Source organism: Juglans regia, chromosome 7 (assembly GCF_001411555.2).
Source record: "Juglans regia cultivar Chandler chromosome 7, Walnut 2.0, whole genome shotgun sequence".
Taxonomy (NCBI): Eukaryota; Viridiplantae; Streptophyta; class Magnoliopsida; order Fagales; family Juglandaceae; genus Juglans; species Juglans regia.
Window position 1 is genome coordinate 17,682,601 of NC_049907.1, and position 71,558 is coordinate 17,754,158.

At 34.1% G+C, this 71,558-nt stretch overlaps 6 protein-coding genes and 1 long non-coding RNA gene across 9 annotated transcripts; 3 read left to right on the forward strand and 4 right to left on the reverse strand.

Moving 5' to 3' along the window:
- The first annotated feature begins 8,869 nt into the window (after positions 1–8,869).
- On the forward strand, positions 8,870–13,794 carry LOC109000157 (pto-interacting protein 1-like). Of its 2 annotated transcripts, XM_035691351.1 has the most exons (9): positions 8,875–9,145; positions 10,170–10,248; positions 10,372–10,498; positions 10,912–11,162; positions 11,252–11,378; positions 11,536–11,809; positions 12,789–12,921; positions 13,066–13,152; positions 13,437–13,794. In XM_035691351.1, exons 2-9 carry the CDS (start codon positions 10,210–10,212, stop codon positions 13,566–13,568), a joined length of 1,170 nt encoding a protein of 389 aa, XP_035547244.1. In that variant the 5' UTR covers positions 8,875–9,145; positions 10,170–10,209; the 3' UTR covers positions 13,569–13,794. The 2 variants fall into 2 exon arrangements, with proteins under 2 accessions (XP_018832534.1, XP_035547244.1); XM_018976989.2 differs by lacking the exon at positions 10,170–10,248 and having other exon boundaries at positions 8,870–9,145; positions 13,437–13,793.
- A 2,238-nt stretch (positions 13,795–16,032) lies between these two features.
- Positions 16,033–20,457, reverse strand: LOC109001158 (probable receptor-like protein kinase At2g42960). Its single transcript, XM_018978313.2, has 8 exons — positions 19,967–20,457; positions 18,464–19,135; positions 18,267–18,371; positions 17,735–17,857; positions 17,483–17,653; positions 17,209–17,338; positions 16,673–16,885; positions 16,033–16,350 (listed from the first exon to the last, which is right to left on the reverse strand). The coding sequence occupies exons 2-8, from the start codon at positions 19,111–19,113 to the stop codon at positions 16,297–16,299; spliced, it is 1,446 nt and encodes a 481-aa protein (XP_018833858.2). The 5' UTR covers positions 19,114–19,135; positions 19,967–20,457; the 3' UTR covers positions 16,033–16,296.
- Positions 20,458–35,237: 14,780 nt separating this feature from the next.
- On the forward strand, positions 35,238–39,978 carry LOC109001156 (probable sugar phosphate/phosphate translocator At3g17430). Its single transcript, XM_018978310.2, has 9 exons — positions 35,238–35,824; positions 35,903–36,010; positions 36,587–36,618; positions 36,741–36,791; positions 37,621–37,682; positions 37,773–38,034; positions 38,373–38,638; positions 38,744–38,838; positions 39,565–39,978. Exons 1-9 carry the CDS (start codon positions 35,741–35,743, stop codon positions 39,745–39,747), a joined length of 1,143 nt encoding a protein of 380 aa, XP_018833855.1. The 5' UTR covers positions 35,238–35,740; the 3' UTR covers positions 39,748–39,978.
- A 539-nt stretch (positions 39,979–40,517) lies between these two features.
- Positions 40,518–45,268, reverse strand: LOC109001157 (novel plant SNARE 13). 2 transcript variants are annotated; one of them, XM_018978312.2, is made up of 11 exons: positions 45,143–45,249; positions 44,874–45,002; positions 43,996–44,088; positions 43,089–43,182; positions 42,853–42,890; positions 42,492–42,589; positions 41,777–41,856; positions 41,639–41,695; positions 41,463–41,555; positions 41,302–41,376; positions 40,518–40,966 (listed from the first exon to the last, which is right to left on the reverse strand). In XM_018978312.2, exons 2-11 carry the CDS (start codon positions 44,948–44,950, stop codon positions 40,868–40,870), a joined length of 804 nt encoding a protein of 267 aa, XP_018833857.1. In that variant the 5' UTR covers positions 44,951–45,002; positions 45,143–45,249; the 3' UTR covers positions 40,518–40,867. The 2 variants fall into 2 exon arrangements, with proteins under 2 accessions (XP_018833857.1, XP_018833856.1); XM_018978311.2 differs by having other exon boundaries at positions 44,874–45,268.
- Positions 45,269–49,601: 4,333 nt separating this feature from the next.
- On the reverse strand, positions 49,602–52,894 carry LOC109003563 (protein FAR-RED IMPAIRED RESPONSE 1-like). Its single transcript, XM_018981738.2, has 5 exons — positions 51,975–52,894; positions 50,597–51,893; positions 50,443–50,502; positions 50,273–50,347; positions 49,602–49,853 (listed from the first exon to the last, which is right to left on the reverse strand). Exons 1-5 carry the CDS (start codon positions 52,892–52,894, stop codon positions 49,842–49,844), a joined length of 2,364 nt encoding a protein of 787 aa, XP_018837283.2. The 3' UTR covers positions 49,602–49,841.
- On the reverse strand, positions 52,894–54,688 carry LOC118348989. Its single transcript, XR_004801909.1, has 3 exons — positions 54,603–54,688; positions 53,063–53,141; positions 52,894–52,969 (listed from the first exon to the last, which is right to left on the reverse strand). It is a non-coding gene; the product is annotated as an uncharacterized LOC118348989 (long non-coding RNA).
- A 10,074-nt stretch (positions 54,689–64,762) lies between these two features.
- LOC108981587 (pyruvate dehydrogenase (acetyl-transferring) kinase, mitochondrial-like) lies at positions 64,763–69,102 on the forward strand. The gene is made up of 6 exons (XM_018952819.2): positions 64,763–65,184; positions 66,153–66,411; positions 66,571–66,751; positions 67,046–67,193; positions 67,412–67,625; positions 68,747–69,102. Exons 1-6 carry the CDS (start codon positions 64,936–64,938, stop codon positions 68,803–68,805), a joined length of 1,110 nt encoding a protein of 369 aa, XP_018808364.1. The 5' UTR covers positions 64,763–64,935; the 3' UTR covers positions 68,806–69,102.
- Positions 69,103–71,558: the final 2,456 nt, after the last annotated feature.

Below are 71,558 nucleotides of genomic sequence, written 5' to 3' on the forward strand. Positions count from 1 at the left end.
GGAACTCGCGACGGTTCACCATACCCACCAGGAACTCCCATCTGTGGCCGGACACGAAAAAGAATTTTGGAGACTAGTTTGGCCTTCACCTTACGGTACCTCAACTCTAGGTTAACAAAAGCGTGCATAGCCTTAAAGCTGTAGATATTCCCTTTTTGTCGCAACAACTTATGAGTGAGAAGGAACTTGCGGCCGATAAGGTCAGCTTGCTCTGGGTCTGACTCCAGCAAGGCCCATCACCAGATAATACTGCAGCAAATCAAAAGCCTCCAAGCGTTTGGGTGAAGTTGGGATGAGGCCAGACCGAGGCAATCCAGCAAGGGAAATAAAGCCTTAAGCCACACAAAAACATATAAGGAAAGACGGAAACTCGAGAAGAGTATCCTCAGTATCGACGACACCCTCTTGTGGACCATGGACCTCAAAGATCACCGATTCCGACACTTGGTAAGTAAGGGCCAGAGATGCCAGCGTCGCCGCTTGGACGTTTGAAAGCCAAATGTTGCCCCAAAAGGATGGCCCGGCATTGCCTACCTCTGGATCATCTTCCCTGCCAAAAGTTGTGGGTTGGGTGGGTTTCTCAGAGGCAATTGACAAAGGAGTAGAATGCAATGGGGAAATGAGAAAAGAGTATAAGTGGAAAAGAGGGGGGAGTTAGGACAATAAGGATGACAAGGGGATTACAATGCGGTGAAAGGAGATAAAACCATAACCCAAATCGCATTTATATAGGAGGAAGACAATGGTTAATCTCTCACGCCTCGTGGCAGAAGGAAGAGGTACAAGACGCTTCGAATCCCGAAAAATATGCACCACAAAGTGATGTGAAGGTGAAGAGACGCCTAACGCCTTCGATACGGATACAACTGAAAAGACACCATCAAATTTATCAAGAAACATGCTAACAAAAGTTGGAAGGGAAATAGTATCGTGCACACGTCAAGTGCTGGAATTGTAAAGGAGAATCGGTGATCACCAAGGAACCACCTCAAGCTTCGGAGTCGTGCACACGTCAGCGGAGGGACCGTAGCCTCGATGTTAAGGTGGGCTTGAGATTGAAAATAATTCTCACCATACGAGTCCGATGAGAATTAGCGGGGTAATTGTAAAGGATTTTTTCCCGTTTGTTTTAGCGGGCCTTAGAAGGTCAACTGAGGCAACAAACAGCGAAGGCCTAGCCCAGAACAAGTAGACTCTTTGGCCCAGCCCACGGGAAGACTCCCCTAGACACAACCTCTATGGAGTAGCGTACTGCAGGGGGTTGGGACTTGCCAACCTGGAAACTCCTCGAACATTGTCCAGCCCTGAGTGCATGTCCGAGTAATGGACAGAAAGTAAGGGAGAACCTCGAGCCTCTGACATGGAAGACATCGACGGACCACCAAGGATACCAGCAGGGTGAGGCAAATCAGAGAACCACACCGCATTAATGGCACCACTACCCGAGTTACACGCCACATTAATGACGTCATCGCAGAGTCATGCTGCATTAAAGGACTCTAACAAAAGGAACAGTACGAAGGACATGGACTCCATGGACATGATCTGTCTCCCCCAGACTCTTGGTATAAATAGCAACTCCCAGGTACGAAAAACCTCTTTCTTATCTCTAAACTCTCTTACTTATTTACAAACTTCCAAGAGACTTCACTGACTTAAGCATCGGAGACTCATCGGCCCCAAGGCTACTCTCTCTCGGTTGCCTTCTTCTCAATTTTTCCAGGCCTAGTTTTGAAAACCTGAGTTGCAAGAACCTGATCCAAAGACGTACGAAACATGACATTAACAATTGGTTTTGTCTCTTTATACATAAATAATGAAGCTTTATTGACTTGAACATTAGGGAGAAAGTTTCATTCCAACAAATATTCTTGAATTTTTCTATATTTTGCATAAAGAAATGATATGTGCAATCATGACGTGCTCAAGCGCCACACAATTCTTTTGAAAAAAGTGAATAAATATGGAACACACGTGAAAAAATTAATCTTGTAATAGTGAACCCACTCTTTTTTAAAAAAATTGTGTGGCACTTGTGCAATCCATGATTATATTTAGTATTACTCTTTAGTAGATGATCTTTCATCGAGATTATATGTCTGAAATATTTTTGGCCGATAATTAAAAAAAAATAGTAAAGAGAGAATAAAAAGGCATATTATATTGTGGTGTCATTTTAAATTGGTCCATGCAAGTGGCAATTAACAAAGTTACAACCTCAAAAGTTGAAAAGTTGTGTTTCATGTCTTGCTTGAATTGGTTGGCGCATTTGTATCCCACTTAGCACTCTTTTGAATTTTACCCATTTTATACATGTATATTCATAGGTATAATTGGAAAAAAAAAGCATACAAATATTAAATAGACATGTTTTGTTTAGTATGAGTTTCGAGAGTTTTTCGAGTCTCTGCCTCATGGGGTCCTTTGAAAAAGAAAAAATTCGAGACTTATAGAGAGAAAACCTCTTACCTCTCTCTAGAAAACTCCTCCCCCAAAATCGAAACGAGCCTGGGGGGAGGAGTTTCGGCTCCTCCCCCCTCCCTTCTGCTCCTCTCAGTCAATACTCTTTCTTCTAGTTTGTGTTTTTTTTTCTTTGTCTTCAGTTTTTTTAGGCCAAATAAAGGTGGAGTGTTGTTTGGAGACTTTTCGGTAGGGGTGAAAAACTGACCTATCAGTTCGGTTTTGGGCCCAAACTGAAACTGCCCGATAGGGTTTATTAGGTGGGACAAACCAGCCGAAACCGACCATGTGAGGGGGTAAAACTGGCCGGTTCGGTTATCGGCCGGTTTACTGGTTTGGGGTTGGCTTGGGCCACACTTTTTGGGCCGGTTTGGGCCATTTTAAGATCCTATTTAATCTCTTTTTGGGCACAATTTATTATTCAAGATCATATACATTTTAGATTTTTTTTGCAGAATTTTTAAAATTAATTTTATATATTCAATTTCTTTTTAATTTTAATGTCATGTATATACTATTAGTAACTAATAACCACTACATATATACTACTTATACTTTATAGTCTTATTATCTTATATACTAATTACTAGATAAATAAAAATAAATAAAGAAAACTCCACTAGATGTTTAATACACATTACAAACAAAACTAAATTGTCTTAAACAAGTAAGCAACAAATAACAACTGTTCTTGAATAAAATTTCACAAATCTTCATTCTTCAAAATTCTAAATAGATTCCCAATGGCCAATGCAGTCTTCAATTCTTCAGTCATCAATAGTTGTGATGAACGATGCTCCTAACTCTATATAGAAAAATATCAAATAATCAATATTAATAATTTAGGATAATGAAAAAAAATTTAATTAAATTATAAAAGTAAATGAATATGGAAATTGAATGAGAAAAACACATTACCAAATTCTACTATAAAGCTCTCAACATTATCCATGGAGTCTCGAATATCAATTGGCGTTGACGGATGTCGCAACCAATTATGAGTACAAATAAGTGCCTCAACAGTTCTCGAAGCCAAGGAACTCTAAAAAAGATCAAGTACACGACCTCTCATACTAAATGTTGACTCTGATGCAACCATGGAAACAAACATGGCTAACACGTCTCGTACAATCCTCACAAAAATAGGATAATTAGGTTCATTCATTTTCCACCAATTCAACAAGTCAAAGTATTGGCTAAATACCTCACAACCATTTGATAAATACTAGCCTATCTCTGTTTGGTAGCTGTAGATCTAGAGGCAGTCGATGCTAGCAACCACTCATAAAAAAGTTGTGACTCATGATTGTCTTCAGCATCATTTGGAAGTGCAGATGCCGGAGGGGGAACATGTTCTCTGCTAGTCGAGGTAGAACCAAACGTAACATTATACTCCACATACATGTCTGATAATAAATGTCTCACCATCGACAACAAATCTTCATCCCAATTCTCATCATAATTTTTTTTCAGGTGGAAAGTAAGAAGCCTCAACTTACTACGTGGATCAAGGACAACTGCAATCAACAATAACAAATTCATCCTATCCAATGAACCCCAATATTTATCAAATTTCATTCTCATGCTTATGGCCATGCTCATCAAACAAGTATTCCCACTCTCACTCAGCCTAGCCAACTCATTTTGGAGCATACAAATCTCCAAAAAATTTGTGTTTACTGTGACATGTAAAGACCTAGAAAATTGACAAGTGGTATCATAAAACATCTTAAAAAATTTCACAAAAATCTGCATTGGCTCCCACTCGTTAGCTCTAGGAGGCCTAATGTTTCCATCCTTAAAGTAAGAGAGAAAATTGGAGTCCTCACTCTTCATCTACCTAAAAGCCTTCTCAAATTTCTCAGCAGCCTCCAACATCATGTAAGTTGAATTTCATCAGGTTTACACATGAAGGTACAATATTTTTTTACAATCAATTTTCTCATTTTCTACACATCTCTTAAACTTGTCTAATCTTGCAGGGGAGGAGCGCATATATCTAACCGCATTTCTAACTATTGTAATGGTATAATCACACTCATTAAGACCCTCATTCACGATAAGGTTTAGAATATGAGTACAACATCTCATGTGCATATACTTTCCCTCCAACATATTATTCAAAAAATAAAAAAAAAAAAGCCTCAAATATGCAATTGTAGTATCATTTGAGCTAATATTATCAATAGTAACAGTAAATATCTTATCAATGCCCCAATGAAGGAGGCACGATTCAACATATTTTCCAATAGTATCCCCTCGATGATTAGGGATTAAACAAAAATTAATGATTTACTTTTACAATTTCCAATCACTATCAATGAAATAGGTAGTTAGGCACATATAATTAAGATTTTGTACCAATGTCCACGTATCGGTAGTTAATGAAATCCTCACTCCTCCATCTTTAAACAACTTTTTAAGTTTGGCCTTTTTAGATGCAAATAGTTTCATACAATCTCTTGCAATCGTCACTCGACATGACACTTTAAATCTAGGTTCAAGCAACCAAACCATCTTCTTAAATCCTTGCTCTTCAACAATTTTAAATGATAATTTATTGAGGATTACCATCTCTGCAAGCACCAACCTCATAGCCTCCTCACTATATTATGGATTACAAGATATCTTAATGAACTATCTCTCTCTCCAAACCCCTTCAAGGATGTCTCACCTGCCAATGTTGTTTGGTATTTATCTAAAGACCTACGTTTATGAGGATTTTTGGGACATGAAAGCAGATGGTTTTGCATGGTTGAAGTTTCGTTTCTCTTTGAGTGACAAGCGTATATCTTGCCACAATAATTACACTTGGCTTTAGGATCATCTACGGGACAACTCTCAACTTTTGTAAAATGGTCCCAAACAATTGACGGATCATTCTCTTCAATTTCTTAGGAAGTGGACAATTACTACTATTAGGGGCACTTGAGGTCGGGGGTTTGGTATTTGGGAGTTTGAATCAAGATTAATTGAACTTGACGAATAATCCATCTAACATGTAAAATAAATAAAGAACAAAAAAATAACACAATTGTCAATTACACAGCAGCTAGTTTGCAACGTGGCAAACATCACAAATCTAAGATTCTAATCTACATTTTGGATCGCTCATAAACAAATTATTTTAAGAATCAAAATAAATTTATAACAAAACGGTCAATCAACACAAGTTAATAATTTGAAATTTCTATTAATTAGATTTGTATCTCATTCCCCTATGTTGAGTCTTTTGCCGCCACGTGTGGCGTCTCTGGGTCCAGAGACTCCAATACCTTTAAGATCGACTGCTTGACCTCTCCTAGAGTGGCACGTGTCCTTCACGCGCCACTACAACCTCTTTTTGCAGTGTATTTTTTTTTTTTTTTTGTAGCATCTTTTAAGTGTTTGTAATTTTGTTTCTATATTTGTGTTAGCAAATAAAAAGAAATAGGTTATTATTGACTTTATACCAGGGGAAGCCCCTCCTCATTTGGAGGATGGAGGTGGTTGTTTCCTTCTCCTCCTTAGGAGGATGAAAGGTTGGATACCCTTTCCTCCTAGGAGGTAGGGGATGATTATCTTTGTTTTTCTTTACGGAGAATGATACTCTCAGTTGAGAGTTTCTAGAAGTTAAGACAATACCCATTACCAAAATGTGTGTGCGGGGAAGCTTTCAACATATATATAGTTTGACTTGTAATATGAGTTTTCTCTGTATTGACCAGTCATAGCTATAACTTCCATTATTAATTAAATGAAATCTATTTCCCATAAAAAAAAATAGTTTCGAGAGTTTTTCTTTTTAAAAAACATTTTGAGATGTATTTTATTTTGGATTTTTTGAAAAATAGATAGGAAAAATAATATATTTGAGTTAAATGTTTATAAGAGGTGCTTATTTTATATTTTGTAAAAGTTGTTAAGGTACTGTGCTCTTTTTTTTTTTTAAATAAAAATATTTTTAATGTTTTAAAGATATTTGGTAGTTAAGATTTTTGAAAGACACCACATACCACACTTTTTTTTTTCTTATCAAATTTGTGATATACAGATGACAAGTAGAAAAATTCAATTAATTTAAGAAAAAAAAACATGGTGTGTAAAGATGATAAGTAACAAAACTCTGATATGAAGTTTAAAACAAATAATAATATTTATATGACTATTTTATCACATTGACCATGTTACTCGACTCACCATTTGACTGGTTTTTTTTTATTACATTTCAAATTTTTTATGAACCTATTTCTATCTTTATAAAAAATTTAAATGTAAGCAAATGAACTTTTTAAAAATAAAAAATAAAGAGTAATTCTAGTTACAAGTTTTCAATATACAAATCTTACATAAACTCTTTGTAAAAAGGTGGGCTCCAATGCTTCACTAGAATAAAATCGTTTTTTTATACTTTTTCACGGAGAGGTCCAACTTTTTTAAAAGAGTCTGTGCAAGGTTTGAATATTTTAGATTTGTACAAATCATTACCCTTTCTATAACAACTGTTTATTTCTTCTAGAGAAGTACTAAGGGCTTGTTTGGACATGAATATCTCCAAATATATGTGAATAATAGTGAAATGATTTGAGTTAAGATATTTTATTAAATTTTGAGAAATAAGAGATAAAAAAAGTTGAATAAAAATATTATAATATTAAAAAAATATTTGAATATAAATTTTTAATATTCATTTTGTTTTAAATTTGAAAAAATTGTATTATTTTTTGTGTTTTGTTTAGAAGTTTGAAAAAATTGTATAGGATTTTGTGTATAAATAATGATTAGATGAAAAATTTGAAATTAAAATTTTTTATGTTTAAATGATGTTTGGAAAAGAAATATCTGAGAATACTTTATTATACAAACAAGATCTAAGTCTATCCACAAATCTTACATAAACAAATATATATATGTGGCTTAAATATAATATATTAGATTTACTCTGTAATAAAAATAATTTTACAATATAATGGATCACATTAGACTGTATTAATATATAAATTTTATCATATAAGATTTATGCGCAGATGAAACATGTGGACACTATTTCAAGGGTTGGATTAGGGGTGGCAATTCGTGTTTGCGGATCGTGTTCGTGTAGTATCAAGTCATGAATATTTGATTATATGGGTTAATCCAATCCAATCCAATCCCGACCCGACCCATTAAGCTAAATAAGTCAAACTTTCAAATACTAACACAACCAATTTAAATAACGGGTCATGTCATGTTACTCATTTTGACTAGTTTAATAATTAATTAGAATTGGGTCAACACGACATGCCTCATTTCAACATGTTTCATGTAAATGGTCTGATCTAACCCGCATAACCCATTTGACTCGATTAGTATAATTTCATATAAAAACTAAAATATATATATTTATTACTAGCGCCACGATATCTAAAAAAATAATATTAAGACTACCTACTAAAAAAATATCAATATTTTTTAGATTTTAACTTATAATAAAACCAATATTACAAACTCAACAATGACAAATATGGAGCATAAGTCCAGAATCACAATCCTAAATTTCCAACAATAAAAACATAAATATATTGAAAAATACTAATATTACAACCCAATAATAATAAAATTATAATTTTGAAATAAAATTTAAACAGATTATTACGGGTGATTTTGGGTTAAGCGGATTGACATGTTATTGATCCGATTAAATCGATTCTTAACAGGTCAATCCATTTTTACTCAAATCTATTTATATCAAATCCAAATCTACTAATTTAACATTAGATTTACTGAACATATCATCACCTCTACTTTGGATCCATTCTAATTTGAACTCAAGAGCATTAGCATTAGCTTTATCAAAGTCATCTTTAAAATTTGATGAAAAATACATATTTCCATAAATCCAAAACTTTTTTAGCCATAACTTTACATCGAATTAGTCAAAATAATAATATAATATTATTTTTTAATAATAATATTTTTATTTTTTTTCTATTTTACAATTACACTAATTATATGTTAATTAATAATAATATTTCTTCCTTCACATATTTAAAACTAAATACAAAAAAAAAAAAGTGTAAGGGTGTTCGGAAAAGTGAAAATAGTAAAAAATGAAAATTGAAAAGCAAAATAGTTGGGTAATTTTTATAATAAAATATTATTTTTAAAGATGAACAGTAATCTTTAAATTTGAATATATACTTAAAAAAACTTATAATTTAAGTTTTTACTTTTTAAAGAAGTTAATATAAATTATTTTATTTATATTTTTTTAAATTTTGAAAATGCATTCAATTTTGAAGAAACGAAAGCCACTTCCCATCAAAGCTTATGTCGTGTATTCTAATCTAACGGATACAACTGCGGTGGACGGCCAATTCCTCGTATCTCTCTCTCTCCTCGTACATTGTCATGTAATGGATATTTTAGGACCCACAATGGCATGTACATGGAAGTAAACTACCGGGAAGGCAAACTGCGTTGAAGAGATGCTCACTTGCGATATTTTTTAGTTTCTAACAATTGGAAAGAGGGAAGTCAAGGACTCTGACTTTCTAGTTGCAACTTCCTAAAAATTTCCTGGCAGTTCTTTTTCCTCTCTAGCCCTGTCTTTCAATCTTGGCCGGCTTCAGAACATTTCACGCCCTCTATAAACTGATAAAGGAGCACACTTTTAAGGTTTTTAGTGAAAGAGCAATTTGCAAACATCATCTGTTCCCACCAAAAGGTGAATGCTTTCTTGCCCGTAAAATCCTGGGTCTATCTTTAATTTGCCTGAAAGCCCTTCAATGTTTCGAAGTGATCGTTTTTTTTTTTTTTTTTTTAAAGTTCTGGGTTTAGTTATTGGTTCTGGGAACTATATTTCATTTGCATTCCATCAGTTTATATATTGTTTTTTCATGTTTACCATCTTTTGATTGTATAGGAAACAGAGGCATCAAAGAGTGATACGGGTTTTTATTGAAAATAGATTATTTATGAGGCTCGTAAGAATCTATGAAACTTAATTTGCTAAGTTTAATAAGTTGTAGGGTGATGAGATCTTTTTTGGTGGGGTTAATTTATAGATGCGAGCTTTATTAGCGTTTGCTTATGCAGTGCAGTGAAAAACTACTACAGTTGGTTTTAGCTTTTTCATCAGATTCATGCGCAGAGGGTTGATGAAGCGCTCACTTTGCCTTGTGTTTGGTTGATCATGTTGACACTAAATACTCCTCGTATGCTAATTGTGGCCAATTATGCCATCTAGTGCCTCATCTTTGTCTTGGAACTTTGGATGTTTTTGGATGCCAACGTAGATAGTTGAGTTATCGGACCTAATTTCTATATGCCATAGCTTATAATTCCTTGCTGCTAAAATTGTTGGCAATGGCACATGGAAAACGACAGCTATAACAAAATAGGATGCTCGGTAATGAATTTCCCCATATCTACCATTTTGCTAGTGAGCAAATGTCATGTGACATCGGCTTACTTCTTTATCGAAAGTTTAGAATTTCCATGTTTGTATCATTTTCTACCCATGTCTCTTCCACAAGTCCCTCATTTGCATGAGGAAGTTATATATTGGTGTGGGAAACAGATTATAAAAGGTATTGTCCTTTGGCTTTTACATTCCAAATTAAATCAGATCACCCCCAGTTGGTCATGATCTAGAGTCCATTATGCTCTTTTATTTTCTGAGAATAAACTTTTGAAATCTAGGTGCAACCTAAGAAACTACTATATACTAAGGCACTTCTTTCCACTAGGCACTAGGACTGGCAACAGATTATTTTGGGCAGCCTGGGGATGGAGGACTCGATATATGTGGTTTTTCCCCCATTAAAAGTAAATTGTCGTAAAACTAATTTAATTTTCCACACTAGTCTTTTGGAGGAACTTTTTTTGTAATGCTTAAACGTGCATGGTTTGTTTACTCCTGTTGCGTTTTACTTTGCTTCGGATGCACAGAAAAGTAGGGTTGAGAATCGAGATCTTCCTGTCGGAGAAAGGACAATGCGCTGCTTCGGCTGTTGTGAAGAAAATGATATGCATGGAGCTGCAAATACTAAACAGTTCGTGGGAAATAATTCAACAGGTGATTCTGCATTCCTACACCACACTTAGTTTTTCCTTTGTCTCTATGGTTGGATCAAGATGAAGCAACTCCCTCAATCAAATTGGTCGAGGTTTTATTTTTTGAAATAATTAGGTGGTGAAAGAAACATACACGATTCCTTATTACCAGAGTTTTTAGTTTATATTCCTTGACTTCTGCCTTGCCATCAGCTGGAGCAACTTGTTTGTTTTACATTTTCATATTTTTCTATGCTTATTTTTTATGTGCTGCATCCTTGGCTTCTCAATTTACCCTGTTGGATCTGTATAGGGTGTAATTGTAGCTATCAAGTATCAACTATCACGTGTTAGCATTTTATGATTTGCTTTATATTCTGCCTGTATGGTTCCTGTTTTGGTTGCTACGGAACTAAGCATTCATAAACCATGCAGGCATTAATCATAGTTATCTGGCCAAGGAATCTGTGCCAAAAGATACACAGCCTGTAACTATCCAGCCTATCGCTGTCCCCGCCATTCCGCTAAATGAGTTGATGGATATTACAGATAATTTTGGTACAAAGGCCTTAATTGGCGAGGGCTCATATGGAAAAGTATATCATGGTGTCCTTGCTAGTGAGCAGGCTGCAGCCATAAAGAAGTTAGATTCCAGCAAACAACCTGCCCAAGAATTTCTAGCACGGGTACTCATACGAGTTTTTATGTTTTCTACTGATACCATTACTCTCCTCTGTGACTTTGATTCCTTAAAGGTTGACACAAATCTTTACAGGTCTCCATGGTATCAAGACTAAAACATGAAAATGTTGTTCGACTTCTTGGTTATTGTGTTGATGGTACTCTCCATATCCTTGCGTACGAGTATGCTCCTAATGGTTCTCTTCATGATATACTCCATGGTAAGTAAAATCCTCTCAAGGAGTGTTGGCATCTATTCGAGGGAAGCAACTCATTGAGTATCATAGTCCAATTTAAAGGTCATATCTTTTAATAAGTAACAAGATACCTTCTGTAACATTGCTGACACAAATAGCGTTCTTCAATATTTGCCTACAGGAAGAAAAGGTGTCAAAGGAGCACAACCAGGCCCAGTTCTGTCATGGGCACAAAGAGTTAAAATTGCTGTTGGGGCGGCAAGGGGACTTGAATATCTACATGAAAAGGCAAAAACTCATATCATCCATCATGATATCAAGTCCAGCAATATACTTTTATTTGATGATGATGTTGCAAAGATGTCTGATTTTGATTTATCAAATCAAGCATCTGATATGGTTGCACGTCTTCATTCCACTCGTGTTCTCGGAACATTTGGTTATCATGCACCTGAGTAAGTTTTTCGTGGACACTTCAGATGGTGCCTCTCATCCCTTTGCGTTCAATAACAATGAAAAGCATAAATTCCAGATTGTTTCTTATTGAATAGGGAGAAAATAATATTTTAATTTATCACAATTAAGGTGCTGGAAAGTGGAAAAAGATCTAGTTACACACTATGAACTCATTGCCCACCTATTTAACAAATTGTCATCATGGTCAGCGGTGGAGCCTGAAACTCATATTTGTGAGATCAGACTAGTATTATAATAAATAATAATCTTTTTGTTCATTTCTTGCATAAAATGTATTTTGCTATATACAATAATGCAAAAAACATCATAAACATAATTTTTTGATCAGTAAAAAAAAAAATTATGTTTACGATATTTTTTGGTAAACATAATTTAAGATGCAAAAAATATTTTCAACATATCTATCGACTTAGAGAAATATGGAGCATGTCTATGGTGGTGAGAGATCACAAATTATAGATAATAAAAACTTGGCATTCATTTTTCCATCCAAAGTTGTGGACTTGGAGAAGAGAAAGAGAGCGCCTAGGGAAACAAGGCAAAAAATTTTGATGAGTAAAAAGAAAAAACTGTTGAAGGAAATGCAAGGGAAAATGAAGAAAAGTCACACACAGAAGAGCAGAAGAAAATGGTTGTAAGAGACATAAGGGAGGATATAGAAAGGTTATGCCTTATGAGTTTTTCATTTTAAGAAAAAATATTTTGGCTTTTACAAAAAATACTTTTTAGCTTTTTTTAAGATTTAGAGGGTTATTTTAATTTTTTTAGGTGGGGTGTCTAGAAGAATTTTTTAAATTATTTTTTTAGCAGGCAATGGGGGAGAGGACATGATTGTGGTTCACCTGTATTCCTTCTTTCTAAATAACATGCTTGGCACATTATCTCCTATGGAATTGCCACTTTGAAGTAAACACATTCTCGAAGGCCAGGCCTAAACTTTCTGGATTTGGATGACAGATATGCGATGACTGGAAATCTGAGTTCAAAGAGCGATGTTTACAGCTTTGGTGTTGTCCTGCTTGAACTCTTGACTGGTCGTAAACCTGTTGATCACACACTACCACGTGGACAGCAGAGCCTTGTGACATGGGTACTGAAATTTTTGTTCTGCAATTAGCTTGTATTTGGCGCTTTGTTTCTGTCCTTTTTCTTGAGAGAGAGAGAGAGTTTTGCTGGGTTATAGAATTGCAAGTTTTATTGAACTTGATTATTATACAATACTGGATTCAATTAGGCAACACCGAAACTCCATGAAGATAAGGTGAATCAATGTGTTGATGCCAGACTCAGTGGAGAATATCCTTCCAAGGCAGTCGCAAAGGTAATCAAGGCTATATTCTGGAATTACAAATTGCAGTTCGCCATTACTGATAGTTGATCACTCCATCTTCAGTTACATTCTTTATTTCCACAAGTTTTCTTGAATTTCTTGAATAATCAAGTATGTAGATAACCATTTTCTCCCCATAGTAGTTATAGTATAACTGATATAGTCTGGTGAGCCATTTTCTTAAGAATTGTCTTCAATTTGAAGACAACTTGGAGCTGATTTTATGCTATGCATCCTTGGATAATCACATTTTAATCATTATATGCTGGAAACAGATGGCTGCCGTTGCTGCCTTGTGTGTGCAATATGAAGCTGATTTTCGGCCAAATATGAGCATTGTAGTTACAGCTCTACAGCCTCTATTGAACACACGGTCCGGGACCCCAGTTGCAAAACCGATCTTGTGAATTCTTCCTTGACGCCTTGATCTTCCTTTCAGGATACATTGTTGAAATTTGTGTTGTATACAGGGTGTTTCCAGTCCAATTTCATTGTATGGTAACTTTTATTTGGTGAAGCTTACTTGACCTTTGTTTGTAATCTACGTAATGGTTCTGACTCCTAGAGTTTTAAATCTGTGAGAAATTGAGAATGTTACCCTGCATATTGCTTCTTTCAGTACTTTGCTTTGCATTATTGTTATTGCTTGTCGAGCACAAATATGGTATGTTTCTAAATGCTTAATGAGATCATTCTCATGAAAAACAAGTGTCGAAGATTATCAGAAAGACTCCATCCAAAAATGGAGAATCCAAAAAAAAACTTGCATTGTCAATTAAAATGGAGGATGCGTTTTGCACACCAGCTTTCAAATAGAATTTTTCATGTAAGGAACAAGCAGCTTGTGCTTGTCTTTTAATTTTATCCATGATATTTCAGAACATTCTTATTTGCTTCAAGGCAATAGCACCAGCACCACTTTAAACCAATAATAAAAATAGAACTAAAAAAGGAAAAAAATAACTTTAAATGAATATTAAAAAAGCGTTGCCTTTGCCTTGGAAGCAAAGGGTGGCAGCAGTGTTATCCTGCTGCTCACTTCTGATAGCACAGTGCATCGTAGTATGACTGGACATCGAATTTTTGTATTATTTTAGGATTAAGTCTGAAAACAGTCTGCATAGTTTTTGCATCTACTCAAAAAATTGAAAAATTGATGAATTATCAACGATCTACCTCTCCCAAGAGAGATGTCTGGTCATTCCAAATTCTTTGTAAAGAAAGAAAAATCTAAAGAATCTTTGGGTGATTCACCTCATTTGCATTCAAAACACATCTCAAATCATCAGTACAACTTTTTCAAATTTCCACATAAAATATAATAAACAATTTAATTTTTTCAAATCTCAAAACAACTTTCCCAAATTCCTACACTAAATATAATAACCAATTTAACTTTCATTCTACTATTCACAAACCATGTCAACACATCTCACCTCATCTATGAATCCAAACTACTCCACTACGTTTTTCTAGGTAGGGTCAAGCTAAACATTCGCTATATACAACACACTATTGATGTGAATGCCTTCCACATCAATTAACAAAAAAGGTATTAGTGTTTCGAATTTTCTTTTTACTCGCATAATAGACATAATAAGTGATTTGTTTGAAGACAGTTTTCTAGTCTCTTCGATTCTAATGAAGAGAGCAACACAGGCATACCGGGACTTTCAACAGGTGCAACATCAACAACTCAACTCTGGAGTCAGGGCAGATTGAATCAAACAAGCTATCAAACAAGTTGGCACCCTCCCGAGCCAAATTGGATTAAAATAAATTGGGATGTAGCAACTAAAGATAGTGGGCATAGAATTGGAGTTGGGATAGCTGTTAGAGACTCGGAGGGGACTTTACTGGCCTCATGCATGCAACCTCTTCAATTTTGTTCACAATCTTTTATTGCTGAAGCAAGAGCCTTAATATATGTTGTACAGCTTGGAAAAGAACTCAATTTGCATAATGTAGTTTTTGAAGGTGACTCTCTATAGGTGGTAAATGCAATTAAACAAAATGGGATGGACAAAGGGATGCTTCAATGTCTTATACATGATGTTCACTCTCTCTTGACAGATACATGGGAGATAAGACATGTAAAGAGGAGTGCAAATCAGGTGGCTCACATGTTAACACAACAAGCACTTTATCAAAGTTGTGAAATTATTGATATTGATTTTATCAACCAAGGTATAAGTGCTCAAGTTATGGCTGAAGAACATACCTCTAGTTCTTGTTTTAGTGAAGTAGATGTTGATCAACCTTATGTAAATGTTGTAAGCCATAGTTATGTAGTGGCTGCTTCTGAACTTAACGATGTAATGGCTACTGGCCAAAACGTAGTTGTTTGAATGAAGTTTGATATTTTATCAAAAAAACAGTGATTTGTTTATACACCGAACTCATAAATAACATAACTAAAGTGAAAATATGTATAGCTATGCAGAACCCTTGAGAATCTCTCAATTCACAAGTTGGGAAGGATAAAAACAAGAGTAAATTTATTTATCATCCATTTTCTCATCATCCCATGATGTGATATTAGATAATAGGTTCACAAGTGAAATATAATAAATAGTCTCCAATCATCTAATGCCACATCATAGGATGATGAGAATTGAGATGATGAGTAGCATTACTTTAAAAACAATTCTTAAGCTCACTTGTGTCGAGTAATCAGAAAGAGGGGGGGAGACAGATCATCAATGGTATCCAGGGAGTAAAAATTTATTGAATTGAAATCAATAAATCAGCCTTTTGTTTCCCTTCCAATTTTCCCCTTATGCACTAAAATGGTGTAACAGCTATAACCCAAAAGGCAGAAATAAAAAATTACACATCTCCAAAGACCTATACACACCACCGTAAGTTGGGGTTAAAACTTCCTCTTACAGAAACAAAACATCCTTTTTCACAACATCTAAATCTAGGTATTAAAAAGAAAAGGCTAAGCCACCCTCTATCACTCATTTTATGTTTTCCCTCCCTTGATCCTAACGAGGGCATTAAAAGAATGCAAGATTTTAAACTTGATCCAATACCCACAGATTCTGTAATTGGTTCATTCTATGCCTGGTGGTTCCTTCTGTCATCCGGCTTCACATCTGGATTGTCACTCTTCCCCGTCCCAGAGCTCTCTCAATGAGACTCGGGCACTGCATTGTCTGCCTGACTTCTCCTGCGTCTTCGATCCTGAAATTTCCAATCAGGCATTTGAAGGATGCATAGAACCCAGTAACTAATTCAGTAACAATAGCTTTCAACTTGAAACAATTATAAACATATATTTTGTGGGAGAACTTGTGCTTTAATAGTTAATGTATTGGCATTCAATGATTCTATTTTTCATTATGAAACATGGACTTTCCAAACTTTCAGGAGTTGATTTCCCTACATCTTAAGTGAAAAGGCCAAATGTTTTGTATGTTTATCATATGCATGATTTTTCTATTAATAACACACTGCACTGAGATGGGTTTATCTGGCATAGGAAATAGGATCATTATTGTCGAACCTCTCTGGGTATAGGATATTCCTCAGACTCGAGCATGCAGACAACTTGACTCATCTTTGGTCTCTTGCCAGCATCAGGATCGACACACCTCAAAGCAGTCAAAAGGGCTCGTTTAAGGGCACTTGTTGATGGTCTAGTCTCAATGTTAGGATCCACAACCTCTTCAGACCGCCTGCTTCCAATCATCAATTTGAGCCAGTCGACTAGATTTACCTGCAAGAATCACCCAATAGAATATTGTCAAGACAATGCGCCATGTCATACATTTTAAGAATTTGAAGGTCTATAGATCAGTTGCAGGAAAGAAGACTGCATGACATAACAAATTAAGATGCTAGAAACTCCAAAATAACTTGAATAAAGTGACTTGATATGCATTATCCAGTCCATTGAAATAACAAGTTATGTTTCCACCAACTGGTGCAACCTTGCACAAAGTTAAGGGAAAGCTCAATTATATTAAACCCCTTCAGTAACTGCTCAAAACAGTGAACGATACTTGCATGGAATTTCAGCAGAAGAATACGATTGCATACCTCATTTGGTGGCCGTCCGTAATCCACTGGGTCCCTTCCAGTAATTGCTTCCAGAAGCACAACACCAAAACTGTAGACATCACTTTTCTCATTTAGGAGGCCAGAATTAGCATATTCTGGAGCAACATATCTGAAATATGAACAAAGGAGGGTGAATGAGAATAATTAAAATATCAATCAGTCAGAGTAATATCTTATTGTGCACATACTATCATCACAGGAAACAAAGCAATGCAAAAAACTGATCATTAGAAAGATGGGGAAAAATCCTTACCCAAAGGTACCCATAATTCTAGTCGTAATATGACTGGTTCCAGCACACAGCAATTTGGCAAGACCAAAATCAGATAACTTAGAATTAAAGTCATCATCAATCAATATATTGCTTGATTTGATATCTCGATGGACAACTTTAGGCTCAATAGCCTCATGTAAATAAGCCAGCCTGCAAATGTAATCATAAGTTTCAAGGCGTTGAAACTCGAGACAAGGTTAAGTTATCAAATGAAGGCATGTATTTACTTACGCCTTAGCAGTACCGAGGAGAATTTTGATCCGAGCTTCCCAAGTTAGATATCCATGTTGACGCATGGCTCCATGGAGCCACTGCTCTAAGTTGCCATTGTTGACATACTCATATACCAATAACCTGACAAGGAAATAAATTCAATACATGTAAACTTAGCGCCAAAAGCTATCTTGCTCTCACGTGTGTGCATGGTGCACACACACTCACAACCAAAGATTAATATAAACAACATTCTGGATGTTCATTCACAAAACATGCACACGATGCATATATGAATATAAAAGAAATTTGAGTTTCCTTTGTTTTCCTGTCAACGATATTCTTGAGGAAAATATTCTTCATGCAATTTTATTTTTAAATGAAGAGAACATTGATCAATAGATTAGCTATACTAAATGAACATTGAGAGAAGACACAAAATTCATTATGACAATTCATTCATGAAGATTTGCTCCAAAACAAAGTTGTGAACCAAAGAGATTATTGCTTGTGCCAAGAAACCAAGATGGAGTATAATCGGATATCATACCTTTCAGTTCCTTCAATGCAATACCCCAAAAGACGAACTAAGTTCTTATGCCGAAGGTGACCTATAGCATCAACTTCCACTCTAAATTCTTTCTCAGCTTGTCCCCTGTAAGATAATTTATGTAAAGACTAAAAGTATAAAAAACATTAAAAACTATGGAAAATCTGCTAAGGGAAACAAGCTTGTAGATGACTTACAAATTGTTGAAGAGCTTCTTAACAGCTACAGGAGTCTCATTAATCAAATGACCTCGAAAAACAGTTCCATATCCCCCCTCACCAATAATATTTTCCTTTGAAAATCCTTTTGTTGCTCGTTCTAGCTCCCTTAATGTAAACCAGTGACCCCAGCCAAGGTGAGAGAATTCAGGCAAACCAGACAGAGGTGAAGCAGCAGAGATGGGATGCGAAGGAGGCTTGTAAACAGGAAGTTTTCCCGAACCTCCCTCTTCTCCTGAGTGAGAACTAATACCTTCTTGCTCGGTATGATTAAATGAGCCCGATTGACTATTATTATCCCCATTCTTTGAATGAAGCATAACTTTATCCAACTCTCGGTTGGTCAATTTTTCATTAAGGGTAAGGAAAGCACCATGATGGGGAATGTAATGGTTAGCTGAAATTTGATCAACCTTAATCTCTTTGATTTCTTCTGAAACAGTTGGAATCTGGCCAACGGGAAGCATGTCATTAGCCTTTCTGGATTTCTTCCGTGAAGTAAGGCAAAATGATAGGACCACAAGGATGATTACAATAAACAACCCCACAGTGATCCCCATTAACACCCATAACTTCAGACCAAAAACAAATGTCTTCGTGGACAGTCCTGCGCTAAGATCAGTTGCCATTTTTTATCCGATACCAAGTTACCTGCAATATTAGATAGTAAAACATTTGATAAAAGCAATTCTATATATCGAGAAACTCTAATTTGTGCATCTGCCACCAATAGATAGAAATGATAAGCCTGCCTCCTTCTTAAATACAAATGTCTATCATAAAAAAGAATAAAACATCTTGAACACAATTTTCAACGACTTAATTACAATACAAGGAGAAAAAACAAAAAAAAAAAACAAAAAAAGAGCCGGTGAAAGAAGATAGTGTAGTTGCCAAAACAGATTTGTTGAAAGAGGAATAGAGCAAAGCAGAAGAATGATCAGAAGAAACGGCAGAGTCAAATACAAAAAGTTATTCAATCCCCACGGACGAAGCAAAGGTACATAACAGTGAAAAATGCAGAGAATTAATGTTTTTCAGGTCCACACAAATCCAGATTTCACCAAAGGCAAAAATAAAATTTCAACAGATAAAGATGTCACTTTCTGATGTATCAACACGTTCAACGAGCACATTTCATAAATCATTTCATACAAACCAATAACCACACAACCCATTCATTCAAAAAATGAATAAGAAGATATTATATCCCGGAAAAACTCAATCGTCTGGGGCCCAAGAAAACCAAAATCTCTATGCAACCATTTGGGCTTGCCTGACTTCATTCTCACCGACAGTAAGTCTAGAGCGTTAGACTTCTGGCAAACAAATAAAGCAACTACTAAACCCTTTTTTTTTTCTTTAATAAGTTTACCAGAGTTCTTGTCAACAAAATAGAGAATGAATGAATATAAACACAAACAAAAAATAATTAATACACATCTAGAAGCCCTGTGTCAAGACAACTCTCTCATTGCTAACCTGTTTACAGAACCACTTCTGAAATCGCCTCTCCACAGCCGCCTCCTCGGAAAATGAACCAAACTCAAACCTTAGATCTCTTCTTAAAACAACCCCAAAAGCCCCACATGGAGATTATCTCATTCCGAGGCTCTCAAACCAATCCCATTGTCCAAAGTCTCCATATGCAGGAATTCTGTTTGGCTTTCCTTTCTGGGTTTAATCAGGTGGTACCACATACGCAAGCTCAAATACGGAGCTTTCTCAAGCGAACTTGCCAGTTTTGGAACACCCAAAAACAAACGAAATGTCACCGCAAAAGCACAGACCTTTTTCTGCGGTCTGAGGAAAATGGACAGCTTAACATGTACATGGAGTTTTGAGGAGAGGAAATGACGGTGGGGTTATTAGAGAGAAGGGAAGGAATTATCAGTGGTTGGTGACGAGCAGAGGCATTCACATTACATATAGTAAATGTGAAGCATGAGAATTGGTCCTTGGAAGCTGTCTTTGCTGTTTCTTCAAAATTCTTTCATTTCATTTCATTTCTTTTCTTTTCTTTTCTTTTCTTTTCTTTTTCTTTTAATATATAATTATTTTCTTTTCCTTTTGCCAGTCAAACGCCACTGTTGCAGGATATGGAAAACTATTTTCTGTCATGATCACAGAAGACAAGCAATCAGTGTGAACGAAAGAAATGTTGAGTGATTTGCTCAATGAAAATGAAAATACATTATTTTAGTGTCACATTACTCACGAAGAGATGCAAAAGATCAAATGAACAGACCCAGAACCAATGCGATACCCATCACTAGAAGAGTTATTTTTGCACTTCAATGAAATAAGCAAAACCCATCTTCTTGATGATTTCTGTAAATTTCTTCCTCATTACTTTAGTAGTTATGACAGTCTTTTTATTTTCCTTTTCCCCCCCACGGCAGTAGGTATGATAGTCAGAAACAGACTGGACACCATACCAGGTTTTTTGATACCCAAAACACCCCTGTAACGAAGAGATTGGCCAACCACTATACCCACTAGATCACAGCCCCCAACAACATCTGCAGAACTGTTCTGATGATAGTTATATTAATTTAATTTTTTTCCATTTTCATGAGCAGCAGCGTTCGTGTAATAAGGAAGTTTCTGATTCATATCTGATATCAGATGCAGATCATATGGAGAAGCAACGTATATCATATGCGAGTGATCAAAAGAGAGAACAAAACCTGCGTACCTTTAATACAGTCCAAAGAACAGTACTGTCGCCCTTTGACATTTTTACAATACTTTTTCTGCATAGAACAAATGATTCAGTTTTGAAATGCTTCTGCATTTATGAAAGAGAAGTCATGCCCTTAGTCTTCGTTTGGAATCACAACTTCTCTCAACTCATCTCAATTCATAATTACAATTTTTTTAAATTCTAACACAAAATATAATAAACAATTCAACTTTTTCAAATCCCAAAATAATAATAATAATAATAAATAATATTCTAACAATATTTTATCAACTCAACTCAACTCAACTCAACTCATCTCACTTCAACATCCAAACGCAACCTTAATTAATTGCTCTGTTGGTCCAAAAATAACTTATCTTTTACTGAATGAATACATACATACATATATATATATATAGATGTTTCTTTCGTTGGAAATGTACATACAGCTAGATGGGTCATGTCAAATTGCTTAATTCACATTACAGATCATGCATGGTCTCATGCGTTGGTGAAAATGGTGATCCCGTTATTATTGTTGCAATTATTATTATAATGATGTAAGTTATTCTAATTACGTGTCGGTATGTAAAGCAGACCATTCACATCACTTAAATTATAAGACTTGATTTGTAAGTATTTTTCTAGGTGTGATCTATACATCGGCTTGATAATATAATGACTATTTTTAAATTTTTAACTATATTCTTGGTTCGGATATTTTGTCTGTATATTTCGTGTAATATTCTCTTGATTTTTTTTTTTTAAATATATGGATTTGGCTCCCATCTAAATATGTTATTAATGAAGATATCATGCCCCTTTATTATGTGCCGACAATGACTTATCCTCGTGGTTTTTTCGTGCTTGGACGTTGCTACGTCCACAGAAAATTTCTACCGAAATTTTCTACCGAATCGTTCAAACTCTTTTTTTTATTTTTTTAACTTTTTCTTTCACCATTTTTTTAAAGTATTTAGATATTTTTTAAAAATAAAAAAAAAAATCACATATTCATTTAAAAATATTTACTTAATCATTAAGTAAAAAAAAATTAAAAAAAAAATTAAAAAAATTGTCGGTAAAAGATTTCGGTAGAAATCTTCTGTGAGAATAGTGTTTTCCTATATATATATATATATATATGTATGTATAATAAAGAACCATTATAATATTACACATTATTTGTTTTTTATTTTCTGAAATATTGAAGAGCCCCGCCTAAAAGGAAAATAGAACAAGACAAGAATGTTTTGAATGGCCTACCTCATCTCTTTATAACTAATTTCAAAGTGAGTCTAAAAAAGTGGCCATCATTGGTATGTATTTAGTGGTTTAATTAACTCTAATCCAAAAAAAAGAAGTAAAAACTCGAATCCGAGGATGTCGACCAAAATCTTGTGAGAGAAGGTATAATATATCACATGATTTTATTTATCAGTTACTATTCATTCTCACATTTCATATATATAATTTTTTTATATGGTATATGAGTGTTTTTCATAAAATATATAGTATTTTTAATAAGATATTAAGTGTAAGATAATGAATAGTAATTGATGAGAAAAAATTTTCCGGTCACCTGAGTGTAAAAGATACAAAAATCATTTATGTGATCATAAAATTATGTTGGCATTTGTTTTCGTTTTACTCTGTTTTAAAAGTGAAGTTGTCGGTCAGCAACATTGACCATCTATCTAAAAAGAAAAATAAATAAAGAGTAATGTTATATACAATTTTAGAATAAACTATAAGCTCGATTAATATATAAAAAAAGTTGCATTAATATATTATATAGAACTAGAAAGATCTTATTTATTATAGTGGAAATGAAGATGCCGGGAGAGGCAGGGCTGAAACATTAAACTGTGACCAAAAAAGTCAGCAGTATTTACAACATGAGAAGACAACCAAACCAATACAAAAACATGTAAAGAAGCAAATATATATATATATATATATACATGAATAAATATAGATAAAAATTATTATTAAGAGTATTTATTTTACATATATAATGTGGCATCATTTAGATTACACATCTCTCTAAGTGAATGTTAAGAACAATCAACTAAAAGTAGTTATGCAGTGAGTATAAAGTATACATTATTATAATGACTTCTTTCTAACATTATTATATATATATATATATATATATAATAAGAACATATTAATAAAGATGGCATAAAGACACGTACTACTACGCATGCTGTAGGCATGTCTTTGGTTTTATGGTTGGCAGTTGTTATATTGATATATACTAATCATGATCTGCAAGCAAACCAGATGATCATTGATCAACCTCCGGATTTGGAATTCATGGCTGCAGCTAGCTAGCTAGCTAGCTATACATGACAAAAACAAATCAAATATATTATTAAAATTATAAAGAATTTAAAGTACGCTAGCTGTTTGGTTCCTCAACTACATATCTACCTGATCTCTATATATCCTAATTAAGGCTTGTTAATTCCTAGCTACCTCCAACATTTCTGATATTTATGGGGGGACAAACGTGCAATTAATTCCAAAAATATCTTCCTTTTTTTAAAAAAAATAATTCCAAAAATATCTTGAACATTTATGTTTATACATTGGACAACATTAATGTCTCTTCAACAAAAACATATATATATATATATATCTTAACACTCCATCTCATTTGTGGGCTAGACTTCCTCTCAATGAATAGGCTCAATAAGTGAAATTAATATTTAATGACATTTTGTGTAATCTCTTTGTGACTAAAGTATTTCTTATATTTAATTAAATGAAATAGAGTGTAGAGTCAGAGCTCGAATTCATAACTTCTGCTCTAATATTATGTGAAATTACATATTTTTTTCAAAAATTTAAGCTGATGAGAAAATATATATTTTATTATTTTTATATCTCAACAATAATTAATAAAATTTGCTCAATGATCTGTTGAATGTATATATAGGAATCTATTTCATGATAATGTGACATTGGACAAAATATATATATATAAAATATATATATATATATATATATTTTGTTGGTTGGTCCGTAATGCAACATCATTTGGGTGTGCGACATTAATTTGCATGATTAGTGTCCGCATGCGACATTTTAATTGGTGCTGATCCCAACACAGTAATGTTGCATGTAGCTAGCTAGCTAGTACGTACTGCATGCATGGTGGTTGAAACGGTATATGATCTATTACATCTTTCTATAACTTAAAGGGTAATATTATATATAGTCGTGAAATACACAAACGTCATATAATCGCTTTGAAAAAAAGTAAGATCTACTATTAAAAAACTAATTTCTTTTCATGTGGATCCCATATTTATTCATTTTTTTCAAAGCGACTGCACGACGCTTGCACACTCACGACTGCAAGTATCATTTCTCTAACTTAAAAGAGGCTACCTTTCTATTACTATTCATTACTGTTCATCAACAATAAAGAGGCTGTTTTTTTTTTCTTCGTATGTTTGTTTGGTTTTTTTGTTTCTTTTTGGATTCGTCCATGTGAATGCCAGTGTGCGACGTAATACCACAATCCGCGTCTCTCTCTACATCATCACAACAAAATGATTTAATTGTAAAAGATTAAAATACTGATTTGAATATACATAAACATTAACTTAATTAAAAACATTAAAATAAATTAAATAGATGATGAAATTTTATTAAATATTTTTAAGAAATTAATCTCAACCCTTCATTTTAAGTTCTTAGATTTGATCTAACAATAGAAATTTAAACATTGATTTAAACTAATTTAAAATTTAAATAATTAATATATAAATAGCATATCATACATAAACTATCAAATTTAATTTATAAAATACTAATATTTCATCATTAAATAAATGATGAAATTTTATTAAATATTTTTAAGAAATTAAAGCCATATAAATAATTAGAATTTTAACATAATTTAAATATGATAATATCCTTAATTAACTAAATAAATAGCATATCATACATAAACTATCAAATTTAATTTATAAAATACTAATCTTCCATCATTAAATAAATGATAAACTTTTGTTAAATATTTTATAAAAAATTAAAACTATATAAATAATTATAGTTTTAACATAATTTAAATATGATAATATTCTTATTTAACTAAATTAGGCAAACGTGCGTGGGGAATGAGAGAGAGAGAAAGGAAAAATGGAGAAAAATGTTGGTTTTTGGGTTTTAAATTTCAACCTTTCATTTTTAATCTTCAGATTTAATCTAACGGTAGAAGTTTAAATATTGATTTAAACTAACATAAAATAGATAATTAAAATATAAATATTCTATCATACACTTAAAATTAACTTCAATTTATAAAATACTAATTTTTCATCATTAAATAAAAGATAAAGTTTTACTGAACATTTTTAAGAGAATAATATTATATTATACACTAAAAATCAACTTTAATTTATAAAATACTAATTTTTTATCATTAAATAAATGATGAAATTTTACTGTATATTTTTAAAAGAAAAAAACTATCTAATTAATTTGAATTTTTAATATAATTTAAATTTCATAATAAATAATGAACATAAATAAATAATAATTTTATTCTTATACATTAGATTATTTTAATATTCAAAATTGTACTTTATTTTATTCTTTAATTTGGCAGATGTGGCAAACGTGTTTTGCACGTTCACCACTGCTAGTATATATATATATATATATATGTTTAATTAGCTTATGTACTTGGTCGTGTTAGGTGGATGCATCTATCAAGTTCATGTCCAGCTAGGAGATCATAATTAATATTGTACGTTTGATCTGCATGTCCAAAACCATAGTAGATCACATATACATCTCAGTACTGGATTAATAATTAGCAGTACTGATCATTAATTTGTCAAAATGAACTTGGTGTATTGTTTATTCACAATATATATATATATATAGAAAAATTATTTTTATCAGTTATTATTCACTATCAAATACTATACACCTTATGAAAAAATATAAGGCAACTTGATCAGTGGCCTTAATATATATATATATATATATGTGGCAACTTGATCAGTGGCCTTAATATTATATTATATAGATACATACATATATTATTGCATCGAACATATATAATATATAATTGTATAAGAATAATTAAATATGAGGTACGGTAATGTAGCTGAGGTGTAGTGGTGGTTTCAACTTTCATCAGCAGCAGGTAGCTAGCATGCAATCCATTGATATATATGGTTTGACATTAATTATTAATATTAATAATGTTGTCATGATTTATAATTGACTTGTGTTAAAAAATTATTTTCTTTTCTTAATTATAAACGAAACTTGATTGCTATTATATATATATTATACGCGATGGGGAATGTTAGACAAGTTCAGAGAAAAAAAAAATAATCATAAAATCTAATTTCTTTATTTATTATTTCAATAAAAAAAATCATTATATATACAAATTATATATATATATATAAGAGGATGGATCGATCGAGTACTAATTAAATGAATGATCACCAGCAGGCAGCTAGCTTTGAATTTTTGGATGATTTTGTATCAGTTGATAGTGACTCGAGATTCCGTAGTTGATATCGGGTTAGGTTTGGAGCATATTTCACAATATTTTACAATATTATAGTAGTTTAAATGTCCATTTATTAGATACAAGTGGTCAAATTGGCTATCTAAGAATATTTATGCTCTATTTGAATATAAAAACGGTTTCATTTCATTTCATCATTATAATTTTTTTAAATTTTCATACAAAATATAATAAAAAATTAAACATTTTCAAATATCAAAACAATAATAATATTCTAACGATATTTTATTCAACTTTCATCTAAAACTATCGATCTAATCATCTTATCTCACTATCCAAACATGACCTTAATGTGCACATTCCTGCATTTACATCACATTAAGAACGACGACTTTCTTTATATATATATATATATATAAATTATAGTTACAGTCGTGATTGTACAAGTGCCGTGTAATTATTTTGAAAAAAATTATTAAATACGGGATCCACGTGAAATAATAATAATTTTTTAATAGTAGACTTTACTTTTTTTTAAAGTGACTGTATGGTACTTGCGACTTGCGCATTCCACGACTATATATATATCATTACTCATATATATATATATATATATATATATTAGAATATATTATTAACTAAAAATTAAAATACAAGAGGGCCGGGCCGGCCGTTGGAGGATTACATGGACAAACATGATCTCAGTACAAAACTTTAGGGGGGCATGAATTAAAAAAATAATTAATTAGGAAATGGAACTTAAAAGTTTCGATCCTATAATAATATGATCTTGATCATTCAAGGTCGAGAAACGGTACGAGGTCTTAAAGGCAATCGATTAGAAACAATTATTAATTCTTAAGAAAATATTTTATAGCATTTGAGAAGCATGATGCATGCATGGCGTACATCAATCAAACAATTAGAGCTAATTAATTAATGTAGAGAAATGCTAAACGTTCCGAATTCGAGATTTAAAAAATATCTCGAATGTTTGTTGTTGTTATTTTTTTTTCTTCTTCTTCTTTTTTTAGTGATTAAGAAAGTGTTTTTTAATGATATTGTAAAATTTTTTTTATTTTTTTTAAATATCTATAATGATTAAAAAAATATATAAAAAAATAATAATAAAAAAAATAGAAATGTGCTATACGGAAAGTGTATTCGGGAGCTTTTTTTTTGAAAGTGTAGTGCTGCTCATTAATGTATCTAATCTTCAAATTTAAGTACTCTAATTATGCCAAAGACATGTGACCTGGTTATTATAATCCCTAGCCTCCAAAATAAAAGTCTGAATTTGAAATCCTCCTCTCCCAAATTGAAAAAAAAAAAAAATACTCTAATTCAGAGCAAAGGAAATTAAGACCAAACAATATTGAAAACTAAGAGCAAACAAGGTCATGGAGTAGTGTAGTGCATGCATGCATGGGAGATCTGGCCATCCATCATCCCATGCAAGTGGGCTTATAGGCAGGAGACAATGTCATCGATCGGCGTATGAACATTGAACATGCAACCCAATCACCACTTTGTCTACTCATTTATTATTTGTAAACCCAACTTGTTGATATTTGAAGATGTCAAGGTGGTTTGATACAATAAAAAAAAAAAGCCTCATAAACAAATCAACCAACAAACCATGAAGTCATTCTTAATATATCAAGCACGGATAAAGATTCTCTAGAGTTTTTGACCAAATTTTAAAATAGAGTAAAAAAGAGATACATAAAGTGAGTTAAAATGAGATGAGATTCTTTTTAAAGTTGAATAAAATATTATTTAATATAATTTTTTAGTATTATTTTTATTTTGAGATCTGAAAAAGTTGAATTGTTTATTATATTTTTGTATGAAAATTTTGAGAAAGTTGTAATGATAAGATGAGATGAGATAGGTTTGTGTATCCAAACTCACTCTGAGTCTCACAGTATTTATTAAGGAAAAGTCTTCTTACAAGTGATTTTGTGCACAAAACAGCGTACCAATATTAAATGTAAGGCATTCGTTTAATGAAACAATACGAATTGAAGACAAAAATAATTTTCGTGAGACAAAAGACTTTATTCTTCTCTAAATCTTTTTTTTTTTTTTTTTTTGTAATAAAAAAAATTATGTAAGTGTTAGCATGCAGTTTGGTACACCAAACCACTTGTACCTAACAAATCCCATTTATTAAATATATAATTATGTCCAAAAAATTAATTTGAACTGTTGTGAATATTATAATATCTCATTCATATGTCTATTTTTCTCGCGCTCAAAATTCTAAAATCCAATAAACAAAAATCTAGAAAGCTTTCCATTTTTATTTTGTCCCTTATAATTATCTTCGTTGGGTATAGTTCGGTACAAGTGGTCCAAAGTGTGGAAAATGATGTCCAATGGGCATGCACATGGTCCAGTCCACTACATATCATCAAAAACGACAAGTAGTTAGTCTAATCTTTAAATTGTTCACTAGCTTTGAGATTTAGCCCAATTGTCAATACAGGGCTGCACTCACGAGTCACGAGTACTTCTTAACCAATCGTCTCCTCACCATTCAAAAGGATGGATCAATTTGTTTTTACTCGTCAATTTGGATAATATCTTATTATTATTTATTTAATATTTTTTTATTTTTTTATTTTTTTTCTACTATTTACAAAATATCTAAAAAAACCTCATTATCCAAACATAGCTCTCATGAGTACTTCTTCACCATGATCGTCTCCTCACCATTTAAAAGGAAGGATCAATTTGTTTTACTCAGACATCCCTTTATGGAATACAGTGACACATTCATTCCTTTTTTTTAAGTTGAAATAGGAGAATAATTTGAGAAATGGCTATATGTAGTTTTAGGGTATTTCAGCGTATTCTTTTTAAAAAAATGAATAAATTTAGAATTCACATGAAAAATAATTTATCGACCTCATTTTTTTCAAACTATGCAGAACTTGCATACTATAGGACTATATCTAACATTACTCATAAGTTATTGCTAAATATATTTTTTTTTTCCGAAGATAAGTTATGTTACTTATAAGTTTGATATGTAACACAATATTTATAGTGTGGCTCATTTTATTCATAAAATAGAGTCCAAATGATAAGATTTTTTTATACAAGTGATGTCAATGCTATATCATTAATGTGTTTAGTATCTCAATAAGGAGACTTCTAAATATATTTATTCAAAAAAGTTTAATGAGAAGAGAAGACTAGTGACAAATTAACTATTTAATAATATCCAAAAATTATGTTTATAAATTGGTGTGGATAACATATAATAAAGTACTTACATGATATAATTTGATGTTAAAGATAAATTTAAAATTTCAATCTTATAAATCTAATTTTAACTATTTAAATAATGTGAATGATGTATTTTAGAGACCAACTTAATAATAGAATAACTCAATACAATAAAAACATTAAGGTTGTAGTTCAGTTTTTGTTGAAATTACATTGTAGGACATAAAATACATATAAATTAGGGGTGGGCTTCGACTTCGACAAAGTCGAAGTACCCACCTCCCACTTGGAGTTAGAGACTCGGAGGTAATTGTGTACTTCAACTCCGATCGGAGGTTGGAGCACCGACCGGAGTTTGGAACTCCGATTAGAGTGTGCTTGGGACAAGGCCCAATTCTGATTCTCTGGGCCCACTTCAGAAGCCCAAAGTTTCCGAAGGCCCAATGCCTATTATGATATTTGGACTTCTGAAATACTGTAAAATATATATATATATATATATCTACACACCCTAGTGGGTATTCAAAAAATGCTGTAAAAATCAATTAAAAAACTTAAATATAATAATTAAATTACATACATTATAAAACCAAGGAGAAGTAAATGCACAATGACAAACACAATCTAAATAAAAAATGCAAAATAACCCCCAAACAACCAGCACAATCACAACCAAATATTAACTAAACAACTAAAGTTATCAACCAATTTACATTGTACAATGTAATAATGTATTAGAATAAAACAAAGACTACAAGTTAGTAATTATAATTTGAAAATAATTTTCAATCTTTCATGATTCATCACTAGCAGCCATTTAGCATCCAATAGTCCAATCTCATTCAACCATTCAGTCTGAAAACCACCATTGTTGTGGTCATGGGCCAGTTCATAACTATACACTTTTCATCATGTGTTCATGAAGTGGAGAAAATCAAGTGATTTTGCGTTGTAGTAAACTACAAGAATGTTATCTAATTCAAATGTAAAACATGGCTATAAGTAATAGCATTCATTTCTTACCAATAAAGGGGGTTCTCCATCCCATGGGTACGGTGTGTCTGTTTCAATCATCCGCAATTATACTAGAGTTCACAATTAAGTCTACAAAACCATAAGAATTAGAAGTTAAATATTAAAACATTAAAAATATTTAAATAATCATTTAAAAACATATAAAGTTACTTGATTCAAGTCTATAGCTCTCAGCATCAACGGTATCTAGTCCAATAGGCTTAGCCAATTCTGTGTGCAAACGAGGGCCTCCACGGTTGACAGTGTCAATGAACTCTGATAAGCATCCAACACGTAACTTCTAGTGCTAAACTTCGACTCAGAGGCAACCGTAGTGACAGAAATGACTAACACATCTCAGACAATTTGGGAAAGGACTAGAAACTTATTAGAATTAACATTCCACCAAGTTAATAAATGAAATGCATCACTAGGTGCCTCAACATCTTCCATAAAATATCGCTCAACCTCAAACCTACACTGCATAATATTCCTTGATGCATGGTTTTGATGATATTGCCGCACCAAAACAGATGAACTATGTGCATGTGTGTCATCTAAGGAAGATGTCGAGCTGGTCGGGTGTGAGGAGCTACCACCTGCTGTAGAAGATTGACCATTGTTGTTGTAATGGCTATATAAGTTATCAATATCACTTTTCAGTTATCTAATAAATTTTTCAGCCTTCTCTTCCCCTAGGACGTATCTAATCCAAAATTCCATAATGACCAACTTATATGGGGGTCAAGAATCGCAATCGCAATCGCAATCACAAATAATAATCTATTTATCTTCTCAATATTCCTCCAATATTTATCATATTGGATTTCATACTTGTAGCCATACCAAATAACAATCTCATATTGTCAGTACAACTTTGTTGCAAGTAGTCATGAAGCCCCGAGAGCTTGTTGAAGTATAAGTTCGTAGTCGTATATTTAGATCCAGATATCCGCAGAGTTATGTCATAAAATAATTTTAAAAATTGAACAAAATACTTCACATTGGCCCAATCAATTGTGTCCAGCACGCTGAGCCCCCTTCTCCCTCTACTGACTCCAGCAAAGCATACCTCAGGCCTCCATCTTCGACTTCCATATGCTCAAACGATTTTTGGTACTTCTACGCCACATCCAACATCATGTATGTAGAGTTCATTCAAGTTGGAACGTCCAAAAAAAATATATTAGAACATCTAATCTCAAGTTGTTCGGCTATTGCCTTAAACTTGCCAAGCTTTTGGGAGGAAGCCCTCACATATCTTACAAGGTTGTAGATTTTGGCAATGGAATCATCAACATCTCTTAACCCCTTAACAACTATGAGGTTGATGATATGAGCACAACATCGAATATGGGTAAACTTGTGCTCACAAATGATATCATCTTTTAACGTAGTATTCTGTCTAAACCAATCAATTGCAGTGTCATTGGCACTGATATTGTCAACTATGATACATAACACTTTTATAATTCCTCAATCCTTTATACACTCATTCATCTCCGCCCCAATGGATGAACCCTTGTGAAGCCAATAATCCGTTTCTATAACGTCCACTCACTGTCAACAAAGTGTGTTGTGATACACATGTAGCTGACATTCTGTATGGACGTCCAAGTATAAGTCGTAAATGACACTCTCTGGCCAGTGGTAAGAAACATCTCCTTCATCTCTGTATTCTCATTTCGCATGCCACTTCAAACAATCTCATATCACCGTATACCGTAATGGAATGAGAAATCGTGGCTCAAGAGTGTGGACAATTTTACGGAAGCTTTTTTTGTCAACTGTGGTAAAAGGCATCTCATCACAAATGATCATCTCTGCAAGTAATTCCCTCCCTCAACATATTCTTATTGTATTGAGGGATTGACAGTTTCTTAATATGTGTACCATCAATGGCCGTAGAAGTTTCGTAGTTAAGCTTGGTCTGATCAGTGGCCACCAATCACGCGTGTATCTTATACCGTTGGCAATTATTAAGATGTGCTATTAATACAAATGTGCATTACTTCTTCGAATGACATTCACAAAGTTTTCCACAGTGGTGACATCTCATCTGCGGGTTTGCACGATCACTATGAATTTTGGTGAAATATTCTCATGTTCACAACCTTTTTTTAGTAGGTCGTGGTAGTCAATCGTACTCAATATGCATCTCCTCCTTCTCATTAAACATATTATCATCTTTTACATCTATTAAGACTCGACTACTTGCACAAGAAGTAACGTTCTAGATGTGGGTTGGGTGCAAGTACCTGCTGGTGTAGGAATTGTGGCATCTCCTTGTGGACGATTGTCCTCACTAGGTGTAGCATCTATATCTATCTCAATTGTACTGCAAAATAAAAATTAAAAAAAAAAAAATTAAAGCATGTTATGTATATGTATATGATGCAATGCATGTAGTCAATTTTATAATAAAGAAGAAGAAGATAATTTACGAATGAAAAGTATAACAATATAATCTTATTTACTTATCATTTAATTAACATAAATATTGAACTCATGTCCTTCACCCAAATACTAATCTTATAGCAGTATAAAAGAATTAAAATTGATGAATATGTCAAGAGACTCATCAATGGGACAGATAGAATTGCAAAAGGTGGTGGTGGTTTGTGGACCCCAATTTGGTGTTTCTCTCATAGTCTTATGGTATTTATTTAAACAATAAAAGCTCACTACTTTAAGATTTCATGTAAAATAATATACACATTAAATAAGTCCTAAACATATATTATAGCTCGTATAAATATTTTTAGCAGTATTTGTTAATGTAAAAATAAGTGTGTTGGCATATTTTTGTGAAAACTTTTATTAAATTGTGTTGTAACAAGTGTTGAAGTGTGTTAAAGTGAAAATGAGTTGAAGTGAGCTCAACATGGCTCGAGCAAAACTCATACAGAGAGTTCGCTCGATAGGCACTCGACATAGTGCTTGAATGGAATTCATACAGTGAGTTCGCTCGATAGACGCTCGACGTGGAGCCCGAGCATAAGTCAGACAAAAAGTTTGCTCAACCCTCGCTCAACATGGAGCTCGAGCGGTAACTCAGATAGAGAGTTCGCTCAACACGTAACTCGAGTGAATGTTCAGAATTTTCTCAGTGACATTTCCACAAATACTTTTCGATCACTATCTTATTTATGATTCCGTGAGCAAAATTTGATCACAACAATTTGATCACTATACATATTTCTACACACTCCAAAATCAAAAACCATAACAGTATATATGCTTGTTGAATATTCCATGGTAACAAAATCCCCAAAATTGAAAACTCTAAAATTTGAAAATCATAAAAAATAAACATCAATTGCGAATTAAATGAGGAGCATAGGAGGTGGTAATATACCAATTGATGCTGGCGGGAAGTATTCTACGATGGCCCTGGGCTCGTGACGACGGTAGGATGACGGCAAATGGCGCGACATGAAGAAAATGACAGGAGAAATAGAGAAAACAAAGAGAGAATAGTCACGGAAGAGTGATGGGGAAGAAGAAAACGATGTCGTTTAGTTAGGTTATTTTTTAAAAAAATCAGATGGATTTACATCTGAATTTTTTTTAAAAAAAGGATAGAGTTCGAGGCGCTGGAGCCTTCGAACTCCGATTTCGATTCTGACTCTGACTACATTTTCGAAGGAACTCCAATTCCAACTCTAAATTTTGAATACTCCAACTCTATCAAAATTGGAATCGGAACGAAAGTAGTACGAACTCGGAGCTGGCTGAGTATTTACACAGCCCTACGTATAATTGTAAAGAGAAACACTACTTTGTCCTCCTATTTGTAACACTCCATTTGACCGTTTGGCAAAATTTTTCTTTTTTACTTAGTGATTAAAGAAGTAATTTTAAATGTATTAGTATATTTTTTTTTATTTTTAAAAAATATTTAAATGTATTAAAAAAATATTTTTAAAAAAAAAAATCGCTGGCGGTACACCAAGAGTGGGGGCTACTATGCTGCCCCACTTTTACTGCTAGGCGTACTGCCCAATAGTTTTTTTTCATATTTTTTTAATATATTTAAATATTTTTAAAAAATAAAAAAAATATCAATATACTTAAAATTATTTTTTTAATTATTAAATTTTTTTTTTTTTACCGGCGGTCAAAAGGACCCTGAGGCGACAAAGTAGTCTTTCTCATGTATTTAATGTGAAATCCAGATAATGGAAGTAAAGATTAGTGTAATAAAGTCTTGGAAATGAATGTCCAATAGAAAGAAGATACGTGTCATGTTGGAAAAACATTAGGAAAACGTGCGAGTCAGCTGCGCGCAGACGCAGCCAGAAGTCATCGGAGTCGCTGGTGCCTTTTATGCTTAGAGCAGAGCTGTAATAAACACAGCTCGAGGTTTGAAGAAGAAGAAGCAGCAGGAAAAGAAAGAAGACTCATTCTCACTCTCACTCTCACTCATAAACTTCCAAGTATAAAAAAAATAAAGACCAAGTTCCTTTCAATTGGATCTTCTTCTCCTTCGTTTATTCTTTATGTGTGTGCGCTCGCGCGTGTGACGGATTGGGTTGGGAATCGGGATCTCTGAGATTGGGAACCCGAACCCATTTTGTAAGGTACATATCCCGTTTCGTCATTGCCGCAAGAAATCAGATCAGATGGTGTCCGACTTTGTTGTCTCCTCCATCTAGTTTCAGATCGGCAGCTTCGGCTTTTGCTTGCTTTGTTTGCTCGCCATTGTATGTTAAATTTGCAGCCATTTTTCTTCCTTTTTGCTCTCGTTTCTGGAAAAGGTTTCGGGATTTCATAGTTCATACTTCATTCTGCGTGTGAAAGAAGAAAGCCAATGATTAACAAAACGCTCCTTTTCACATACTTGTACCTGCTAGTCTACATTTTGCTTTCTTCCGGAGTCATATTGTACAACAAGGTACCAATTTCTCTTTCTATTTGGGTACTTGGTGCGCGTCTCTGTGTAAGTTCACTGTTGTGAATTTCTGCTGTGCAGTGGGTTCTGTCTCCGAAATACTTCAACTTTCCTTTTCCTATAACGCTTACCATGATTCACATGGGCTTTTCCGGGGCAGTTGCATTCTTTCTTGTTCGGGTTTTCAAGGTATGACTTTCTTGTGCTGGACTAAGATTACAAAATTTGTCTTGATTCTGAGTGTGCTTTGTATGGTGCTGATATAGATCTCTGCGAAACTATGCACTTGCTTTTGTATTAGCAGCCGTATTACTATGGCATTATGTTGATTCTGGATGTGCTTTCTTATTTCATTTGATGCTATACACCGATAGCTATTAACCATAAGCTGCCATAGTTCGGTATGGTCTTTTGCGGTTCCAAAACTCATAAAGCCTGTGATTATGGGATTCAATGGGTGTAAAGTGGTCGCCTATCGCGACCTTGCAAGCTTCGGTTATTGTGGTTACAAAGGAGCAATTTCATATAAAATCCTTGATCCTCAATCCTCATTCTTTTCTATATTTTCTATTCTGAATGTTACTTCACTTTCATTCAATTTTTTTTATAAGTACTTTTATTTCATTCAATTTTTTTGTGTTTTATCCACTGCCGTGATTTGTAATAAAGTGGCCAGAGGTATCCAAAATGAGATTTCCAGAGTTTTTCTGTGACTTTTCTGTTTGTGTTGTCAAATTGATATGGTTAGTTCTTTTGTATTTTCAGGTTGTAGCTCCCGTCAAAATGACATTTGAAATGTAAGTGAAATAGATTTTCAATTTCTGCCCCCCTCCCGTTTATTCTGTTGTGATGTACTCTTTCTTTCTTCATTTGTTCAGTTTCTCATTTGTCAAATATCTTCTGTCTTTTTCATAAACAGATATGCAACATGTGTGATACCGATAAGTGCCTTCTTCGCATCAAGCCTTTGGTAAGCACTAAGATCTAGCAGAACTCAGCCTCCTTTTTGGCATGAGACATGGAAATTCTATAATTAAGGAGGCGTGAATATGTTTATCATCAGGTGTTTAGCTTGTTCACTATTAGGGATGAATTCCTTGACCTTTCTTATTAGATCTGACGATTGAATTGGTTTTTGTTTGTGCACCTATGATTCTGATCAGTATAAGGTCTCTCTAAAATATCTTTGAAACAAATAAGCAAGTTTTATAGATATTTATAACCAAAAATTAAATGTCCATATATCATATATCTAATATATGAAATAATAGATTCCAACCAGCGAACTTGACTTAAGAACCTAACCTAATCTTTTCACTATGAAGAATGTTTGCCAAAATTATGCTTAACTGAAAAATAAAGTATTTGTTATAGGTCTCAGGCAAGACATTTTTAGATGTTTAGATTGAGATAAGTTCGAATGAGGTTGCTTGTTCTGGCTGGATAATCGCCAATTTGATTACGTGTAATCAATATTTTTGAATCTTTATCACTTCATGTATGTTTTTTAATCTTGTACTTTTTTGCCTTCCTTCTTTTTGTTTATGTAGTTGCTTGTATGGGGATCTTTGTTAAAATTACACTCTGTTCTGAAGCTCTATCAATGATTCTTGGATAGACAGTAAATTAACTATAAAATTAAGCTTTATATATAGCTTTGTTGCTTAAAGGGAAATCACTGGCTTATCTGGGATTTGAACAGTTATTCCTTGTTAGCAGTAGTGAGGTCTTTTGAAATGATAAGTAATTTTTTTGGATTAATAATATCTGTTGACAATTTTATTTCTCTACTCATTTAGGTTTGGTAACACTGCTTACTTGCACATTTCTGTGGCCTTCATCCAGATGCTCAAAGCATTAAGTATGCGTGGAAAACTTGCATATGTTTTCTTTACTGTTGTGATAGTTTTCAACTCTGTCAACTGACCGCTCATGTCTCAATTTGTTTCAGTGCCTGTCGCAACATTTATCATGGCTGTTATGTGTGGCACTGACAAACCAAGGTGTGACGTGTTCTTGAACATGGTGCTGGTCAGTGTTGGAGTTGTCATTTCCTCATATGGGGAGATTCATTTTAATGTAGTTGGTACAGTTTACCAGGTTACAGGCATCTTTGCAGAAGCTCTTAGGCTGGTCTTAACACAAGTCCTTCTACAAAAGAAGGGCTTGACTCTAAACCCCATCACCAGTTTATATTACATAGCTCCGTGCAGGTACTTTGTTTTGAGGCTTTTGGATGATCAGTAAAAGTGAATTCTTCTTTTAAGTTATAGCTTAATCTTGATTAGACATTTTAACCTGATTTGTAAAAATCTTGAGATATTTGGTGGTTGGCATTTATTATTTTGTTTCTTGTTTCATAACATCATGTAATTCCTAAAGAGGAAAATTCATATTGCAGGAAATATATATTTTAGTGGATGAACAATTATTTTAATTTTTATTAGCTATTTACATGATCCATTTTGTTAGACCATGGGAGTTTATTCTGTTTTTTTACATTAGATACTATTTGTATCAGCTTCTCATATTTTGACACTGTTATATGCAGTTTCATGTTTTTGTTTGTGCCTTGGTGTTTATTGGAGAAGCCTCATATACAAGTCTCAGAGGACCAGTTCAACTTCTGGATCTTTTTCTCAAATGCTCTTTGTGCCTTGGCCCTGAACTTCTCCATTTTCTTAGTAATTGGTAGAACAGGGGCAGTTACCATCCGGGTTGCTGGTGTTCTGAAAGACTGGATATTGATTGCCCTTTCCACTGTCATCTTTCCAGAGTCCACAATAACTGGGCTAAATATAATTGGCTATGCCATCGGTATATCTCCATCCATATGAAGTGCAAGCTTTCAGTCAGACATTTTGTGCCTCATTTAAACCTCAAAATTCTACCTTGCATTAAAAATCTTTTTTACAATTGCAGCACTATGTGGTGTAGTCATGTACAATTATATAAAGGTCAAGGATGTTCGAGCATCTAAACAACCTTCTGAAAGCCTTCCTGAAAGAATCACCAAGGTAATCTCATAGATTATCCTTGATACTTTAAAGCGGACCATTATATTTTTCCCCTTTCATCAAAAGGATATCCTCTACCTTGAACTTTTCTTCCTCACAATGCATTTAAATGTCCATAGAATTACATTGTGCTTGAAACAATTAGGTCTGATGTGTATGCTTTAATCTACTTGGTGCGATTGTATAAGTTGTTCAGGAAGATGACAAACCCCCAGCTTGCGCATTGTCAGTTTCCAGAATTATAAATCTTTTGTGATCAGAAAATGTTTGAATATATGAATGTTTGTTCATGAATCTTGTGACCTATCAAATAATAGAAATATAAATCTTGTGAGTGGAAAATGTTTGAAAATTTCAAAATGAACAGCTCAGTGTTTGCTCTTAATCGGCTGGTCAATGCTGAAAACACAGTGGAGTGAAACTTGTACTAGTATGCAATGCTGACCCAAAGACTGTTGGATCATGTTTTATCTTAGCTGAACCTAATCCTGGCTTCTTAAACCGCCCATTAGTGAGTAGTTCGCCTCAAAGTATGTGTGAAGTATGCTCAAACATAAAATGCATTTGGGATTTCTACTTCGTCATCTAACTATACTTCGTCATAGCCGTATACTATATGGATCATTAATTTCTTGTTATAGTCACAATTTTCAGATGCTTACATGATTGAAATCCAGATTCACCCTTTTCCTCTAATGGCAATGTTTTCCATATTGGCTGATGCAGGATTGGAAGTTGGAGAAGAAATCATCCGACATATTCTTGCCTAATGACACTAGTGATAACGGCAAGGGAAGCAGTGGAGGGAATGGTGGTGCCTCTGATTTGAATTTTGATGAAGAAGCACCTCTACTTTCAACATCAAGGTTATCTCATATCGGACGTTCGCAGCTCATGCGTGATTCATGACGGCATAAATGTGGATTGATGTATTTGGAAAAGAAAATAGTAGAGGCAGTCTGTTCAAAGGCATCTGACTCCATTCTTTCCAGGCAATGTATCCATATGATACGTGCAAAGGCGATTCATTTGTATTTACTTCCATTTATGGCATGTATGCTTGATTTTCCCGTCTTGGAGTTCTGTAGCCTGGATCAATTGTCAACGAATGGACCATGGCAGAATCAAGGCTCTTTGATCTGGAAACTTTTTATTAGTATCTCAGCAAATGGAACTGTTTTCCCCTTAATCTCTTCATTCACAATGGGTGGGGAAGTATTCCCTAGAAAGTTCAGATTTGACAAAAACCTTTTTCCAGAATTGAATGGATCCACTCAGACTCGTGAGGATTGTAATCAGAAAGGAAAAAAGATGCGCGATGAATGAACTTTTTACAAAAATGTTTATAGATGAAAGTCTCCACAAAACTCACTCCATCATTTCAACTCATTACTATTCAACTCACTCAACGTTCAAACGTAGCCGCATGCCGAATCTAATTCAAGGTTCAAGCCCAGCCCACACAACGATCCGTTCTACTTACTAGTTTCTGACACTCATGTTATGACACCAGAGGACTAAACCGACCCTAAGATGTCGGGAGTAAAAAGAAAGAGAAATCAACCCACACTAATATGATTATTCGGAAACCATCCAGTGCACTTGATATCAACCTAAAGTTTCTGGGGTGGTTAGGAGTCGACATCATGTTTTATACAACATGCCATACCCATTGTCAGTGACTAGAAAATATAACAGCATGTATACATGTACAAAAAGAGGATACATCTCCTGGATAAGGACAGAGAAGGGAACTTCACAGCAGAGTTTTCTTTCTAGATTACAACAGTATTGCGATGTTTACAGAAAGAACCGTGGCATTCAAAACAAAGCAAAAAGGCTCGCATGTGATTTACACATAAAAAGAGAATAGCAAACAGAATATGCACATAGCCGGCAAGAATTGGTGAAAGTATGGAAAAAAAAAGAAAAGAAAAAAGAAAGATCCGCAGACATTCCTTTGGCCTCCCTTCCATGAAACTTGGAACACAAATCACAAGCGTTGAAAAACTGCTCTGAAATGAGGAATCTAATCGAAATGTTCTGCAGCCCACAAAAGCCTCCTTGTGGGAGCTGGAGGCGCCAATCCAGGGATGTCTCTGATGTCTTTGTTATTGGGGTTCACAACCTGCAGTTTTACACATTTCAAAGAAATATACAAAGTTCAAAACAGCATGTTAGCCTATGGGTGCTGGAGATATATCGCCATTAGCAATTCTCTTTCCGATTATTGTACCTGAGATTCATATCATAGCATAGCCTTAATACTTTCACTTTCACCTTTTGTTTTATTCATTCTTCCCTCTTCCCTTAAGGATGTTCTAGTACCGTTTTGATGTCTCCAATACACATTCGTAAATTGGAAAATTATTTGGGATCCTAGAAAGTTGGTCAATTACTTCCAAGATACAAAGTTTATGGCTAGGAAATATAGGGAGATGAATAAAGGATTGAAGAGGATACCTTGACAATGATAATGGCTATTACACCACAGACAATAAGGAACAGAAAAAACATGATGCATTTATCTGTAGCCACCTGAAATAAACCAATAAAATTTAGTTTCTAAAAAACAAATGGAAAACAAATTGCATTCAAAGGGGAAAAAGGAATAAAGAACTAACCTGCCTACCAATCTCCTTCACAAGCTGGGAGGCCTTCTTAATTGAGAAGTTAATTGTATCCAGCTCATTAACAATACGACCCATTTGGTCAGTCTGCAAAATATTGGATTACAATAAAGAAGCTTAAAAAACAATAGAAAGAAGAATATCTGAGTTTAGGCTATAGTCATACTTACTTGACCCTTTAATGTAACAGCAGTTTGGGTTCCCACTTCAATCGTTTGTTCGACAACCTAAAGGTGGTTAATTTCAAGTGTTAAGAACACCGACAACAGAAGCATTTCAGATAATTCATGTTTCTTAATTCTATATACCTTTTGAGTGCGTACAATGGCCTGATCAGTCTCATCCATTGTCTTTGTTCCAGCATTGATGAGTTCTTGATTTGACATGGCTACATGGCAAGACATGTTAACGTCATTAAATAGACCTCTGCAAAGAAAACAGGAACAAATCCATACATACATATATACATGCATGCAAAATTGGGATAATATAATCTTTCAATCGTATGATTTACATGCATTTGCAGTCAGATGAAGTTTGGGCAACTTATTATAATCTGTCCAATAAAACATCATCCTTGTAATTGTGTGTTATTTAGAATATGCTGTGACAATTAAACTCCAGCCTCAAATCTTTTTTCACAGACACAGCTAGTAGGGACTTATGAAAGCCATGCGATCTCTCATTCCTCTAGAGTCTTCACCATTTCAAGCGTAGATAGATAACATTATTAAAATGAACTTTAGCTCTGTCACCATATTCTCATATATCTCGTCTATGAGAGTGGATCTATTTAGATTATCACATATCATTGCATTAATTGAAGCTTCACGTTAAAAGGAAATTTGGCATAACTATAGTTAGCATGCAGATGGTTGGTTGATTGACAGCTAATTACATCAACTCGAGATATGTCCATAGGTACTAGCAGAAAATATATGTACATGTTAACAGTTCTCTTGACCCAAGTGATAACATCAAACACGGGAATTAATTTGTGAATGCGAGGGAGATATGTCTCACATGATGCTACTTGAACATTTTCATCAGCCGTAGGTTCACTTACTCCAGCTCCCATATCAAAGAGTTCAACTCTCTTGTTACCAAGGGTATTCATATACCTGCAGTTCAGTCAAGTAGATTATTATTATTTTTTGAAATATATGTACATATAACCAGCAGATGAAGAGAGAACAGAAATTTTGTTCGATCTGCTGACTGAGTTCAGTAACCAAGATATATATTGTCAAATTAGAACTGAAAAGCTCACCAATCACTATACTTTCATGGTTCAAGTAGTATCACTCTAAAATGACAATTTGACACCATACAAAACAGATCCAAACTCATGACCTCTGAAACGATAATCAATAGGTCAACTTACGTTTTTCTCAATGCCACGTATGAATTCAGCTCTTTGATCTGCAAATGTGGAGATTGTGACATAAGGCTGATTTCCATGAGTAAAAAGCAAAAAAATTCAAAGAAAGAAGCAGGGTCACAACAAAGAATTAAGCAGCCATTTCATATATTGTATGACAGATCATACATGTATGTCTCAATTGTGCATGTGTGTATACATGCCATAAATGCAAAAAATAAAAGGTTCCAAATACTGACCATAGACTGCTTCTCATCATTGAGCTGCTTGTTAACCTCAGGTGGATTTCTGCCCTCCTCGTCTTTAAGTTCACGATCAAACTCCTTGATTAATCTGGAAAAAGTTATTAAACATAATCATTTATCTATAAAGTCATCCATTGGCTGTGGGAACTTTGTTCCTTTTTGAGGCTAAGAAACCAATTCCTAGGCATCCATTTCACACGCTCAATTCACAACAGGTTCCCCTGCTCCCTGTTAGGCCATGGGACTAACACTTTTGCTGAAGTGTCTGCTCTTAAACACAGTTTTTTGCTATGTTACCAGTTAAGCTTACATTCAATTGAGATATAATCAGTTCATGGATGGTTGTTACATGGCTAAAAAATGGTAGCAAACCACCTTGGCAGTATTGGGATTTAGGGATGAGGTGCTATCTCTCTTCTCTTACATGGATTGTAGCATTAGAGTAATAAACTGGCTGATGGATTGGCCAACATTGGAGAATCAGGTAACACTGTCATTTTTCTTCCTTAAATCATTTATCTCGCATTTTAATTGGTCATTTTCTTTTAATAAATCTGGAACTCCATGTGTTGTAAATAGGAAATAGCTTGCTAGAAGCTTTTAAGGCTTGGTTTTTGAGAATTTCGTAACCCCCAAGCTTTCTTTTTGAACATGTATTCATTGGCCGAAAGTGAGGGCAATTAATAAAATTGGGCTACCATCACTCTTCTTAAAGAAAATGATCATTTATGCATAAATCCTGAACACACAAATTTCAAAACCTGTTATCTGAAATATTTATAATTTTTTTTGGGAACATGGCATGGTCAAGAAAGGACTCTTTTCTACCCCTATTTACCAAATTTCAATGTACAAATGATGTATGAATGAAAAACCAGATATAAATTATTTTTTTTTGTACCTTTTACACTCCCTCATCTTTGCAGTAAGTTCTTCCAGCTGTTTACTTTGTCTATTGGAGTCTTTGATCTTATCCAGCCTTTGGAAGCCATTTCTGAATGCAAAGAGTAACACCATCACAATAAAAAATCAAGCACCCCAGCAATTTTTCCAGATAGTCGTTAAAAAAAAACAAGTATCTATCTTGCAGCTCCCTCACGTAAGGGGGAAGTGACAATTGACAACACCTACTCTTTAAAAGAAATCAATAAATCAAAATTAAAATAACAACAACAAAATAAAAGAATTGTTTGCAGTAATAATGTAAATGTGCAATATTAACTATGCACCAAACTACTTATATACTTTAAAAAGAAAAAAAACCATGCACCATACTAAAATCTTCAACATTCCAACCTGGATACATTGACATCTAGGAGAGCACAATATAACTTAGCACCAAGTTGAAAAACCTTTTTGACATTGCAATGAAGCAACCCTAGTCAGGAATACGCATACCCAGTATCTAAGAGATCACCATCTAGCAGTAAAGGCATCGCATAATGGCCACAATTCATACGTTCACAGCCAGATTTTCTCTCTTTTAAAGCATATAATACTGTTAATAAGCTAATAACAGTCTTTTAGTCTCTAAAAACACTTAAATCACATTCTAAGTTGAATGACTAGCATATAAAAAAGAAAGCAGCGCAATGATAAACCCATGCCATAGCACAAATCAACTAAACAAGCATTTCTCTTCGCTTTGAACTTCATATTTTGAATCAAAATAATAATCAAAACCACACTTTTAATTAAGTCCAGATCCACAATATTCACAATCACATTGCAATAATCGGACAAGCCAAGAGAGAGAGGAGTGATTAAAGGGGTGCATACGATAGGGCTCGGAAATTATCGCGGATTTCACCGTGGATCTGCTCCAACTGAGGGCCCATCGGCAAGTCAGTCGCCATTGTCGCCGGAGACTAATCCTTCCTCGTCCCCAAACTTATCGGCGAACCGATCCTAACCAAAATACATTAATAACCTTTTCGAAACTTGCTTCTAAACAGAGTTTTTGGGCAAAAAAAAAAAAAATGAAAACCGTAATCGTAAATAATTCAGAAAAACTCAAAAAAGTAAAAAGGGAAGAAATTGAAACGAACGAGGGGGGAAGAGAAACTCGGGGCAAGATCGAAAACACAGAGAGAATTCTCAGAAGGCGTGGATGGAAGGAAGGGAAAGCAGAGAGAGAGAGAGGGAGAGGAATCGCAGTCTGGCAATGATTTATTATTATTATTATTATTATTAATTCATTTAAAAAAAATAAAAAGAAAAGGTTTATGTGGTGGCATTTTTGCCTAATTTGAGACGAGAAGTTTAATATGATAAAATATCATATCGTTCATAACTAACGGCTCTTATCTTAATTAATTATTTAAATATTTATCTGGAGGAAAGCTGTCACTAATCTTTCAGCATTGTGCTTGTAATAGTATCACTGTGGTTCTAACTTCTACGTACCAGACAATGAGTTTATGAATAGTATGTATTAATTAGTTTATTTATTTTTTTGTTAATATTAAGAAATATATTTTTTAATATTAAAAAAAAACTAATTTATTTAATATTAAAAAAATAAAAATAAAAATTCACCAATCAATACATTATGGTATCGTTTGGTTACACATTTCAGATGAGATGAGATGTTTTATTGAAAGTTGAATAAAATATTATTGAATATTAGTTTTATTTTACAATTTGAAAAAATTAAATTATTTATTATATTTTGTGTAGGAGTTTGAAAAAATTATAATAATAAAATGAAATAAAATGAGATGATTTTGTATATCCAAACCGGATTATATTGATAGAAAAAATTATAGACATAAGCTCCACACTCTACACATCACTTAAAAATATATGATTTTATTTCATATTGAATTGAAATATGAAATATAAGAATAAAAAAATAAAATCATATATTTTTAAATGGTATGTAGAGATGTGAGACTTATGTGTAGCACAATTCTATTAACAGACCATAGTACCATTTATGGTAATATTATGGCTAAAGTGGCATCTGCTCATTGTCATTGACCCACTGATTACTCTTTTCTTTTAGCTAATTATTATATTATTATTAGCAGCTGATGCTGCCTAATACCATGCGTTTTGGACCACCTCGTTCCAATCTTATTTCCCAGCTCTTCTGGTCTTGTTAATACCCTCGTTATCACCTTAGGAGTTGACACAATAATTCCTTTAAAAAAGTGGGCTTTCTTTCACTGTGACAGATATCGAGAGACAATATAGAATGTGTTTCGGTTAGCAAAAGACAAAAGCAAAGGAATATTAAAAAGTAGCAGTTGAGACATGCGCTGTCTCTCCTTGTTTTCTACAACTGCAACTTCTTAACTAACGCACCCACCCGCTTCTTCACTGTCCTGCGCCCATTTCGTTTCCTTTCAAAGTTTAAAAGAATATACGCAACTTGTATCATCTAAATATTCTTACACACAACATTCGAAACTTAACTTACAAAATATAAAAACAAAAATGCTGGTTGCACCCGGGACGGGGGACACGCCGCGTACCCGGTTCCAACTCAGCATAATTGAAACGGTGCGTTTGCACCTTAAGTCAAATGGTGCGTTTGCACCTTAATCTGTTTCAGGCTTAATGCTTTCTAAGTCGAGTATACAACCCGCAATCGGACACCTTAGGTCTGAAGACGAACCCTAAAACACCCATGGAATCGCACGAAGAAATACGGTCTTCAGCTCGCACTACACCCATGAAATCGCACGAAGAACCCCAATCTTCAGCTTGCACTATAAACAGCTCCAAGCTTGCGGCGTGCTCCATTTCCCCACAAAGTTACGATGGGGGGGCACAAACTTCTCCTCAAACAATTTTGCCCACCAATGTGCTGCCAGACGAAACACGAAGGGAGTCACAGGTATCGGGTTTCTCTTGAACTAGATGGGTGTTCTCATTCTCTTGAATCCTCGATCTCATGGGTGTTCTCAAAATCACCCAATCGGTATGGGTTTAGTTTTGAATTTGTGGAAACCCTAACCGTAATTGGGAGATTTCGATTAGTCTCATTTATTCGAAATAGCATTTCATTTTTCTAGAAATATTGAATGTGCACATGATTATTTCTATTTTGAGAATCTGGAAACCCTAACCCTAACCGTAAATTATATATTTGGAAACTCTCACTTATTCGAAATAACATTTGTTTTAGATTCAAAATTGCAACTAATTTATTTGATTTAGACAATATCAAATACATTTATAAGGAAATTGCACCCGGTTTATTTGATTTGGTAGTGTTTCTTCAGCCCATAACATCTCTCTCTGTTTTAATATAGTCATTAATATTCTTAAATCTGTAGGCATTAATATTGCTCCAATTTCCGGCATTAATATAGTCTTAAAGAGAAATTTGCATATATGCACGTACAAATATAGCTCTGTTTCATGTTGATAATTTCATCATTGTCATAAAAAAGAATTGGTTTTTTTTGGTATTATAATTTGAAGAATGATATTAACATTGCTATGACTATAATTTCTATTTCCTTCCCTGGTTTTGAAGCCATTAGTAAAATTGGAGATATGATTATGCTAATTTAATGCGAGAATCCCGATAATTGTTATGCATTTGAGTGTTCAACTGATACCAACTGCTCAAATTGCTTTACTAGAAGAAGGTTCATAGCTATGTCTTAGAAGCATGGAAATAGGACAGTGTGCGTTCAAATAAAAGAAAAAACCCAAGAAAATGATTATGGCATATGCTGCTGATGTCCCTGACTCGAGGGCTGTTCATTCTTCAAGTGAAACCAGTATCTTCAAGTTGTCTCTGTATAAAAGAGGGACTCCTTTTATTAATGACTTGAACTTTTTTGTCTGTGTTTGCCCTTTTGTCAAGTGAAACTAGTATAATGCAGTAGGTAAAACAGACGTAGATTAATAACATTAATACTAACCTAATTGAGTACTATCATATTAATAATGCTTGGCCTTGAATTTAACTATAATGCAGTAGGTATAAACATACGTATATTTTACACCATTTCAATTTAACTATCATGTTTGTCTCAATTAGATTAAATTTAAGAATATCTCATCATTCACCACGGACTCTTCTTCATATTTTGGTGAACAAACTCTGTGTCGACCATTATGCTTCTGTGAAGTTGAAGCCCAATTGAGATACTCATCTACTGCAAAAAATCCAGGACGACCCTTCTTAGGGTGTCCTAAGTACAACACGAAGGTAACTACATTCATGTTCAATAAAATTTGTTAATATTATGTGCATCTAAGAAGTTTTGAAAAGATGTTTAAAATGATTAGGGATTACCATATTGTAAGTATTTCAAATGGGTAGAGGCGGATGAAGTAAGAAACTACGATCTTGGAGAAACTCATTATCAACTGTTAAGAACCAAGAAAGAGCTGGAGAAGATACTCGACGAGATCGAAAAGAGCAAGCTTGACCTCCGTAAGAGAGCGGATGAGATTGAGATGAGAGAGATGCTGCTATCGAATAGAAATGATGAGGTTGTGAACAAAGAGTTGGCACTTGTTGTTCGCGAAGCTAAAATAAGACGTTCATGCAAATTACTTTGGGTGTATTGGGCTGCCGCATTTGTTGTAGCATGTTACTTGGCTTGCAAATAAGTTACTTAGGATTAGTGATGGAAGTTAGTTCCTATGTATATATTCTTTGTTTATATGTTGGTTGGTGATGTTAGAACTTAGTCTGATGCAATAGTCTAATTCTATTTTATGTTAATGACTTGTGGAAGTAGCTACTTGTATCTGTGTAAGGGAATTTAATTCAGGAAGTACTTGCATTTTGGAAGGGAATTTAATTTTGACTTATGCAATTCGTGTAGTTTTTGTCATTATTATTGGAGCAAGTTGAATTAACAATCTGATCCCTGTTTGCGTAATATTGCACCATGTTGTTGGCCTTTTTTTTTTTTTTTTTTCTTGACAATCATTTTGTAAACAATTTCTTTATTTTTATAATACTTTTTTAGTCTTAAGTTATACATGGTCGGGACAATGTTGTGGCTTATCTCTTAAACAATGTTACAAGTAACTAGATGCTTCCAGAAATTGTTTATTATTTGAAATTTGGCATGCTTAGATCTCCTATGAACATTATCATTTCAGACCTAAAAAAAACAGAAAAGAAAGTATAAATGAGAACATAGAGGCACAACTGTAAGTTCCATCCAGTGATAATTTGTTTGGCTCAGTCCTTTCAAGAACCGAAAATGCAACAGGGAGACCGAAAGCTCCAGTGTTTTAACGACCGAAAGCTGCAGTGTTTTAAACTGGTTTTTTATTTTAAAAAGGAGAAGAAGAAACCAACACTTTTTGTGTTCCAATAAGTTACATGGATAAGCATTTATTGGACCATGGGACTATAAACTGGACGGTTCAATCCTCCCTACTGGGGCTCTGATGCCTCTAATAAATCATGCCAAAATTCCTCTGTTGCATGCTATATCGTTTATATCAGAAGCTATATAGTTTGGGATCACAAAATAACAAAGTCACAATTTTGAGTAATAACTGTAAAAGACCTGAACTTCACACAAGTTGTTTCTACAACTACCAAAGGAAGAAGAAAAAAAAATATAATAAAGATCATAACAGCAGCTGCAGCTCTCCCCTATTGGAAAACCACGACAATTGTTCCAAAAATGCATTACAAGTTTCACGAGTTGCTTGAAAGGTCTTTCGCAACAGCACCCCTTTCTGAACATGAGAACTTCCTATACACAGTTCTCATGCTTACTTTCGGCAGCTACAGAATGCAAGCTAACCAAGAGGTCAGCGCAACCCCTGTTACATGGCAAAGCAGATCAAACTTGTTAGAACAAGGAGAGAGTCAATATTAAAACTTAGTTCTTTGCCTGATTAAAACTCCCACATGATGCATATATCTCTGCTGAGTATTACAGTAAGAGGTGATATAACCCACTTTCGGCAGCTGCAGAATGCATATAACCCCAACTGATCACCCAACCCCTTCCCAGCCCGAAAAACACTATGACATTGCTCATGCACAAAAATTTATTTGGACTAAGGCATCGACACTAGTTGTAACTCAGATGTATACAACCAACATAAGAGGTGCAAATCATATATAATATATATGTATATAACAGACTTATGCATCGACACTATGACATTGCTCATGTACAAAAATATTCAGCATTGTCAATATTACTCTTAACAATTAAAAAGTGTAGAAATATTACACTTTCTTGACTCCCAATCATCCTTTCTCCGAGCTGGGTTCCACCAACCACATTAACGGATTTCTCTTGGACAAGCTTCAATAAAGAAATAAAAAATCAATACATATATATAACAATTCAAATATATATTCCTAATATGTATGCACGTATCCAACATTAGAAATATCTACCTCTGATGGGCCAAATAAATTTCTGCACGTGTCTTGCCCTGGTATATCTCCGCCTTCTCTCTAATAAACAAGTACCATTTGCATATCGGACAGTTATTGCATTAATAAATTTATTGATATAAACATGTATATTTAAAGCTTCAATAATGAGTACCTGTTTCCGTTTCAATTCTACTTTCTTTGTCTTTCCTTTAACTCTCCGCATATCTTTTTCCATTCTGGATGCTCTCCTCAGGGATGGGGGTCTGCCTTTCCCTCTGACAACTAATGGACTGAGTACTTGTTTTGAGCTACCCACTGTGCCTGTGTCATTTTGAGTACAACCAACATTCGAACCAGTGAGGGAAATCGATGGGGGTTCTTGATTCTCAGTATATAATTCAATCATTGCGTGTAACTTATGTGTGGCATCCTCAGTATGTTTTTTTGAACCCGCTGCATGAGTAATCATTTGGTAACAGATTTTTAATAGACTTGCATATCTGGAAGCATCTGGCCGTTGATCCCCTGCGTCATAGCTGGTATCGATTAACGTGTATCTCCTTTTGATATCCTTTCTCCATCGGTCTAAAATGTACTTCTCTGGCAGGGATTTTATCCCGTTACATTTAAATACAGCGAGAATGTGCCTGCACAATATACCCCTCATCTGGAATAAACCACACGAACACTTAGCATCTGCATTTTCCTCACTAAAGTCCACAGAAAACGTAACAGACTTACTGAACTCTTCAACCCGAACTTCGTCCTCTATTAGATAGGTCTTTACTGCACCATCCCTCTTAAGTAACTCTGGATCCAAATCGATAATGCCAGTAAGTTGCATCTGAACTTCCCTAAATTTAGCATTTGTGTACAGTTCTTGAAATCTCTTCTCGATAGGAGATCTAGATATGCAAGGAATGGTAACGCTAAATGAATGGAAGTCCGCGTTATTTTCACTCTCAACTTTTTTTTTCAACGCACTATCAAACTGATCGACAAATTCTTTCAAGTTTGTTTTTGCATGAACATAGCCATCGAAAAAAGCATTCATGCTCTCGCTGCGTTGCGTTGTACTCATCCCAGCCCAAAAACAGTCCTTCAAGAATGCTGGCACCCAATACTCACGCTCAGTGTATAAACTTGAAAGCCAGGCGTTCTCATGCAACTTGTAAGAGGTGATAAAATGATCCCAACATTTCTCAAACTCATCAACAGTTTGTATATCATACACACATTTCATCAATGCATTCTTCATCCCACTTTTGTAGGAAGCATAAGAGGACAGCTTCTCGGGAACTTTTTTCAGAATATGCCACAAACAAAGTCGATGTCGGCTTTCAGGAAAGACAATAGCAATTGCATTTTTCATCGCTCTGTCCTGATCGGTGATAATAGCTTTCGGAGCGATACCATCCATACACTGCAACCACGTCTGAAATAACCACACAAAGGTCTCTGTATCCTCACTGGAAATCAATCCTGCTCCCAACAGAATAGACTGCCCATGGTGGTTTACACCAACAAATGGTGCAAAGGGCATCCCATACCTATTTGTCAGGTATGTAGTGTCGAATGTCACCACATCCCCGAAATATTGGTAGGCTGCCCTACTACGGGGGTCTGCCCAGAAGACATTCCTTAACCTCCCGTCATCATCCAAATCAATCAGTGCAAAGAAACCAGGATTTTTATACTGCATCCTACAAAAATACTCTCGAAGAGCTTCAGCACCACCTTTCCCAAGCCTTAGATGTCTTGCCTTGTCGATATAATTACGACAATCCTTTTCTAAAAATGGAAGGTTCTCGAATCCACCAGCGCCAACGACGAGAGATCCGAAACTCTTATTCATTCGGATCCCAGCCATATCATTTATATCTAGGACTCTTTTTACAGAGTCACTCACTTCTCTATTATATCGGAAGAAGCGAGATTTATTTGGGCTAAGGCCATGGTTATGGAGATTATTCACTGTTGTCAACCGGAACTTTCCATCAACTTTTAAGGCATTAACCTTTGCCTTACACTCTGTCTTTCCTGTTGGACGTGGTCTAGCGACATTCAATGTCCTATTCCGGGCCTTCCCACCACGGGCACAACCAAGGGTGGCATATCGGACAGTCCCATCATCCCCTTTATCAGTCCTTCTTATCATTACCCCAAACCCTGATTTCTTAGCATATTGCTTATAATAATCCATTAATTCTTCAAAAGAATTAAACTCCATTCCCGACTTTGGCTCTTCAATCATATCACCACCAACGTCATCCTCTAACTGCGGTGTCCCAACAATGCCTTCCTCAGTTTCTTGTAAATTTGGTCTATCTTCTTTGCTTTCTTCACCTATTCCAGAGGTACATGGAATATCAGTTTCTCTACATAGAGGTGCTTCCTCTGTATCATCTCCTCCACTCATAGCGGCGCTTGTTGGATATTGGCCGCCATCTGGATATGACGGAAAAGGCATTGGCCAGCCAGGAAGTGGTCCGTAGTAACCAGCACTAGTGTAATCTACAAAGTACCGTGTACTTGATGGTATATCCTAACATGTTATTACACAAGTTATTTATGTATTTTGCAAATAAATATCAACTCAACACAGAAATAAAGCAAATTTTTATAAAATATAACATACCGCGGTTGGGGAATTTGAAAGAGATGGTGTTTGCAAAGATGAGTCTTCTTCCCCTTTTTCCATGCCGAGAGGAGATAAACTGCATAATTGCACGAATTATTTTTTCTTCTCAAAAATAAAAAAGAAAAAAAAAAGATCAATAAAGCAATAAAGAAAAAAAGTCATGTGATTTTAGAGTTTGAACTCTCCACCATCTTGGAAATTTCCTGAACCGTTGTTGCCATAGAAAGAAGGAATAAAAAATTCTAGATTTAACTCAAAATTCATGTTTATTTGAATGAAAATAAACATGATGTCAAGTAGATAACTACGTTTCAGTATTTCTAGAGTTGATTCACTATTTGATCATTTCATGGATCTCTTTCAACATGATGTCACAGACCAAGCTGGTCCCTCCTGGCATTAAATCCTCACAGCTTTGGCCAGAAGGCATGGCAAGCTAATTACTGCACATACCAACTCAGCATTGCACAATTTTACTTCTTATCATGCATGTATCCAAACAGCTTATATATATATATAATTTACACAAAAGGCTATGCTGTGGTTGGAAATATGAATAAACTAAAGAAAGAAACCAAAATGATGAAGAGCTGAATTCTAATGACCACTAACTAGAATGTAGTGAAAGGTATGAATAATAAATGTTTACTAGTTGCAGTTTCTTGCAATTGGCAGGTGAATGTTGTGAAAGGGTTGAAGTTATATGAAGACGTATTCACTGATACAGAGCTCTTTAAGTTGAATGACTTTGTTAATGAACTACGGGAAGCTGGACACCATGGAGAACTCTCGGGTGAGTTAAGGCCTTATCCTTCTGATTTAAGAAAAAAAATAAAAAATAAAAAATTGAAATTGACTTTCGTGAGTTTAAAAAAGCTTGCTATGATCCATGAAATCACCATGACATACACCACTGCAAATTGTAAAAAAAGCTTGCTATTTGTGTTCTATGTTTACAGGCACGATAGAGCCAGTTCCAGCTCTTCTCCAAGGTGTCATTGATCACCTTTTGCAGAGAAACCATTTCTATGGCAATGTGATATGGTCTACATGTGGATCCCAAACTGACAACTCTCTGTGTTCATGTGAATCATGCTAGAGTTTATATAGATCATGAAAACTCAGTGTTCGTGTGTTCAATAAAAAATCTCTGTGTTCATGTGAATCATGCTAGAGTTTATATAGAACATGAAAACTCTCTATGTTCATGTGTTCTGTGTTCAATAAATTCCTGAGGGTGTCAAATGAGTTGAGGAATATACTATCACACTCAGTGGCGAAAAATATACAAAAATAGAAATAGAATACTAAAACAGAGAATGCTCATCTGGCCATGGAAGATGGAACACGATGCATAAAACATAAAAAAATAGAAAATATACAAAAGAATGCTCATACCCACAACTAAAACTTAGATGCATAAAACATAAAAAAATAAGAAATCAATAAATGCTCATCTGGCCATGGAAGATGGAACACGATGAAGAAAAATAGAAAAAAAATAAAACAAATACAGAATGGGTACGACGACACTCACTTGAAACGAAGAACCCGCTTTTCTTTTCGCAGCAAAATCGTTTCAGAACTCGGAACCCACAAAAATGGTTTCTCTGCAAAATAAATTCTGTTGCTTTTCTTCTTCAGCGCGAAATGGTTTATGGGGCTTTTCTTTTCACCGCAAACTTCTTTCTGGTGCTTTTGTCTTCAGCTCAATCGGACCACGATGAAGAACGGCTATCGCGCAGAATGGGTTCACCGCAAAATGCTTTCTGCTTTCAGGCTTTCAGAAACAATTTTCGCGCTCGTTTCTCCCCTTTCCGTCTACTTCTTTCCCCTTTTTTTTTTTTTTTTTTCATATTTCGTATTCAAACTAAACTGACGTGGCTAACGCCACCTCAGTGGTTCCGCAACGGGTACCCGAAATACGGGTACCTGTAGCAGAACTGATATAAAAATGATAGTAACAGTCGTGGACGTACAAGCGTCGTGTCAAGAGCGATCGATGGTCTGTCGTTATAGTCTGACACTGGACTCAGGGCTCAGCGCTGATAAACGAGGTGGTTTGATTCTCGTGACATTCTCCACTGAGGAATTATTCTTATTTTTATAGATTTTGAGGACAAACCAATATGAATATGTGAGCTATTACAATGGGGGGCAATCTCTTATCCATATGCTGGAATATAGATATGTTCAAAGTTGGTTATATTATCCAAGTTTTCAGCTAAAAGACTGATTTGGGCCCAGCAAAGAAAGGTCCGAGGAATGGAATGGGCCATTACTAAGATAGGCGAAAGTGGACTCAGCTGCCACCTGTTGAGATACGGAACGCGTGCAGATGGGCTTTAATGCTTTAAGAAAATTGTGCAAGGAAGATAATAAAAAAGAATAAAACTACTTTACCTCTCTATTTTGACCACTCTATTTGATAGCTGGTCAAATTTTTTTTTTTACTTAATGATTAAGAAAGTGATTTTAAGTGTATTGGTGTATTTATTTTTATTTTTTAAAAATATTTAAATATATTAAAAAAATATGAAAAAGAAAAAGGAAAAAAAAAATCACTGGACAGTACACCCAGCGGTAAGAGTGGGGCAACAAAGTAGCCCCACTCATAAAACAACCAGAACTCTTACGTACAATCACGGTTTCCAACCGTGGTGTAATCGACTGACTGCCACGTCAAATGATTAGAAAAATACAAAACAAAACGGACGAAAGGTGAAGAAGAAAAGGTAGCCCAACAGATAGAGGTTGAAAGAGAAGTGATCTCCGTGAGTTTTTCATGGCCAAACCAGTTAGTAATTTTCTCTTCAACAATTTATAAAACACTTTGCATGCATTCTTAACACACATCGCAATAGCTCTCTTGCCTTTACACCGTTTCTTCCTTGATACAACCAAACCAACAGTAAGTTTCTAAGACTTCAAATATAAAAAATTTGTTCTAGATGAGTCTGATATTAAGATTGATGAAATTAAGGTTGATAAGGAGACTCTTGATATGCTTGCTACTCTTAGTATGTCCGATATTCTTGAGCTTGTTGAAGCCGAGCTACAACCTGTTGTTCCTGCACAGGTGTTTAGTTGTGGTGCAGGTGGTGCACCTAGGAGGTACTGAGATGGTTGAGTTTATGTTCTTTTAAGAATCAATATCTTAGCTTTTATTGAAAGTACTGGATTCTTTTTGGTTAGTTTTGATGTTTTGTTATAGAGATGAGGTATTCAGATTGTTAGTTTTGGTCATAATTGAGTGTTTAGATGTTTTTGAAATATAAGAAAGTGAGTGAATTGAAACTGGTTTTGGAACTCAAACTCAAATTCTCTAGAACTCTCCAGCCCATACTAATACTTTTTTTTCTTTGTTGTGTGAGTTGTGAGTTTTTAGCATGATGAAGAATAAGCTTGCGATGCAGAACGGTGAGCGTGGTGTTGTTGTCGTCCATGAGGAGTACCAAGGAGCTCCTAATCCTTATGCCTGCGAAAAACTGAGATGAGAGGAAAATCAGTAAACTAACTAAATCAATTTGTTAGATTAAAGAATTTCTCTATTTCCCCCAAAAAAAATTTCTCAGCAACCAAACAATGGCAGTCCCCAAAATTTTAGATTAAAAAAATAAAAAAGAACAAACCCGTGAAGTGGTCGAGTTCCTTGGCAAATTTGAGGGTTTGGAGCACTGTTTTAAATACCGTACCGTACTGGCCAGTAGTCTGCTACAGGTATTATTTATATTTCGTACTGGCTCAAATATCGACCGTACCGACTTGTATTTCGGCATGTACCGGCCCGTACAGGCCGATATTTCAACCTTCAATTTTTTTTTTTTTTTTCAAATTATAAGCTCATTTTTTACCCTCAATTTAGATTAGACTATTTATAATTTATATATATGTATTTATATATAATTTATTCATATATAAACTATTATTTTGGTATATAATTTATATATATAATTTATTCATATATCGACTATTCCGAAACCACGAAACGATACCGGTATCGAAATATTTAATTCTAGTGCCTTGACCAATTCGGCATCTGGTATGGTAGGGGTGAAAACTGACGTTGTCGACACGATTTTTGCGCAAAATCAATGCCGACCGACGTCTGGAAAAATGGGGGAGGCGCTGACCGTAACTGATCGATGGTAAGGAGGACATCGATCGAGGCGGTTCTCGGTCGGCGTTGGTTCTCTGGTGATTCTACTGAGAGAATAATGAGAGAGAGAGAGAGAGAGAGAGAGAGAGAGAGAGAGAGAGAGAGTTGCAGAGATCGAATTCGAGAAGAAGAAGACTCTTATTGAAATGACGCCATTCCACTTAAGTTTAAGTGGAATAACGTCGTTTCAGACTTATTATTTTTTTATTTTGTCCTTAATAAAATGACGCCGTTTGGTTTAATACCAAACGGTGTTGTTTCCAGTATCTGTTGTAATACTTATTAACTAAAACGACGCCGTTCCTCTTAAACTTAAGTGGATGGCATCGTTTCAATAAGGGTATATTAAAGAAAAAAAGATTTTATTATATTGGTCGGTTTAGCAGTTCGGTCCACTTTCAAACCGAGACCAAACCGCTGAACGTCGGTTTCTTGAAATTTCCACCGCACGTCGATCGGTTCTCCACCGGTTCTGGCCTGTTCTTGATGCGGCCGGTGGAGTCGGTTTGTGTAGCCCTACGGTATTCAAAACATTAGTTTGGAGTGATTTTAGAACAAGGGGCCATGGTATTTGAGCATGCGGCAGAGGTAGAGGTAGAGGCAAGGGGCCATGGTATTTGTGCTTCCGTTCGTATAAAAGACTCATCTCCAGAGTTTAATAACATAATGATTAGCGTCTTTGAGGGAGAGGTCCGATGGAGATGTAGATGGAGATGGAGGGGGGGAAAATGAAATTTCGAGAGAGAAGAGAGAGGGGAACGAAATGGAGAGGGAGAGGGAGAAAATGAAACCACTGACTTGGAGAAGCCGGTTGCGCGACAGTTGCACAAGCGGTTGCATTTATCATTTTTGTAAAAAAAATAATGAAATATATAAATTTGTATAAATTTTATATAAGTCTTTTATAAAAAAAAAAAAGTGAATTTTATAATAAAAAAAATTGTTAAAAGTTAGTTTTTTTTTTGTGTATTTTTTTTTAGTTTTTACAGAAGGCTACTTAAAATTTATATATTTAAAATTTATCTTTAACATTACTCTAATAAAAATGGGCAGATTATAAAAATAATAAAACTGACCATTTTCCAAGAAACTTATCGTTATTAAAAATGTTATCCAAATAGGCAACGTTGCTGGGTCAACTATCTTTTCCTATATCTATCAACATAAAAAAAAAAAACTATCTTTTCCTATAAAAACAATTATGTACCATTTTAGAATTCTTTTTTCTGGACTAGATGGTTTAGTGTTGTTTACAAACTTTTTAGGTTGTTTCGTTTGTTTTGGTAGACGATACGAGATAAGTTAAAATAAAAATTGAATAAAAATTATTTTTATTTTAAAATATAAAAAAATAGAATTCTTTATTTTATTTTATATTTAAATTTAAAAAAATTGAAATAATTAAATGAGATAAGAATAGTTGAGAAAACAAACGAGGCCCGATACATTTGTGTAGCGAGGTGATCTCAGAAGATCTGTGAATATTGAATAATAGTGAAAAATGATGAAAAATAATGATAAAATATTGAATAGTAATGAAAAATAAGTAAAAAATAATAATAAAATCTTGAATAGTAGTGGAGTGATATCAAATTATATCACTCCACTACCCAAACACAACCTTAAACCTAGTTTGGATAGAGAAGTGCTTTCATTTTATCTCAATATCAAAACATCACAAACACAAATAATTTTCAATTATAAGTATTCACAATTTTCATCTAATTATTATCTAATTATTACAACTTTACTAAACATCCAAACAAAGCACAAAAAATAACTCAACTTTTTCAAATTTCAAAACAAATTAAATAATATTAAAAAAATTATATTATAATAACATTTTAATTTTATAATATTTTTTTCTCTCATTTTTAAAAATTTCATAAAATATTTTAACTCAAATTATTTCTAACTCATCTCATCTCAAATGAAATATCTCACTATTATTTATAAAGTATTTCAACTTAATATCCAAACCTTGCTGATAATAGACACAAGATAATAAGAAAGACGCCATCCTCAAAGGAGAGATGCATGTTCTAATTATAGATGTTGACGATGGGGTTAGGTGGTTTTTCTTCTTCGACATTAGTCAACATTTACTCTTGAAAGGTTTATAACTTGAGACTATTAAGCATGAGAAAGAGACTATCTTCTCCGCTTGTAAACTTCTTGTGCATTTAGAATATATCTGTTTACTTGTCTCCGTATATGTTTGAGATTGCGATGAATAATTTAGTTTTTAATTTAAGGCTTATAGTCGTCGAGTTTTAGTAATAAGCGCTATTATTAAAAAATTATTTACTATTTGAGAATCATATATTTAAATAATTTTTAAACACGTTAAATTTTTTTAAACAAATTTAAAAAATTATTTTTTCAGTAGAAATGACATAAAATGTCATTTAATTTTGTAAAAATCATGACCACATCCTTGATAGAAGTCTAATTTGACAATTAAAAAAAAAGGAAAATAATTGAATAGAATTTTTAATAAGTATAATAAAAAACATCATTTCAACTATGCATAAGATAAAGACAAAGTTGTAAAGAGTATTGGTATTGGATTAACCAAATGTCTTTTTATCTTTAAATTTAACAAATATCATCCATATTTATTTTACATTGAATTAGTTAAATTGTTTTCATCCAAACTATAAGTTACAGTAAATTCATTCTTCTTTTCAAATATGAAAAGAACTATAGTAAATCTAAAAGTATTTTTTAAAATTATTATATTATATATATGAGATTTTTATTCATATGAGATTTTACTATCTATATATATATGAGATTATTATATTATAAATTGTTAAATTGTGAAGATAAAACTGAATATGATTTGTTGGAGGTTATTAAAGATTATAAAAATAAAATAAAAATTAATAAAAAATATAAATAATAAAAAATAATAAAAATTTATTATTATAGAGAGTGTGATGACTAATTTAATGTAGACTTTAAGATTTGAATGATTAGCTAAAGGTAAAAAAATTACATATTAATTAAAATTTGAAAAATATGATAACGAATCCAATACTAATGTCCATAGTAAAAGTTATAAGGCCATTTTTGTCTACTGATATTTTTTTTTAAATACAACTATGTTTCACAACATTCGAGAAAAGTATGTTTGTGGAAAAATATTAAATTGATATTTTTATTATACTTTTTAGTTTCTTTTAATATTAAAAAATATTTTAATATGTGTCAAACAAATAATATAATTTTATTTTTAAAATACTTATAAAAATTATTTAAATAAAAAGCCTCATAACGCAACTTCAAACATACCCTTAATAAAACTTCTTAGTACTTATCAAATTTATGCATTTTGTCCATGACTATCACGTGCAATTAATTAGACATATAATTGGGTATTTTTCTCTCCAATTATTGACGACAAACTCATGACAAAATACGCCACCTTGGAATTAAATTCTTGCCAGCATTAGATAAAAATATTTATGTATTTGTAAGCATGGATCACATGATATTACCGCAGCCCCGCAATAATTCGAGAACATGATTACTTAAATTTGAGTAATACTATATATAGTCGTAAAATGCGTAAATATCGTACAGTCGTTTTAAAAAAATTTGGAGTCTATTATTAAAAAATTAATTTCTTTTCATGTAAGTTTTATATTTATTTATTTTTTTTAAAATGACTACACAACGCTTGTACACTCACGACTATACGTATCATTTTTCTTTATTTTTTATTTTTTTGTTGTTCTTGAAATTAGTCCCTTTTCAAAATTGATATCCACAAGTTGTAGTGATGATGATCCACATTTTTTTTTTTATACAGAGGTGTAGAGTTTCAAATATAAATCTTTTATTTGGAAAATCGAGTCACATGCCATCAAACTGTCAGACTCTTAGCACATCTTAATTCTACACCATGTACATGGTATCTTCTATATGGCAAAAAGCTCGTGACCAAGGCATGGGAGTGAGCTCCATCACACATTCTCGGCATGAGTAAGCGCCGGGGGGGACCATGCGTGTGGCATTGACATCCTCTGTTACCCACTAAAGATTGCATTAAGATTTTCTTTAAATTATTGTTTGAGTTTGAAAGTTTTAACTAGAAAATAGATGAAGATATAAATTAAATAAACTTTTCTTGTAGCATTAAATGTGATAGGATCTAGTAAAGTTCTTTTAGATTTCGTTAGGATACAAAAGCATTCTCAATTCATCTCATTTCATTTTATTATTATAATTTTTTTAAATTTTTATATAAAATATAATAAATAATTTAATTTTTTCAAATTCTAAAATAATATTAATATAAAAAATAATATTATAATAATATTTTATTTACCTCATCTAAAACTATCTCTTCTCATTTTACTATTCAAAATTGTTTAAAAAAAAAAATGTAATATTAAGCTTTTTTCGAGCCCACTGTCGAGCGCACCTCGAGCAAACTCATGGGTCGAGCTTTGCTAGAGCATATGTCGAGCAAATTTTCTATTTCTCGATTTTCAACTCCAAAACTAGTCTCCCCTCAAACAATCTCCCACTTGGAGACTGGGTTTCCACATGTTAGTAACTGTTTCCAGCCAAGCCCTATCATCTCTGTAGCTCACAACTTCCGTCTTCAAGCCATAAAACAAATTGAAATCAAGCTCGACTTTAGTCTCCCACATCCATCGCCCTTAGTCAACACATCCACTGGACGATTCACAACTCCCACTAAACTAGGAGTATCCGGTCTCAAACTGACATTGGCAACCTCAACTAACTTTTCTAGGCTTACATGAGGAACGACAAACCTGACTCCCTTTGGCTTCCTCATATGTTTCGCGCGATCAAGTCTGGTTTTTTGCACTCTTGTATTTCCCTGCACATTACTGGACCCTGATGTTAAATGCAAAACTTTAGATCTCTTACCATGCGCCAAAACCAGCGCACCCTTAGTGATCTTCCAAGCTCCTCCAGAGAATGCTACTGCATAACCGCTGTCATCAAGCTGTTCCACAGAGATCAAGTTTTTCTTTAGATCTGGAATGTGTCTGACTTACTGTAAAGTCCATACGATCTTGTTTGGAAGTGTGATGTGCACATTACCTACTCCCACTACATTCAGTGTCTCTCCATCAACAACATACATCTTCCCAAAATCACCAGCAACATAATTCTACATGATTTCTCGATGGGAGGTGCTATGGAACAAAGCCCTTGAATCCAACACTCAATCATCAATTAGACTATGCACTGCAAGAAGTAAGATATCATGAATTTCTTCTGCTACTACATTCACCGTATCATCCTCAGTACTTTCTTGATTCTTGTAGTTTTTCTTAATGTGGCTTGGCTTGTCACAACTCCAACACATGATCTGCTACCCAAATCTTGTCTTGCTTTTTCCCTACTCTTGGAGTTTGACCTGTCATGTCCTCTGCCCTGATTTTCAATATTCAGGGTTGATCCTGAATCCGAGAACTCACTTCAGTCTTTTTTACGTACCTCTTCAGCAAGGATTATGTCACGTACGTCGTCATAATTCAGTTTCGTCTTGCCGACTGAACTACTCACAGCCATCCTCATGGCCTACCAACTATTTGGCAGTGATGCCAACAGAATCAATGCTCTGATCTCATCATCAAACTCAATCTCTACAGAAAACAGTTGATTTGTGATCGTATTGAATTCATTGAAGTGTTGGGCCACAGACATACTTTCTGACATCTTCAGATTAAATAATTTCTTCATCAAGTACACTTTATTATTCGTCGACGGCTTTTAATACATACTTGACAAAGTCGCCATGAGATTTGTCCTGATTTTCTTCTTACTAGCATCGTGTGTCACTGTTTTGGATAAGGTCAGCCGACAATCCCCAGAACCTAACGATCTAAAATGGGTCTACTCAGCATCATTTATGCTCTCCAACTTCTTTCCTAACAGTGGAAGATGGAGCCTCTTCCCGTAGAGATAGTTCTCGATCTACATCTTCAACTACCCAAAATCAGTGCCATCAAACTTCTCGATCTTGGGTGCTTTCACTTTATCTCCAGCCATCGTTCTCCTTTAAATCCGACCTTGGTTCTTGATACCAGTTGTTGTGCAAAACACACACACACCAACGATGACAAATAAATTAAAAGCAAGTACGATCAAGCACACGACTCACAATATACGTGGTTTGGTAAATTGTATACGTCCACAAAACTGCATAAATATTATTAATCAAATGAGATTACAATCAATCAATCTCAACTCACACACTCTTGGGCTTTTTGCTCTCTCACACAATATGCACTCACTTGATAATTGTTCTCTCTCAAAATATGCTGAAAGTCGTACAAAACAATTCAAATATAACATATTTATAATAAACGACGTTGGAAACTCTAATATGGCAAAAACTTCGTTCTTCGCTTGAGCGGCATGTTGAGCGCGCATCGAGTGAACAACCAATCAACATTGGCTCAAGCGAAACACAACCCCGAACACTAGGGTTTGTGTCTCGCTCTAGCCTACTGTCGCACGAGACTCGAGCTAACTCACGGGTTGAGTTTCGCTTGAGCCCACTGTCGAGTGCACCTCAAGCGAACTTATGGATTGAGATTCGCTTGAGCGCACGTCGAGCAACTCTCAATTTCTCAATTTTCAGCTTCAAAACCTGTCTCCACCATATAAATGCTTTAGTTATTAAAATATTTCATAAAAATAAATCTAAATATACATATCATACAAACTCATGTCAATTTATAAATTTATTTTTATAAGATATTTTTATGATTATAGCACTTCATTTCTCTAAATTTATTTTTTCTAAATTTATTGAGGTAGAAGAAAAGGTCGCGTGTATGTATAATTTTATTTTGGTGTTTTTTTTTTTAATAATTTATTTATTTATTATTATTATTATTATTATTATTTTTAATGCTAGTAACACGGATTGGATTTGGTTGGAGCTGTTCAAAAGGTATGAAGGGGGAACGACCCATTATCCAACAAAAATAAGGGGCGCCAAGTTGCTGAAGCTGCGGTTGGGGTTAACGCGTGGGAGCACTAAGCAGCGCATTCATTTCCACGTCTAGACACCGCAGCCTGACGCTCCAACAAATGGCACTCGCCGTTTCAGCCAGAACAACACTCCATTTACAGACATGCCATGTATACAAGGCATACAATTTTGTAATATTTAATGTTGAGTTTTTAGACAGTTAGGATTATGGACCTCATATGACTATTTAATTAATATCGTAGCATCTTTTTATATTAGAGAATCTAATTTGATAACGAGAATTTTAAGTTTAATTTATATTTATTACATATGTAAAAGTGTTAATTTTTTTATTATCTCAAATTCTATTATCTGAATATATTTATTAATGTGATATAGTTTAAGGCATACGAAATGAGTTAAAATATAAAATACAAAAATTTCATATAATTTATATAATAAAATTTAGAATGAAAGAGTAATATTTTTGTGATTGAAAAAGTGTGGTTAAAAATCTAACCCTGGTTAAGTGTTTGGCCCCAAATACCAACTTGGCATTTCTCTTACCAAAGTCTGATTTTTACTCTCTTTATACCAAAGAAAGAGAGGGGTGGAAGGAAAAAGTTGTTTTGCGCCTCCTGTAATCTCTATGCTACTTTGGCATTGTGTGCTTCACTTGCATGTTGTTAGGATTCTTGGAATCTTGTTGCGCTACTCGCTCCTGGGTCGTGTTGGCAAGGCATGGCGGCTAAGAAACTGTGCGAGTCTTTCTCCAAGAGAATTATCGACGAGGTGCAGAGATGGGGTTGTATGAAGCAGACGGGGGTGAGCTTGAGGTACATGATGGAGTTTGGTTCCGATCCCAACGACAGGAACTTGCTCATCTCTGCTCAGTTCCTTCACAAGGAGCTCTCCATTAGAATTGCCAGGAGGGCCATCGAGCTCGAAAGCCTGCCTTATAGCTTATCCGAAAAACCTGCCGTTTTGAAGGTACTTGCTTTGAGATTTTGAGTTTTGGGTTACTATTTTTATTTTTTTTGTGTGGTATTATATTTTTGATTTAAATATGCGATTTTTGTCTATGAAACAGGAAAAGGTGTTAATGATATATGTAGCTTCTTTTGTGGTTATTATTTTCTGTGCGTGTGATTATATTTCTAGTAATAGAAGATTAAGAAAATTTGACGTGGCATTTCTTGAGATGTTTTTGATTCGAATCCTTGGGTTCTAGATTAGTGTTTATTATAGTAATAGTTATGGAGATTCCTGTTATTTGAGCTTCGATTTTATTCTCGCCAAAAAAGAAAAAAGGTTTCGAATTTAATTTTTTTTTTTTGCTTGCACGGCCTCTAAGGAAATTTTCTGACAATCACTGTACATGTTCTATAAAAGGAATATAGCTTATTGTGATTTTCGGTCTAAAATATAATAAAGGCATTTTTATTTATTTATTTATTTTCTCAGCATTGTTGAAGTACCTTTCTTTCTTTTAAATGCTAAGATCAATGTGGTTTTTGCCCTCAAAAGGGAAGAGTGGCTCCATATTGTTAAGCAAATGACGCCTGAGGGTCGCTTTTGCCTGTTTGCCAATTGCTTGTGACTTGGCAGCTTGTCATTAAATGCTATACTAATTTTAGTAAGGTGATTGGTGAGGGTTTTCTTGTATTGTTTTAGATTTACACTGAGTAATGTGGAAGTGATTCTGTTGGCTTTTATTGTTTGGTAGGTTCCGCATCTTATTTTTAAGTGCTCTACTAATCTTGGTATGGTGAGGTTTCAATGTTTTAGTTCTACAGATTAAGTGGAAATGTCTCTGTGGATGACCTCACTTATATTTCATTTCATCTATGGGAGAGGGAATCAATTTGAGTTGATTGTTTATTTATTAGATGGTAAAGTCAGGGTTTAGTTTCAGGTCTTGAGTGGGTACTCACTTTGTGTAAGGTTTTCATTCTTAGGTTCGAGATTGGTATTTGGATTCTTTCCGTGATCTGAGATCCTTTCCTGAGATCAAGGACACGAATGATGAGAAGGAATTTACTCAAATGATTAAGGCAATTAAGGTGAGACACAACAATGTGGTCCCCATGATGGCTTTGGGGGTTCAACAGTTGAAGAAAGGCATGGATCAAAAAATTATGTATGAGGATCTCGTTGAGATTCATCAGTTTCTGGATCGCTTTTACATGTCAAGAATAGGGATTCGCATGCTTATTGGTTAGTTCTAATCTTCTTTTGCCTTCTTACTGTACTTGACTGCTTTTCTAATTCGTCTGTTCACCTATTGTTTTCATCTTTTGCACTGCATTAATTTTATTGCTATTGGGAATGAGTTCTAATAATGTCTTATATACTTCAATTTTGGCTGAAATTCAGGGCAACATGTGGAGTTGCACAATCCTAATCCCCCTCCTCATTGTGTGGGTTATATAGATACGAAAATGTCTCCACTGGAGGTAGCACGAGCTGCCAGTGAAGATGCTCGCTCTATTTGCTTGCGTGAGTACGGCAGTGCCCCTGATGTTCATATATATGGGGATCCCAAGTTTACATTTCCGTAAGTCATCTTGTTCTTATTTATTCCACTGTGTTCCTTTCAGATTTACTTATTAAAAAACATTTCCTTTCAGATTCTATTTGGGTGTTATGTTTCTGCATTTTTCTTTCATTTTCTTTTTCTCCCAACTTTCTTTAGAAGTAAAATACAATTTCCAATTAATTTTTCTTATTCTATAACGATTTTTTAAAGGAAAAAGTTCAGTTCTGTGTTCCTTGTGCTAGGGATATTCCGCCTTGAAACGTTGCTTGCTTTCTTTGTTGTTATATAATGTTCTGTTTGCTTTCATAACAGGTATGTTCCAACACACTTGCAACTGATGGTGTTTGAGTTGGTTAAGAACTCCTTGCGTGCTGTCCAAGAGCGCTTCATGGACTCGGACAAAGTGGCACCTTCTATTAGAATAATAGTAGCTGATGGTATAGAAGATGTTACAATCAAGGTATTGGTTGTTATTATATATACTCATGAAATTTTCAGTCCTTATAGAATTTTCGAGTTGACATTGAGGGTATATTATTTTTACATCCCACTCCCAGAAATAAGAAATGTTTATTCCACATCCTCCCTCCCCAATTTTTTTATATCTCTACAATCTTTTTTGAACTGTTTCCTTTGACTGAAGGAATGGCTAACAAGTTATTTTGACTGGAATGATAGGTCTCAGATGAAGGGGGTGGTATAGCAAGAAGTGGTCTCCCTAAAATTTTCACATATCTTTACAGTACTGCAAAAAACCCATTGGATGTGGAGTCTGATCTCGGTACAGCTGATGCAGTCACAATGGCTGGATATGGATATGGGCTTCCAATAAGCCGCCTGTATGCTCGGTATTTTGGAGGGGATCTCCAAATTATCTCTATGGAAGGATACGGTAAATTGAGTTTTTTCTCCAAATTTGTAGCATTCAGTCATTACATACTCTCAAATGTCTCGAATATCTACGCTATTTGGACTAGCACTGGGGGCTTGACATTCCAAGTCCCACAATTTGTTTGTTTTGATATGAGACATCCAAGTATTATATAGAAGAATTTGAACTAATTCTCATTTACCAGAATCATTTTTCTCTATTCAGCCAGCTACCAGCACTTGAATTAGTTTGGTTCACTTCGATATTCCTGTGTTTGTCTTCCATCTGGGAAATCATATTAGGTTACATATTTTGCTAGTTATTGTCTTTGAAAGTGTCAGTTTCTGTTGTCTCCAATAATACTTCATTAGTCTATTTTATTTCCATGCAGATTGAAGAGCAGAGTGAGAGTTTCTCGATTTACAATATATTGTAACATTGTAGCTTGCCTAAAGGATTTGCTATTCTCTCTTTTACTCTGCAAAAAACCATGTACTCAATTTAGATGAAGTTAAAACGTCGGGTAGCCCTTCATCCTTTGTCAGATTGAAGTCGTACCTACTATACTGGAGAGAAAAATGATTTACACAAAACACTTTTTTACAACATTTTACGCAATATGTTTTAAATGAGGGGTATTTTTATAAAATAACTTATAAAAATAACATCAATTTACAAAAATACCCTATCTTAAAACATTGTTGTGAAGTATGTTGTGAAATGTGATGTGTGTGTATCATTATTCTATTTTACTTGTGCAGGATTTTATCATGAACACTTAGGATCACAAGAACACATATGGTATATAAGACTGGAAGAGATATTCAATAAATGGGCAACATCATCTTAGATCCGTTTTTATTTTTATTTTTTTGATGTCGGGGAACCTCTCCAAGGCAGGGCCCTTTGAATCCACCTATGCAGAGTAAACTCCGGTCCCGTGCACCGCACCCTAGGAAATTGAATTCTGTATTATTTTCTTAGATGTTAAATCTTCATAAAAGTGAATTCTGTATTATTTTCTTATTTGTAGTCTGGTTATTGATAAGTCCATGCGTGTTTGTTGTCTCATGTTTCTTTTCTTTCCCTTCATACACCTATGAGTTCCTTACTCATCTGTAGATTTCGATGCATGCATACAGGGACTGATGCATATCTCCATTTGTCTCGATTGGGAGATTCGCAAGAGCCATTGCCGTGAGCCTAAGCCGCAGTTCTAAAGTCAACAACACTGCAGTTTTCATGAATTATGTTGGAAATATTAGAACGAGGGGAAATACCTTTAATGTTTTACAGTCAAAAGAGATGGATTGTTGTCAATTTTTAGGCCTAAGAAATTGGCAGTTTTGCATTATTTGTTTGTTTCTCCGTTTTTCTTGTATATTCTTCATGTGCTTTACTTCACCAGGTGCGTGATAATCCATCCATCTCCATGGGATCAGCTATTACATAGTACAGTTTTAAGTTAATTTTTTTTTATTGCATCAATTTCAACACATTTAGGTCATTGGCGTTTACATATATTTGAGTCGATGGCTTCTTAGAGGGCCAGTTATGGAGTGTGTTCCTAACGTGATGTGCATTTGCTTGGCTCCCCTTTGAGAGTAGCTTTCAGGGTTGCAGAATAAATCATCTATATGTATATTTGGGTTGCTTGGATAAATGCTAATGATTCGTGAAAGCTGATCAATCTTGTACAATGCCAAGATTTTTCATGTTTGAGACTAGGGGTGTAGAACTGGATCCAGATCCGGGTTTTAAAAACTGGGTAGTTATCCACCCAGATAAGCCCGAAAAAAATTCAAGTGATAACTGGATGTAAACCCAATATTCGTGTTGTAACCGGATTTTCGGGTTTACCACCTTTTTTTTTTCTTTTTTTCTTTTTAAAAAAAGGACTTCAAAACTTTTTAAAATGTTTTTATAGTATTATTTTTTTAAAATTTGGATATCATGTTTAATACTCATTTTCTTAAAAAAATATTTTAAACAGTTTTTAAAAGGTTTTTCTTTTTTTTCTTTTTTATAATTTTTTTGACAATTCAAAAGGCATTTTTTTTAATAGGCCTTTATGTTTTTTTTTTTTTTAATACAAAATACATAATAATACATAAACACACACGATACATGCATATTATATATTACATTATTGTTTACATTACAATACAAAACATTAATTTACAAAGGATAAAATAAATAATAATACATCACAATAATATTAAGATATTATTAATGTTGATCTTCTCCATCTATTAATATTATTGTAGTACGTATCTGCCATGCATGCATGATTTTTATATTAATGTTGATCTTGTCCCTTGCATTCCCTGCACAATGAAAAAAGACATTTTTTTTTTCTATTTTGCTTTTAATCGAAAAGAGAAAAAAATCTTAAAATAACTCCTAGTTTTATAATTAGAATAATATAATTATAGAATGATATATCAAAGCATAAGTTCAATCGATCCTTATATTATGTGCTCCATACAAACCAAAATAATCTCTTTAGATTATACTTTTTGTATATTATTTTTATTTTGAAATTTGAAAAAATTAATTTTTTTTTTGTGTTTTTTTTTTTTATAAAAAAAATAAGATCTGGTTACGGATCCGATTATGTCCATACCGGATCTGGTTTCATCTTATTCGCTCGAGTCCAATTCGGGGAGAAAACTGCCCAGATTCGCTTGGATTTTTAGGTTCCGAACCGGATCGAAAAAAATCCGGCCGATTGCACACCCCTATCTGAGACCAGCATCCAAGGCTCCTACATTTGATATAAAAGCATTAGTGTCATGGGAAGGAGAGAAATGTAGGAGCGCAATGAACATGGTCATTTCCATTGTAGCAATGTCTCGCACAAGGGTTGGGTTTAACTGGGTAAAATACACAGTTGCATTTGCACGGTCTCCATACTTCCTCGCCACAAAAAAATCATCATAAAATATGACTGAGTATGCCATCACAAACAAAATGGAGTAACTCTTCTGATGACTAGGGCACATAAACATATCAACTAGTAGCAACTACGCTTAAGTGCCTGTTGGGAAATATTCTGAAAGGCTTTGTAAACTAGAGTACATGTAAAATAATAAGAATAAATTAGAAAGAGAGAATCATGTGTTGAGGCATGTTGTGATGGATGCTTTCCTTAGAGTAGATTCCGCCACCTCCAAATTTAAACATGCAATAGGTTTTTTGACAGTCTACTCTCAAGATACAACGACGTCGGTTCCCGTTAATCTCCTTGTCGGTGCACACAAAAGGAGATCATCGAATCCAATATAAAATAGCCAAAACTAAAAGAAAGAAAGATAAAAAGAAGAAGGAAGTGTTTCTCTAATTTTTGTAGAGGATTTGGAGTTTATGAATTTGTGGGTAAGGTTCCTTATTTATAGAGAATAAAATGACACTTGTGAAAAGTCACAATGGAAATGAAATGACACTTGTGAAAAGTCACAACTTATTTAAATGAAATGGTACTTGTGAAAAGTCACAACTTATATAAATGAAATTATATTTGTAAAAGTCACAACTAAAATGAATGAGCACTTTTGAGAAGTCACAACTTTTCAAATATTAGAGATACATTGAAAATGTTTCTAATTCACCAAAGGACACAACCCTGTGTTTGGTTGGCAAGCGGTTATGACTCCTATCTCCAAGAGACATACATTGATTCAAATTGCCATGACATATTTTCATTTAAATCTAGACAACTGAACCGATACATTGAGCAATGATAATGATTCACATTATTTTTTACTTTACATCAAATATTTTAATCATTTCTAAGTTTAAAAACCAACAATCCCCACCTGATTAAAATAATTTAAAGGACAGAATAGAATAAAATTTTCTTTGGCCTAAGTACTATGTATCAATAGATGTAGCTTGCAGCTTTGAATGTCTACATAGTATTAGCGTGTTTCCATTTGAAAGATCCATGGCGAA

Bases quoted from the DNA above. Each gene is read 5' to 3' on its own strand.
- LOC109000157 (XM_035691351.1), top strand. From the start codon at position 10,210: ATGGAGGACTCGATATATGTGGTTTTTCCCCCATTAAAA. The intron at 11,810-12,788 runs GTAAGTTTTTCG...TTTGGATGACAG, and splicing joins TTTGGTTATCATGCACCTGA to ATATGCGATGACTGGAAATC. The intron at 13,153-13,436 runs GTAATCAAGGCT...TGCTGGAAACAG, and splicing joins CTTCCAAGGCAGTCGCAAAG to ATGGCTGCCGTTGCTGCCTT.
- LOC109001158 (XM_018978313.2), bottom strand. From the start codon at position 19,113: ATGGCAACTGATCTTAGCGCAGGACTGTCCACGAAGACATTTGTTTTT. The intron at 17,654-17,734 runs GTAAGTAAATAC...TTACATTTGCAG, and splicing joins CTCCTCGGTACTGCTAAGGC to GCTGGCTTATTTACATGAGG. The intron at 17,339-17,482 runs GTAAGGATTTTT...TTCATATTTCAG, and splicing joins AGAATTATGGGTACCTTTGG to ATATGTTGCTCCAGAATATG.
- LOC109001156 (XM_018978310.2), top strand. From the start codon at position 35,741: ATGATTAACAAAACGCTCCTTTTCACATACTTGTACCTGCTAGTCTAC. The intron at 35,825-35,902 runs GTACCAATTTCT...TCTGCTGTGCAG, and splicing joins GAGTCATATTGTACAACAAG to TGGGTTCTGTCTCCGAAATA. The intron at 38,839-39,564 runs GTAATCTCATAG...TGGCTGATGCAG, and splicing joins TTCCTGAAAGAATCACCAAG to GATTGGAAGTTGGAGAAGAA.
- LOC109001157 (XM_018978311.2), bottom strand. From the start codon at position 44,950: ATGGCGACTGACTTGCCGATGGGCCCTCAGTTGGAGCAGATCCACGGT. The intron at 41,857-42,491 runs GTGAGACATATC...CTTGCCATGTAG, and splicing joins AAATGTTCAAGTAGCATCAT to CCATGTCAAATCAAGAACTC. The intron at 41,377-41,462 runs GTTAGTTCTTTA...GGTTTATTTCAG, and splicing joins TGAAGGAGATTGGTAGGCAG to GTGGCTACAGATAAATGCAT.
- LOC109003563 (XM_018981738.2), bottom strand. From the start codon at position 52,894: ATGCCTTTTCCGTCATATCCAGATGGCGGCCAATATCCAACAAGCGCC. The intron at 50,503-50,596 runs GTACTCATTATT...CTTGTTTATTAG, and splicing joins TAGAATTGAAACGGAAACAG to AGAGAAGGCGGAGATATACC. The intron at 50,348-50,442 runs GTAGATATTTCT...TCTTTATTGAAG, and splicing joins ATTTATTTGGCCCATCAGAG to CTTGTCCAAGAGAAATCCGT.
- LOC108981587 (XM_018952819.2), top strand. From the start codon at position 64,936: ATGGCGGCTAAGAAACTGTGCGAGTCTTTCTCCAAGAGAATTATCGAC. The intron at 65,185-66,152 runs GTACTTGCTTTG...TTTCATTCTTAG, and splicing joins AAAAACCTGCCGTTTTGAAG to GTTCGAGATTGGTATTTGGA. The intron at 66,412-66,570 runs GTTAGTTCTAAT...GCTGAAATTCAG, and splicing joins AGGGATTCGCATGCTTATTG to GGCAACATGTGGAGTTGCAC.